This window comes from Neopelma chrysocephalum, unplaced genomic scaffold (assembly GCF_003984885.1).
Source record: "Neopelma chrysocephalum unplaced genomic scaffold, ASM398488v2 Primary Assembly neopelma1_119, whole genome shotgun sequence".
NCBI classification, from domain to species: Eukaryota; Metazoa; Chordata; class Aves; order Passeriformes; family Pipridae; genus Neopelma; species Neopelma chrysocephalum.
The window spans coordinates 6,301,505-6,373,593 of record NW_020897781.1 but is presented as its reverse complement, the minus strand read 5'-3'; the positions used below and the strand labels follow the sequence as shown (position 1 = coordinate 6,373,593).

The 72,089-nt window shown below is 43.2% G+C and overlaps 1 protein-coding gene across 1 annotated transcript; it reads right to left on the bottom strand.

The window, feature by feature from the left end:
• Nucleotides 1–19,928: 19,928 nt before the first annotated feature.
• On the bottom strand, nt 19,929–55,396 carry BCAS1 (breast carcinoma amplified sequence 1). Its single transcript, XM_027697584.1, has 10 exons — nt 55,324–55,396; nt 54,106–54,662; nt 48,608–48,763; nt 48,052–48,096; nt 45,445–45,579; nt 42,120–42,155; nt 41,614–41,817; nt 35,563–35,730; nt 26,263–26,529; nt 19,929–21,032 (listed from the first exon to the last, which is right to left on the bottom strand). The coding sequence occupies exons 1-10, from the start codon at nt 55,394–55,396 to the stop codon at nt 20,958–20,960; spliced, it is 1,716 nt and encodes a 571-aa protein (XP_027553385.1). The 3' UTR covers nt 19,929–20,957.
• Between the last annotated feature and the right edge of the window lie 16,693 nt (nt 55,397–72,089).

Below are 72,089 nucleotides of genomic sequence, written 5' to 3'. Positions count from 1 at the left end.
CCCCTTTAAATTCCTTTCTGTACTCCACTTTCAAGTTTTCTTTACTTTTTAATTCCTTTCTTCTTCCTACTTCTACTACCACTCCTCTGCTTCCTCCCTCTCCTGGGGGAGGGGAAAGGGAAGAATAAGTGCTTTGTTGTTACTCCCCTCCCCCAGCTTGTAAAGTTTTCTTCTCATATCCCACTGGAAAATAGCATTTCCCTAACCATTTGAAAAAATACTGCAATTTTTAATTGACAATTGGATGTTTGAAAAAGAGAAGGGGTGGAGGGGGGGGGAAAGCAGGCTTTGTGCGAGAAGGAACGAATCCTTTTTTTTTTGTTGTTGGCCACGTGATGTGTAACAATGCAGGGCAGGACTCGGCATCAGGAGCCTCCAGTGATCGGATCACTCCCACCGGGGGAGAGTCGAGAAAACCGAACTAATTGAAAAGTGAGAGAAGCCACCGCAGCTCCATCTTCCTCAATTACTCACTTCGAGGCCTTTAAGGGTTTTACTTCTCTTTTCTGCAGGAATTTCCTATTCCCGGCTATTTCAGTCGCTTCCCCTGCCCTTCCACTTTATAGAGTGATCAGCTGCTAAACAATTCCCACTGACAGGAAGCACCATTACTGCACTTGAACACTTAATGTTCCAGACAGGAGGAAATGCAGGGCAGCCTCCCTGCCTACTCACAGACCATCCTAATATCAGTTTAAAATTCCAAGCAGTCTCTCTGGTATTATCTACTTACTCCTCTCTCAGCCCTAACTCCTCTCCAAAAGCCAGTCTATTGTTTGAAAGGGGCAATTTATTGTCTTACATAAGGCCAACTGCATAATGAATAATTTCACATAAATCATAAGTGTGCTTAAATTAAATCACCATTGAAGACCCCGGGAAAAAAAAATCAGCATAAATCACTAACTAAATTTAGAGTCATTCAGGAGCTCTGAACTGAGACAGAGGGGATTGTTAAATAAAAAAAAAAAACAACAACACAACAACAGCAAGAACACAGGATTGATTTGCACAATTGTTGTAATCTTTAGAGAGCTTTCTATCTCTTAAAAAGTCTCAACACTTTCAATTTTTTAAAAAAAGTTGCTTCATTTCTGAGTATGTTTTAATATTTCTGCATGAGTCACTTTGATTTTAAAAAATTCCCCCTTCCCCCTCCTTAATTCCCATCTGTTTGAAGAGCTCTATTGCTAACTCAGGGAATGGAAGAGTAAAAAAGGCTTCTGGGTAAATTAATTTATTAAGAAAAAAACAGCAGCAGAAAGGTTGAATGCATTTAATTTGGTAAGATTATGACTAAGGGAGGATATGATAAGAACTTAAAATATTTGACGTGTGTAAACTTTAAAGGCTGGCATGAAACAGTGTGGGCTGAAATGAAATTAGGCTGAATAACAACAGTCTCCTAGACTATGGAATATTTTGCTAACAGGAGCAGTGTTTGAATCACTTCAAACTAGACGGGACAAGGAAGAGGAGAACACACTCCATGGTTGGAGCCACAGCTACATCAAAGGGTGATTTTCAGCCTGTGAGTCACCGTGACAGCTGTGCCCCGCTGGGAAAATGCAGATCACAAAGCTCAGGATGGAGCACATGAGAGCCAGAGACAAAGCTTGCCCTGTCGAGGAGAGCTGGACACAGAGAGTCTTCAGGGGAGGGATCAGCCAGATCCAGAGTCGGAGCATCTTTAGGACACACAAACCGTCTCACTCCAAAGTGTCTCCAGCAGGAGAAGACACGATGCTCCCAGTCCCTTCCACTCTGAAAGTGCAACCAACTGCCTACAAGGAGGCAAAGAAAAAAGAGAACAAAACCCAAACACACCACCACCCCAACTTCTCTATAAACAAAGATCTTATCCCAGAAGAGCTTTGATCCTGAACCGCAGAAATGATCCAACACTGAGTCCAGTACAGACTCTCCTTCTGGCAGTGCGGCCACATCCTGACCTCTGAATAAAACTCCTTACTCCCAAAGAGGAGTTATTCCAGCAGAAGTGTTAAATAAGTATTTTCTAAGAGTTGATTTTCACATATAAATAACCTCACATGTCCAGAGCGCGGAAGAATCCTGAAATGACAGGGAAGTAAGTGGAATTTGCCCAAACTTATCTCACTCTCCTTTTAAAAATAGTAATGTTAAAAAATTACACCTATAGCCTACCCAGTAGAAAATGCTGTTTAAAATCAGGGTATTGAATGAACACGAACAGAGGCATTTACTGATTTACAATCAGAGTCTGTGTATATGCCACAAAATTGAAGTTTCCAAGCATTGTCTTGTTATATTTATGTTGCATAAGTCCAACCCAGTCATCAAAGCCTGGTGTAATCAGGAAAGTTTGCTGTCATGATTTGTCATGTTTATATACTTCAGGTAACTCTCTCTCTGTTTCACTGACCCAAGTGAAAGTGTTCCAAACAGGCTCCACAAAACTAAAGGCTGTGACAACAGAAATCCCCTTTCTTCCTTCAGAATAACCACAGCTGGATGTGACCCATGACCAGTTTCACATGTTTCATATGAACTTCACTTTCATCTGAAAGCAAATGGGAATTTGGTCATTCTTATTGTCTTATTGAGGCAGGGCTGCTCCTGGTGCACTTCCAGGAAAGCCCACCCTGCTCTAACAGTGATGGATGTGGCCATTTCAAAGGCATGAATTTGTGCAAATAATGGTGTACTGGCAAATCCACCTAAAGATCAGATATATTTATTTTAGGCACTGCAGTTTCAAGTGGTAGAATTCTATTCTAACCGAATTATACCAAAATTCATTTAGTCCTTCCCCCTTTCTCAGATAAAACTAAACCTAGAAAATGAAACTACAGTTCTGCAGGGAGTTTGACTTGACCTTGGATTGAGAGATCTTGAATTACTGGATTTATTCCAAATGTTAAAAAAAGTCTCACATATTTAGACTTGAAAACTCTGTGGTTTTCTTTTTAGAATAGATAGCACTGTAGTCTAAACTATAAAATAAATAGACAAAAACAAATTCCAAGGGGTTTTTTTTGCTAACATTCATTTAAAAGTAACCTTGTCAAACCATTCTGCTTTTGACCTGAACAGAATTCTGGTTACAGTGAGATGATTTCACAAGGCACTTTAAGTCCAAGAGTCCTGTAGATAATCAGCTCCTGATTTCCTCTGGGTGAATTACCCAATTTGCAGATTACACCAGACTCTGCCACCTCCAGGAACACCCTTTGCTGCTGAGGGAGTGACACAGAGCACATGCTGCCTGCCTGTCCTTATGGACTGCTTGATGATTTAGAGGGTCTGAAAACAGGAATTTAATGTATATCATTGTATTATTCTTGTAAGCTGACATCTACTCTCTGTGATGGGTTTTTCTTTATGTCTCCTCTCTACCCTCTTAATTTCCAGAGGGAGCTACAATCAGCAAGTCCAGTTTTGTCAACTGGCTGTGAGTTTGCTGACAGACACTGCTTGAACATTTGCTTTCTACTAACCATACCTTTATAAAAATGCCTTTTATGAGCAAACACAGAATTAGTTTTGCAACATTCAGTTTTAGTGTGATCTTACCTTGTGGTCTTTCATTTTAATTTAAACTGATGTTAAAACTGTGGCTGAGATTATTAAAAGCAGTGTCATGTAGGTTGCAGGAAACGAATCTCTTCCTCAGCCATCGTTCATTTGTACTACTTTTTTCTATTTTAATTCAATTACTAATAGACAATAATATTGGGGCCACAACAGCCTGCCCACCACAAGTGAAAGGTGCTATTTTGGCGTGGCCAGAGGGACCTGCAATGTTCCTGTGGCCTTTGCACAAGCAGTTTGATGTCTAATTTAAATTTACTCCTCCTGCAGAGCTGCCTCCATCTCTGAGGTCCCAGCACAGGGAGGATGTGGAGCTGTTGGAGAGAGTCCAGAGGAGGCACCAAGAGATCAGAGGGATGGAGCAGCTCTGCTGGGAGGAAAGACTGAGAGAATTGGGATTGTTCAGCCTGGAGAAGAGAGGGCTTTGGGGTCACCTAATTTGGCCTGCCGGGACCTGAAGGAGCTACAGGAAAGAAGGAGAGAGACTATTTACAAGGACCTGGAGTGACAGGACAAGGGGGAATGGCTTCACACTGACAGAGAGTAGGGTTAGATTGGGTATTAGGGAAGAAATTCTTGGCTATGAGGGTGGTGAACCCTGGCACAGGTTGCCCAGAGAAGCTGTGGCTGCCCCAAGGCCAGGTTGGACAGAGCTCTGAGCAACCTGGGCTGGTAGAAGGTGTCCCTGCCCATGGTAGGGGGTGGAATGGGACTGGATGATCTTTAAGGTCCCTTCCAATCCAAACCACCTGTGATTCTATTTTGGTGTGTGCAGTTTGGGGCACTGTGGCAACACCCACCCACTCACGCTTGGAGCTGCACAGCCTTTATATGAAACCTCCAAACTTCCCTTTCCACAGGGAGATGAACAAAGTGCCCCGTGATACAACAAAAGAGCAACTGTCCAGATGAAGCTTTTAAACCAAAAGGTGCATAAAGCATTACTAAAGAACTAAACCCAAGAGAATAAATGATTTGTGCCTCCCTGTTCTCCAGAATGCTGAGGAAAAGCAGCTCCACTGTGAGTCCCGAAGCCAAACATGTTTTGGGTCGAACAGTCAGAAGTGAAAGTGTTCTTGGGTCAGTTCTCAGCAGCCGGGTTTTTATTTGCATAATAGATCAGATAATTTTCAAGACCTGAAAAATCTCTTATTTCGATCGTCAAACAGGAAACAGAAATAACAGAATGTGACTTGTGGCCAATCATGTGACAGAAAACTGAACAATGTCAACCTCCTGCTGGACTATCTATGGAAAAATCACAGGACACAGTTTGTTTGCACAAGCTATTTGATAAATCACTGTGAACAAATCAACTTGAATCAGGTGATTTAAAATGAAAAAAGGGTTAAATTAGATTATTCACGATTATTGTGATCAAATCTGTAAGTGGCTTCTTTTATCTCATTCAACAAAATATTACTTTTCATCTAAACAAACTAGCCAATGCCTACATTTAAGGCATTTAATCCTTAAAGTGAGACCCACTGAGTGATGTTTTAAGTGAAGAAAAAGAAAGTTTTGAGCATGTTGCACACTTCAGATTTGGGTCACTTGTTTTACTCAGCCTGGTCTGCTCTTTCCAAACCCAAACCTGACTCTCACTGACGTTATAAATGTCACTTGCCCTGCTCCAGATACCGTATTTTTTTCTTTCTGAGCACACCAATATTCAAAACCACCTTCTGTGTGGAAACAAAATCAGCAATTTCTCTTTCTATAGCCACCTCTGACACAGATAACACCAACGGCTCCCGGCCCAAAGAGGCAGGAGCTTTCAGATAGGTTATCAGTCACCACACACAGGCTGGGGAGAGACCCCCAAATCTTCTGGATATATCAGGTTCCAGAATTAGAGTTTCTGCCTCGATTCTGTTGTCACTTGGTAGGCTTTGAAGGAGGAACTGCTGTTCCTGCTTCACAGAGTAAACCACCCTGCAAAATATCGATTGCTCAGCTCCAATAAACCACTCTGTGCCCTGCAAACTATATTCTTGGCTGCACTTCTTAGACTGTTCTTCTTTCAGCCCTCTCTTTCTCCCCCTCCAGAGTTTTATTGACAAGCCTAAAAGAAGTGATTTCTCAGAGCACAGACATGCTCTTTCTAAGAACACTGGTATCTTTTAAGACAATCTGCAGCAGGATGATCAGAAAGCCTTGCTGCATGTGGGAAGTTGCATTTCACGAGCCTCTCACGACACTGCCTGTGCCATGCATGCCAGCAAAACCAGGGCACAGGCCCTGGGAGGAGGTGAATGCTGCATTTATTTGGTTTTTAAGCTCTGATAGAGTATTAGCTCTGTGTGATCTTTATTAGAAGCAAGGAAACACTGTGGAGTTTGTCAGGCAGATGTGGAATAGTGCATGAGGGGTTTTATTTTGTTTTTTGCTCCTAACAAGTTCTGTGCATCCATGTCCAACATGCATTTGGTTGTGCTTTTTATTTCAAGCTTTCACTTGCTCTAGTGGGGTTGTGGGCAGAAAAGAACTACCTGAAAATGTGCCCTTTTTTGCTCTGCTTCTTACTGTCCTACTGTTCTTACTGTCCACAGCTTTTACTGTATCTGCTCATACTGTGCAGGTACATGAACACTGAGGGGAAGCACATAAACTAGATTTATGCTGGTTGCCCAGACTGATCCTGGTGACACTCCCTGTTTTATATAATAAATTAATATCTCCCCATGGAGGAAAAGCTGGAAGTAGCTTATCACCAAATCTTAAACCACAGGCAGGTCTCCATCCCCACTCGTTGCTGCCAACTCAGAATTTGCTGTCAAACCCCTTTTTATGGCTGCACCGGTTTATTTGGCCTTAAATAAATGAACACAAAAGCAAGAAGGTTTCTGTCAACCTTGCTCCTTGTGCCCACAGTGGGCTTAGGACCATCCCATGGGCTCCACACTTGGCAAAGGGCAGAGACTCTGCAGCCCCAGCCAGGTGAAGATGTGCATCCATGGTCTTTGCACATCATTCCAGCAGTGGAAGTGGGACCCTGCATCCATCCTGGGCACTGTTCCACACTCCCTACACACCCAAAAAACCACAGAGCTGTGTCACCCCTTCCAAGAGAATGACTGACTTACAGGAATGGCATCACTGATAATGTTTGCCTGGCAGGAATGCAACAGGAAAACCTGAGCAGGTTATCCCACCCTTCCTTATGGCAGGCAAAGCTATAGGGAAACATAATACTCTTTACTAGGCCAACTAGCAAATTGTTTTTCTCCTTTCGGACTGTGTTAAAAATGTAAATAAAAATCTTTCTGGCTCTGGTAACTCAGCCTTCGTCCATCACAGGATTCAAATCCATGGAGAATCAGCAATATATCCCAGGGATATACACAGCACAGCAGTTGTAAAGCACAAGGACCTCAAATTAAATTTAGGGTTTTTTTCCTGTTATCTAAGCACATACCATCTCTTTTAGCCTGCAAGTTGTGATTAAAGAGTGAACTGCTAATTGCTTCAGCCAACAGATTTAAGTACTTATTCTTGTCACCAAAGAAATGTCAGAGCTGTGATGTGCCAGTCAGAACCCACTGAAGAACCCGAACATTTGCCTCATTCACACAAAGATTTGCTCTGGATCCGTGACTCACATCTGCCTGAACCAGAGTGCTGACACCAAATACTGGGAACTTCACACAGCAGAGGAGTAGGAACATCCCTTACCTTTAAAGAGAGAGTTCTGAATACACGTTTTCCATTATTAAACTGAAATTTGTATTAGTCAGTTTTAGAAGGGTTTCACCATTTCCAGTCTCAGGAAATATCATAGTTCCTAAAAGCTGCAGCCTCAAACCAAAACCCTGTTGTGTGAACTGCTGGACAAAAAGACTTCATAAAGACAATGCCTTCTCCAATTCACATGGAGAATGGAGGAGATTAAAAGCTTCTCTTTATCCTGAAAGGATGCAACTGATAATGCACCAGGAGTGTGCTTTTTAAACCCAGATGAGTTTTGTACTGGAAATAACGCCAGAAACGCTGGCAAATTATTTCTCAGCTTCAGCTTAGGGCAGGACTGAGAATACTTTGGGCCAGTGCAGCCTGTAGGGGAAGAATACTTCCTTTTAAAAGCAACTGATTCCGTGGCAGCTCTTCTACTGAAGTTACATGACAAGTAAAGGATCCCAGTTGTCCCAGTATGTGCAGCATTAATAACTCAGCTGTCTGTCCAGGCTCAGCTTATCGTGACAGGTATGACTGTGCTCCTGTTCTACTCACACAGCTACGATTGCACACAGTATTTAATTAATTATGTACATAACCAGGCAATTACGTGTCTCACGAAGCAGCTATGCAGTTATCTGACTTCCACAGGAACTGAAAGGACATAACTGACTGTACAACTGCACATGCACTTCAGATATGTAAATCTCAAATCAGTTGTCTTTAACTGTGTTCTATTGTCAGCCGTGGACGTGACTTGTTTTTTGTACCGGCCACACTTCAGTAACTTCTGTGAGGTAACAGCTTTCCCAGTTGGATGGCAGTGTTAGGAGAGAAAGGTTTCAGTGAGACATTTCATGGGGCTCAAGCAGAAAACTGAAAGTTGCTTTCTGAGAAGGTTACAGTGAGAATAAACAGCGCAGTTTTTCTTCAAAGCAATGTGGTAAAGAACACAGGTAAGAGTTTCCTCCCCAACAGCCATCTGGCCCAGCACAGGCTTTGTCCCTCTCTTGTCATTAGCATTGTTTTTATTTCATTCTTAACGTGAACAAGGCAGCAAGATCACAATAGCACAAAAAGTGACTTCCGTGTTATGGTATGACCAAATCTCTCCTGACCTTTTTGTTTCTTCTGCATTTGAAAGACAAAGAGAGAATGGAGTGGGGAATATATCTTTTCATAAACATTAGGCACTTATTCTCATTTATCCCCTCTCTTTTTAATTTAAAAGCACTTCTGTGGCACTTGCTTAACATTCAGGTCACAGTGTGCATAGATACATTTCTAGACCCTTTTTTCTGTCCAATGTACCTCAGTTTTTACAAGGCAGAGGTCTCTCATTTCCCCTTTATCATCACCCCTCTCCCATTCAGTGACACTCCTTTGCTTTATCTGCCCCACTCCCAGTCACACACCAGCTTTTAATCATTGGGATCCCAAAAAAGGCACCAAATGAAACCCCATCCCTAGTGAGACCCCAAACAGGAGCTCTCTGGGCCAAGTGTTTGGAATTAAACCATACAGTGGCATTGCTTTATTCTTTGTGAAGGAAGGGAGGATTAACAGGAAACCTGAACAGAGATTACTGGACACAACATCCAGCTTGAGCTGTGAATCCCGAAAAAATATAAAAATAACCCAAGAGTAAAGAGAGGAGGGAGGTTTGGAGGTGTGCACTGGAGCCCTGTGCTCAGCTGGAGTTGGGATAAGCCCCCATTTCGCTGAGGCTGCAGAAGTGTTATTTACCCAGGGCACCACTGTGGAGAAATTGCTCTGAAAACATCTTGGAGGACTCTTTCATTATCCTCCCTCCACGATCAGGATGATTCTCCTAAAGAAAACACGTCTTGGAGTTCACCAAAATGGTGCCTTGCCTGCAGTGACACCCATCAGCTCCTCCGGGCACCACTCTGCCCTCCCTGAGCTCCAGGGAAATCGGGATCGTGGAGGGTGGGATTATGGGTTTGTTTGGGTTTTGTTTTTAGTCTCCAGGTTTCTATGAATGGGACGACAGGAAAAAAAAAAACCCAACAACCTCTAAGTGCAACTGCTTGAACAGTTTTAGCGACTGAAACGTCCAAGAAACTAAATCCAAGTGCCCTCTACTGGCATTGGAGGGAGAGCTGGGGCTGGATAACGGGGGGAAGGGGGTGGCAGAAAGAGGAGGGAAGTGATATTAAGCAACAGTAAAAGGAAACTGTGTCAATAAAGTGGGTATGGCCTGAAAACTATAATCACATAGCAGAGCTATTAAACTCTGGCAGGCTGGGCTGTTGCTGTAATGCTCAGGACATGCCAAAGAACATATTGCTGGTATGAAAGCAGGGACAAGCCAGGATGTTGAAACAACTTCTGTTTCGGGGGTGGGGAAGGGGAGATAACCAAATTCTTTTTGATGCAACATAATGTCTGTACTTCTGGTACAGAAGACCATTTTGTTTTGTTGGTTTGCTTTTTGTTGGTTTTTTTTTGTTTGTTTGGTTGGGTTTTTTTACCTTTTTCCCCCCTCCCAATTATTTTTGGCTTTTAAATTTCACATTGGAAAAAATTAGTGAGGGAGGCAAGGAAGAAAACTTTTGATTATTTAGTACTTAATGTCATTATTTTAAAGCTGAGAAAAGCAGTTGTGTAACAATGACATTACCACATGAATCTGGTCCTGGAAGAAATTATATCATGGATGCTTAGGGGAACTTAATCCATGAGGTCCCAGGAACGCCGGGATTGGATGTGTGTGTGTGCACGCACACACTGACAAAACAGTTCATGGAAAATCTGCTTCAGACAGTCATTTTTGGACAGAACAACTCATTCTTGCCCTGTTAGGAAAGCAGCCTGTGTGATTTTATTGGTACCACTGTGCTGACATTTAGTGAATTTGCAAGAAATACTGTGTAATATAGAATTGCAGGGCACAGAGATTTTATTGAGTTCAGTAATCCACAGGATCTGATCAACTGCCTCCATAAAAGTTAAAACAAACCTAACATTATTATAGACAAACAGATTAACTGCAGTGGAACAGCAGGGCTATGTGGAAGAAAAAAATAATAATAAAAAAAAAGAAAAGCAGCAAACTTTGATAAACTGGTTGTTAAAAATACATGTAATTCTGAGAAAATAATTTTCAAATCCTGTAATAACAGCAGCAACTTGTTTTTTTTTCAGAGTTGCTAAAGAGACCGTGGCAGAAATGGAGTCACTGAGCATTCCCAGGACACAAAGGCTGGGGGAACGGAGCTGGATGAGGATGGGATTCAGCTGCTGCACGAGGAAGCAACTCGGGGAAGTGACAATATCGTGTGTTTTTCTGCCAGGAAGGCAGGGGAGGAGCCTGCCCTGCACGGCCTGAACAGAGCTGAGGGGACAATTGCAAATCTGTGCACAATGCCCTCGTCCCTGCTCCGGCCACAGTCAGCTTCAGCAACATCAGAGGCCAAGTAATTCCATAAGAGGCTGCAATATTTACTGTGCTGGGACAGATCTGCAGCATTGCATCTGTTCTGCACTCTGGGATTCTAATAAATTCAGTTTAGGGAATCCTGATGTACACCCATTTAATTACAGGAAAAGTAAGTCAATTTTTGACATCTGAATTATCCCAGCACACGTTGGAACCTGCCTGCAAGAGTGACAAGGCCTTGTGTGAACCCAGGTTCGTGCATTATAGTTTTTCTTCAAAGTAATTAAAAATGTGTTATGCATTTTTAGATTGGAACTTGCAGGAATCACACAGAGAGCTCCCAGTAACCAACACAGGATCAGCATAAAAAAAAAAGCTTAAAATCTTGGTTACCTCTCTGATATAAAAATAAATACAAGAATTCTCCTGCTAGGCAGTTTGGTCAGGGTCTCTTTCTGTATGAAACACATGTTGGTATTTGATTACTCCCTTTAATAGTGTCCATCTGTGGCAGGGCTGCACTGCCAATACACATGCATGAAAGCAGCAATCTGATTTTCAATAGCAAGGATTGTTTTATCTGCTTAATCTTTAATATTTTACTGCTGAGAACAGGTCCTGCAGATGGTTCTGCAGCAGCTTGTTTGCAGCCCATTTCAGTGTGAACACCTCCCTTTTGGCACCTTCCCTTTTCCACCTGAGCTGCTCCTTTATGCAGCACAGCAACATCAGCTTTTATAGAATATTCATCATCTGGCCCAAGCCTAAACCTCCTCGTGGGCCGGATATTAAATCATGAACAGCTCAGGACTAATTCTGATAATGAAAGTTAAATATCCCACCAAATGCAACAAGAAAAGAAAACAAAACAAACAAAAAAACCCACAAAAAAACCCAAAAAACACCTCCCCAAAAAAAACAAACCAAAAAAAACCCAAATAAACTAACCAAACAACAAATAAAACAAAACAAAAGAACACAAAAACCCTACCAAAACCAACCAAACAAACAAAAAAAAAGGAGAAAGAAAATGCTTGTCTTGCCTAAGCATGGACACATCTCACTGGAACAACACCCACGTGTGAATCAGGGCTGTGGTGAAGTGGAAACATTGTCCCTTGGAGACAATTAATAAACCTGGCTTATAGAGAGATGTCTCAGGTGTATACTACACCTGAAAAAGTGAAATCAAAGAATAAATGTAGGTATCTTTTTACATGTTCTCTGTATCCCTGGCTTTCATGTAAAAAAGCCCCATTACAACTAGGAAGTATAAATAAGAACAAAGCATTATCTCATTTGAGGTGTCTGTCTTGAAGATCAACTTGCAAAAACTGCCAAGTAATTATTTTTTTCCTATAGACAGTTAACAGCAAAATCGAAATTCAGACTAACAACTGGAATAGAAATCTCACTTTTATCTCCGAGATGATTGTTGATGATAGCAACTGGATTGCTTACATGAGTTTTGATCATCTCGGGCTGCAAACCTTTCAGGAGTACTTCATGTTGTCTTGGTGGTGGGGCAGAGATCAACTAAATGTGTTAAGAGGAAGTCAGATATAAAAAAAAGCACTTAGATAAAGGTGATTGATGCGTGGAGCTCAACAATTAATTTTTGATCCTGAAAACGTAGAAAATATTCCACAAAACCAGGCAGTGATTTGCCCTCAAACTTTGAAATTCAGTTCTGAATTAACGTAGTATTTTTAAACTTTTATAGGAGTAACACTGCAGTCTTCTGAAGAGTCAACTTGGAGGAGTAAATTCAAGATAAAGTAGAAGGTTGGAAGCGTGGTAACAATGCCAATTTGGGGTGACCTTTACAAAATCTCCCTGCCAAAGAATCAGCCTTCATAAAAGGTTCAGTTCTTTGAGAAATTACAAGCCCAATACCCAAATTTGAAGTATGCATAATCAGTAGTTGCTTAGGGAATTCTTGGCAAACCCTGTACATAAGAACAAAGATACATCTGTGAACAAAACGCTTCAGAAACACTTTCTGCAAAGCCCTAAATACTATTTCCATCCTAGAATATAGACATTTACAAGTAATTCTGCCAGTAACCAGTAGTAATTTTAGTACAGTGTTTGTTTCCAAGTACTTGAAAGCACCTACTCTCGTGTAAAGGACTGGGAATAGCAACTACCATCTTTACCCTGTCTACAGCAATTCCTTCTCCCCCCCCTTGAAGTTAAAAAAATGAGGCACAGACTGGAGGGAAAGAGAGCAAGTTTTTCTAAATTCTTCCACTTTCAGCATATGGTTTAGTTTCAGTTTTTTCCAAGCTAGAACAATATGCTTTACAGGAGACAAGATGATGAATGCTTGATTTTGGGTTCAGTTAAAACAAACAACTTTCTCTAAAAGCACATGCTTTGTTTCAAAGTGACATTTGTTAAAAGCCTGGGTGTCCATATTATGTTACATCACTGCAGGTCAGCTCTCCTGACTGACACGCTGACAGGGGACAAGGAAAGGAAGCAGATTTGCCTTAACCCTCCCCTTGCCACATCCCCCGGCTCTGAACACACCAAACTTCACGTTCCTTTTGCACCATTCCTAAACCTCTTTGCAGCACTTAAGGGAGATTACAAACATCAGAGAAATAGAGAATTTTGTTTGTTGAGAAAGAATAAAAACACAAACAACCCCCTGCAAGATTAACTCAAGAAATGATATTTTATGTCCACTGGCACAGGCAGGTTTTCTGATGCTGACATGCCAAAATCCACCATCATTTCTCTCACATACTCAATACAAGCCCTGCTTGGGTCTCAGTGAGGCTTTAGTGACATATCCCCTACTTCCCAGCACATTCCACATGGAAAAGCAACTTTAAAACCACACTTGTTATTTTTGTGATGAATGTTCCCACGTAGTTCTGGGCTTCGGTGAATTTACATTTTAGCATTGCCATTTACCTTTAATTAAATATTGATAGAGTTGTTTATGATTTCAGGGTTCAAGTTCAGTGGCCAAGTCCACATTTTGGCTTCTAACAAAAAGGTGGGAGAGTGAATGGCTGCACTGGGTTACAGGTGTGTAAAGCTTCCCAAAGGTCAGGTTTTAGTGAGGGATTGAACTAAGGCATCACACAACACTTCCAGGCAAATCACCCCACAAGCACCAGGGAAAGCTGAACCCCAAAAAGCTTATCAAGGACTGGTGTCTCCTTGGGAAACCAGAAGAGGACTCCCTGTAAAAGGCTGAGCACACACCCCAGATTGAAAGGCAACAAAACCATCCCACACCATCCTGTCTACCCAAACAGGGTAACACACAGCTCCTACCTGATCCCATCAAAATCCAGCTCATGTGTTAGCTCTGTTTTCCATCCCAATCCCTTCCAAAGGAGCTTAAACCTTCTCACCACCTCAGAAATGAACCCCACCTGGGCTGACTCACCCCAGTGCAGTCATTAAACCTTGGTAGGTCCCCGTGACGCCTGCAGATCCCACCTCAGCAGCAGGTTGACAGAGACCAAACCTGGTTTTTACTTGGCAGTTTTACCGGCAGGAGTGTTTGGAGGCAAGAAGGTGGGAGAAGAGAGCCAGGACTGATTCTCAAGTACAGTCACAACATGGATAAAAGCCTTTGCAGGGATTCAGTCACACTGGAATTAAATTTGTGTGGCTGTGTCTCTGGCAGGGCTGCTCTGCTCACACAGTTGCAAGCACTTAACTGCAATCACCACAGTGCTCCTGGTGTGACCCATTAGTGGGTTCTCTGGGTACAGGGAATTGTTTCTATAACTTCTAAGAGCAGGTTCTGCTCCATGACTGGGGATGTGAACAGAGATACAGCATTTTGTGTCAGTAAATAGGTGTTAATAAAGTTATGATGAAAGATGCCTGCTAATTTGTGCTGCAGGAATTTGAGTGGGTGCTGTCTGCTTCTTCTTGCTGTCCTGTTCTGACTGCTGAGAGAACACCTTTCAGCCACCTCAGCTCACACCAGGGATTTTAGTTTATAGAAATAAGTATCTAAAGCTATAAAATAGCTGAAGAGCTAGCACAGGTTTACTCCTGCAAGTCTCCAGTAGTAGTCCAGTGTGAACCACTTGGCCTTAGAGACTCACCAAGTGTCTATTTATCTAGATATTTACATGAACCTGATCTCCTCAGCCACGATGTGCATTCACACATGACATGGTATCACCTCCAGAGTGGTGTCAACAAGCACTTATGTCCATAGATTTTCTAGAAATAGTGTAAACTCTGCAGAGATGGGAATTTATGGTGTCCTACAGAGAGGCTGGGTGAGAAGGCTTTGAGAAGGAGCAGATCTGGGATCAGGAGCAGGCAGCAGGACATCTGCAAGCTCGACTCTGGCTGTTCCTCACAGTGACTGCAGCGATTTCTCACTGCCCTGCTACCCCACACAGGGGGAGGCAAAATCCCACACCTTCTTCCAAAGCCTCTGTTTGTGCCCTGGAAAGGAATCACTGCCTGAATGCAGCACTCAGTGACAACCTGCCCACAGAGGAATCGTGACAGTTTTGATTTGGGCCTTCTACAGTGAATGACTGATAGGATGATTCTCAGCTGTACCAGACAGACATATGTTCTTATTTCTCTCAGTCTTTTGTCTATCAGAGGCTATATAATCTGTTTGTATAGGAACAGGGCATTTGATAATTATATGCCTTTCCAATGCTGTGAATCAATGGTTAAAAAAAAAAAAGAAAAAGAAAAATAAGCTTCAGCTCAATTTTACAAGCAAATTTTTCACAAGCAATCCTTTTCCTTCTCTTATGACAGTCACTGCCAGGGCTCAAAAGCTGCAAAGGAAAAGCTTCCTGTGGTGACAGTGCCTCAACATTCTGGGCTACTTCAGTTCCATTTACTGAAGTAATAAAATTGCAGACTATACCAACTATTTCTCCAATTGACTAGAAACTGCTGACAGAAAAAAAAAGTGAAAACTCTGCAACTTAATCCCCGCTTCCCTTCTGTTTTCCAAACAACCCTAATGAAGTAATCACAACCATCCCCAAAATTTGTGGAGCACTGCAACAAAGATGAGTCTGCAAAATTCTAATTACGTTTTAGATGTCATTATGTTCAGGGTCTGTCTTTACCATTCCCTGGGCACTGTGATGATAATAAAGGACCTCATTCCTATGCTGTGTAAAGGTAGGTGAAGGGGTAATGCCAAATGCTGCATCACCTGCTCGCAGTGGGATGTGATAAAGAAGGAATTTGGACTTTGTCCCTTTCCGGTTCCAAGTGGAATCACTCCTGCTTCCTGTGCAGGAGGCTGTTTTCCTCTGCACTTCAGTAGGTGACAAATTTAATAGGAAATGATTAAGTAAAAGCAAAGAGTGTTGATAAGAGGTTTATTTTTCTTCAAGGCTTTTGATAGTTTGTTTTCAGAAAATAACACTTCTTTAAGGAATTTCTACACATCTTCAGCCTCCGTCAAGGCTGCTGCAGAATTTCCTGTTTTTGTGTTCTCAGAACTGCTAAACTGCTGAAATTGCCAGTAAAGACCAGGGTGTGTTATCCAGAAGAGGTGGAGTCTATAGCAAATCCAGATTCTTCACTGATATTCTCAAATGAGTGTATGACTATACAGAAGTTAGAGCTATTCCTCCTCTAACCTGCCAGATGGGGTCAGTTCCCACAGCCCAGCCCGTCTGCACACCAAGCCTTTGTGTTGATCTCCTGTCACGCTGCCTTTTCCATGGATGAAGCCATGGATTTTGTCGCCCGAGTTGCTTCAAAGCCATCTGTAAACATTTACATATAAAAAGGTATTAAGGTATTCTTAAAACATGTTCTAAGCCCTGGGTGCAGAGCTCTGAAACACATAAACCCTGGAAGCAGCTTTGCTGCTCCCTTAGATGTCAGAGCCAGGTCTCGGTGTGAGCAGAGTGAAGAATCTCATACTTACAAGGGGTAAGATCCTGATCAGATTCCCAGCTGGAAAGCTGCTCCAGAGTAACACCAGGCTGAGGGTAGATACATGGTCAACAGGGAGAAAGCCTAGATACTCTCAGAGGAGTTTATTGCTCTGCAGACCTCCCCGGGAGTGCAGGTCCAGCGTGATGGATGGACGCACTTAACTCATCAGAACAAATGTTTTCAGCAGCCAGGTGGCCAAAAGGAACCTCCCAAGATCCAATTATACAGGATCAAGAGTGCAATTATGGTCTTTTCAGGCACATATTCGCAGGAGCTGGGATTCTCAAAAGCTCCTGGGCAGCCCCCCACGTTTGTCCAGGCCAGAGTGGAGGTGGAGGCAGCCCATGGACAGGTTTGGGGCACCAGCTGTGGTGTCCCCAAAAAAACCAGCAATGGTTTGGTGCCAGCAACACCTCAGCCCCACAGGTCACATGCAGCCAGGGCCTCTCCCTTTCTGTGACCTCCTGTATGGTTCCTCATCCTTCGTGGACACTTTGCAGCCCCCAATATGCCCCACCACAGTAGCCCCACCATGGGAAAGCCCAGCAGGGCCACAGCAGCCATCACACACCTACTGTCCCTGAGCAGAGGCACAGAACCCAGCCCTCAGCGCTGCCTCAGTGTCCCTCTGTCCCCTAAAATGTCAGGGGAAGTGTAACAAGTCTGCCAGTCCCCCTCCCCACCCTGGGGACAGGAGACTTTGGGCAGGTGGTTGGTTGGACATGGGGATGGGTCTGGGATATGGAGATGGGTCTGGGACATGGAGATGGGTCTGGGACATGGAGATGGGCCCTCGCTGCAGCCTCTGCATGCCCTCCAACAGGGCCCCCTCGCAGACACCCCTCAGGAGACAGCCACTAGACAGGGCAGGTTGGAAAACCACCAGGTTTTTGGGGTTTTTTTTTGGTCTGTAGACAATGCTTACACCAAATAAGTAATAGCCGCTAAAGTGCAATCACCTGGTGTGTGTAATTAGCAGCTGGTTAATGGACAGACAGTTTGGGACTGGAGATCATGTTGTCCTGCTGGGGCTGAGCGTGGTGGGGTCAGCACAGGACAGCTCTGCTGGGAGTTATCTATGAAACCTTCCTGAAAGGCAGCACAGTTACACATCTGGGCACCTTCCAGAGAAGAACAATCGAGCTCAGATACACCTCCATGGAGATAATTTGCTTTCAGGTCAGGAAAAACTGCAGCACCCAACCCCTGTGTGCAGTGATGAGCTCGGCTCACTGGGGGCTTGTCCTGGGGACAGTGGGATGGACACCTGAGGCAGAGCCAGGAACTCCACCTGGGAACTTGCTCTTTTACTGAGGGGGAGAGAAACATCTGTCCATTAGAGGGAAGCACTTCTTACACAAAAAGTAGCAATTTTAATCCATTCCCTTTTATATTTATGAGATATATCTATATTAAGCATTATCTGCTTAAAATTCTTCCAAAATGCCTACATGAAACACATCTTAAGATCCTTGAAACAGTCTGAGCTGCTTCAAAAGATCTTGTGCATAAAGCCAGAGCTTATTTGTTGACAACAGTCTCTAAATGCAATGCATTGCTTTGGCTGCTCTTTTCCTTTGCCTTGGACTGCAGCCTCTTCCAAAGCTTTGATTTCCAAATGACTTGTTAAGCTTTACCGGGCCTGAACATAAAAGCTGTACTTTTATGTTTCTTATATGGCGTGTGGAATGCGGAAGCTCAACTTAACTGGGGATGCATCTCCTAAGACCTTTCTTCCTCTGGGGGCTCCATGTGTTGCTGCTTTATGAGAAGGCCGACTGGCTTCTTCAAAGCTTGTGCTGTTCCTGTTATCAGAGAGGAATCAAACAATTGGGGCAGTTTCTCCGTGGGAGGCAGTGCCAACACTAACCCTTATTTCATCTGCAATAATGGCTCCGTGGCACGAGGGGCATCTACAGCCAAACTCACTGTTTTTCTTGTTTTTCTGCCAAGAGGATTTCCTGATTCCTGAAATTAGCCCCATTGCCAAGTGATACGGTCCAGTCACGTGGTCAGCAGTCCTAATGGCCTCGGGAATGCAGAGTGCAACCAGCAGGGACCTGCTCCTGAAGAGTGGACTGGGGAAGGGTTGCTCTCCTCCACAGAAGGTCTGATCTGTCCATAATTTAACATTGATATCTACACTGTTTATAATGTAATAATATATATACAGTCTAAATTTTCATCCTGGAAAAGAGAAGGCTTTGGGGTAACCTCATTGTGGCCTTCCAGCACCCGAAGGAGCTACAAGAGAGATGGAGAGAAACTTTTTGCAAGAGCCTGGAGTGACAGGACAAGGGGAATGGCTTCAAACTGACAGAGAGTAGGGTTAGATTGCATATTAGGGAAAAATTCCTCCCTGTGGGGGTGAGGAGGCCCTGGCACAGGTTGCCCAGAGAAGCTGTGGCTGCCCCATCCCTGGAAGTGTCCAAGGCCAGGTTGGAAGGGGCTTGGAGCAACCTGGGCTAGTGGAAGGTGTCCCTGCCCATGGCAGGGGGTGGAACTGGTTGAGCTTTGAGGTCCCTTCCAACCCAACCCATTCTGAGATTCTATAATGTAATTGAGTAGCCAGAGCATATTTTTATTTGAAAAATGCCCAAATACTATTCTAACACAGAGGCAATTACAGCAGTGTGAAGTCAGCAGCTTATTCTCTGCTCTGGTAACACACACTGTGCTGACATCTGGCACTTTCATACCACTGTGTAACCATGGTGGTTGTCTCCCTGTATGTAGCCTTACATGCATTGATTTAATTAAAGCTCGTGTAATGTAGACAAAGCCTAAAACTTCTTTTTTTTCTGTGTATTTGTGTAGCAAGGCTGGACATAACAAGCCCAGTTCTTCTCTCACGCTGCCGTAACGGGGGATGCACTGGAGTCACTGGTCCCACACAGATGTACAAGCAGGACATTACAGATCAGGTTGAAACTCTCTAAAGGGTCCCTCTTAATTGATATCACTTTATATGGCATGAGAGGCCCATTGTGCCAGGGAGGGGAACAGAAAGTACCATTAGAGCTGAAGAACCTTTTGTCTGTGCTCCCTGTGCACAGAACCAGCAGCAAGTTTTGATCATTCACCCCAAGTCTGCAGGTTTGCAAAGGCACAACCTACCTACACTGGCTCATGGACAAACAAAGCTCTTTGTCCTCTCTGACTAGTTAGAACTGGAATTCTGTGGATTTTACAGAATTCTCCCCTGATTTCCAGTTATAATCTTCACTCCAATAAAGAATGAATAACAGCTATTCCCTCCACAGGCAGGGGTTGTATGTGCTCATTTCTGCCTTAATATCACGTCAATCATCAGACCACGGGGACATAAATAACAAACTTTGTTTTAAAATTAAAGCAGCAAAGGATCTTTTTTTTCCAAAGGATAAGCATTAGTTTATTTAAAGATAAGGAGGTCAAAATATACACTACTGTATCATTCAGATGCTAGTGTGGATTAAAATATCAGGCCTGTGGCTCCCTGTACAGGTTTGCCCAGGACTGAACAAACAGAAATCTTAATTTTCTGTAAAATTTATTAACTACAGTTATTATAGGAGTCTTGTGAAGCAGGGAGGTGCCTGGACAGCTTTGATTTTGGTTTTTATTAGGATTAATTACAATTATGGATATAAACAAATATCTGAATAAACAACTAAGTTTCCTATGATCTGAGAAACATTAATCCCAGGATTGTAGGTACAGCCTGGTGTTAGGAGTGCACGGGGACGTGGGTGCCCTCTTGTGTTCCTATTAGAACCTTAAATAGCTTTTAATTTGTTATCCCACCTCACCCAGACGAGAGAGACCTTGTCTCAATCACGTAAAGCCTTTACATTTTAGCGTTTTAATTTCCATTAATAACCAACAGGAAGCATAACTTTATAACCGCTGATTCTATTATTCTGCAGGCTTTTTTTTGCTAATTTCAGCTCTATTGAAAAACCACAAAAAGTGACTCGGTTGTTTTTACATTTGAGTATAACATTTATCAAAGGAGATTTTTGTTTTTCCTGGCTGCTTTAAAGCTCTCTAAAGCGGAGGGTTTGTTGCTCGTGCCTTGCTGCCCAATCTACATTCTTTTGTCACATGCATTTTTTTCCTGCCTTTTTTTTTAGTTCACTGCCACCTTCCTACCTTACATACCCTGCCCTCTACAGATTTAAAATCATCCACATGACCTTTCTTTAAACATACAACACGTTGCTTGGTGATCTTCAGAGTCGCTTTCTAACATCTAAGGAACAAACCCTGTAAATGATATACCTTAAATGATACACCAGTGTTTGCTTTAGCCTCAGGCACTTGATGACAGCCATGTAAAGGAAAGGAATGAGTCATGTCTACTGCAAGGGAGCTCACAGAGAGCTGCTGAGCCTCCAGCAGCCACGTGGAGTCATTACTTGGATTTCCCAGCAGGTAGGATGGACACTGGATCTGTTTGCACCTCTGCATCAGACATCCTTTTGGAACCCTGTGGAATAAGAGGGAGATCTTTAGAAATACTTTCAAATACTTCAGAGTGGTTAAGTCTGCAATTTTATCTTAGAGTTTTGCTACCAGACATTTCCCACTCATTTCACCTCCCTGCTATTTTTCATTTGCCCTTTATTTAATATGCATAAGTATGTGAGCACTACCTGTATCACGAGAACCCCAGAAATCTACTGCTTGTGATTTTGCCTAAACGTGTCGGTTATTTTAATATAATTTTCTCAATTGGCATGGAAAACAATTGTTTTCAGACACTGGACTAACACACCAGAGCCAAGCTGTCGTGCTTTTAGTACTGGTTTTTTGCCATAACTTTCTCTAAAATTTCCCTGGCCTAAACGCTTCACTGAAACCATGCTAAGAGCCCTTCAAGCATGATTAATAGTGTATTATAGCCAGCCTTGGTCTGCTCTAGGTTAAGGGAACATTAAATAGTTTTATGCATGACAGGTATTCTACAATGTTAGAGTGATAAAGCTTCTCTTACACTGCAAGTATAATTCTGGGTTTGGCACCAGTTCAAGACACTAATCCAGCTTAGATGAAGGCAATGTATAGCTCCAGCTATACCAACTACATTTTTCACTGGTAACTGATAAAAACTTGGCTTTACTTTAAGGTGCCTGACCTAATTTTACTGGTCTTGAAGTCATCAAAACCTCAAAATGTGACAGCAGAATGGACCCACAAGCAGTGTTTCAGAGGTCACTGTTAGCAGTGCGTGGGATGCCCATGCTGTTTGTAGCCAGATGCCCAAATCATGACATGCTAAACAGAAAAACCAGCATGACAAAGTTAAAGGTGACTGCTGTGTGCTTTCCCTGCAATGGGAACTCTGCAGATTCATATGTGAATTGTCCTTTCACACAGTCTGTTTCTACTGGAAACCTGACTCATCACTTCAGGACAATTCTGTGTCAGACATGGAGAGTGAAAGATTTCAGCTTCCTCATCCCTTTCAGGGAAGTAAAAACAGTGGGGTTTTTATACTGAATACACTCCACCTCACTGATCTCCTTTTACATTTTCACCTTTGAGAATCTAAGTATGAAAAAGAGCAGCCAAAAATCACAATGGGCTGAAAGAATCCCCTGTCTTAACTGTAACCTTGTGCAGCTCAACTGGCTGCAGTGGGTTTGCTTCTGCTTCCACTGATGTCGAGTTTGGAAGGTTCTCTAGAGCAGAATAAAATTTTTTGGCCATTTACATGCAGCAGCAAATCCATCATTTATCCATCAAACAATACCAAGGACCCAGTCATTCCAAATTTATCCAGCAACCCCAAAAACCTACACATCAGGTGAAAGATTTCCCACATTAAAAGAGTAATGGAGTCTGTCAGCTATAGCTGTTCCTGTCTGGGCACGAAGATATTAAGCTACTTCTAGACTAATCTAGGAAACAGGATGATACTATTTGCCATTCTTCCTATAAATAGGTGGAGGGAGGAGACAGGAGGGGGAGCTCATTGGAGATAATCCTCATTTTTGACTCATTTAGCACATTTGCAGTGGTGTCATGTTATTTGCTCATACTGCCGTCTCCCTGCTGCACCCATTTTCAAGGTGGTTGCTGATTAAAGCAGGAAGCTCTGAGGGAGACTGGCTGATGATTCTCGTTAAACTGGAATTTCCAAGCCGGGTGTGAAATAAAGAACTTTGTTCCTGCCCTTTTAACGGACAAATTCCAGCTCTGCCCTCGGATTCAGCAGCACAGGTAGCACTGGCTCCTCTCTGGCAGAGCAGTGGAAGTTGGCAGCTAAGCTGGAATATATTATTTTGGGCAGAGCACTTTTGAGTGCACACGCAGGAATGTCATGGTATTGGAGTATATTTTTTTCCCAGATTTTGCCCAGGAGAAGCCTGTGTCAGTGGGGCAGATACTCTGGGCAGAACAGGTCCCAGTAGTTTCCACATGCTGAGCTCTCCCAGCTTCTGACAACTTGAGCATGAGTTATTCCAGCTCAGAAAACGTCATTAACCTTTCCTCCCCCTCCCCTTTCTGCTTCTTTCTAATCTAATCTCTCTAAGACTCACTAAATACATTTTATATAGCTTATAAATTAATCTCTTTTGCCATAGGAGCAACCACTGGACCTTATCAGCTGTGCTCAAACCATGCAGGGCTGGAACACTCTTTGCTTGCATAAGTGGGGTCATTTGTAGCCAAAATTTCAGCCTTTGTTGGCCCGACTGGGAGCAGATGCTGGAACTGCAGTGTTCTCATCAGCTGCATTCCTGCACTCTGACATCCTCTTGCTCTGTGCCCTTTCCCAGAGGAACTGAGATCCAGGAGAGAGTGGTGTTAAAATATCTGCTACTGAAATAGCAGAACAGGAGGAGCTCAGTGGGCACAGGGCACGGGAGCTGCTCAGGCCCTGTTAAATATCTCCTCCTTCTCTTTTATCAGCATAAAGCTGAATTTTTCTGCTGAGTTGCCACCAAATACTCCAGCTCTTATCTTGAAATGGAGATTCTGGCATTGGTTTGTGTGTGTGATCTAAAACTTTGAGATTAATGATTACACCTTCCTGGGGCTGAGTCTGATCACCTGGGAGATGCAGATTATTTTTGGGAGTGTTGCAGAACTAGGTTTCTTAGGTATGGATAATCTTCCTGAGGATATTCAAAGAGAGGTGGTAATTTTTCATGAGAGATGTTCCATACACAGACCTCATTGTTATGGGTTTGTTTTTTTTTTTCCTCTGCCACTTTAAAAGCACAATAAACTGACCAAAGCAGCTTAACTGTTATCAAATACTTTTTTTTAAGAGCCATCTTCTGTTAATGGGAGAAGGAAGCTGCAGGAGTACTGTTGGCCTCTATAATTGCAACACAAGATAAGGAGCTATACAGCCAAACTGAGGCAAGCAAAAAGATCCCACAGAACATCTCTACTTCCTCTACCTTTATTCCGTGTTTTATTCCCCTTTTTACCTCTTCACAATCTCTTCTCTTGATCTAAAAGCTTTTTCTTGCCTTTTGAATCTGAACACCTTTCCTGCCTCTCTCTGTGTCTCTCATGATCTTGCCCTTGAAAGACTGTTTCCTTGTTAACTTGCACTTCCTCATATCTCCCTTTCCGGAATAATTTTAAATTTGTAACTCTTGCTAAACTCTACGAAGGATTTTTGGATACAGCTTGAATGAATGACACTATACAAAATAAAGAGTGACTATCAACAGATAAACCCTTTCTCACACAGCGAGAACTACAACAAGGGAGGGCTTAACATCAAGAAAACTTCAAACCAGAGAAACAAATCTCACTTTTCTCCAGAAATAATAGCGCCAGGTAACATTTGCCTAATTTCTAGACAACCTGTGCTAGAAAAATGTGGCTGCCTTCATCCCCTCCAGCTGACATGAGATATGTCACCACCATCCAAGCAGCTTAACAGCAGCCCTGCTCCTCCTGGAAGCTGGTGATACCCAGAGCAGGATATGACACCCACACACCACGTTTGTGAGCGTGGATCACGTTCCACACTTGCACCAATGTTGGGCACAATGAAAATCCACACAGAATTTGGAGGCAAAGGGGGTGAAGAAAGAAAAACACATGAGTATGTCTTTGGTAACTTCAGTCAGCTCACAGCTTCACGGAGCTGTATAACCAGTATCATCATATAATTCTGGCTTTTTCATGGCATATTAAGCACAAAGATCTCTCGTTGTGGCTTCAGTGGGAGACAAGATGAGCAGAAGCCAATGCAAGTTGGTTTTTACTCCAGGTGAGCTCCAATACTTTGCTCCATTGAAACTACAGGAAAACCCCACTGATCCATGGTGGACCAGGATTTTACTCTAGAACAACAAGGCTGAACTATTTCCAATCTTTACTGCAAGAAGTTATTTCTCTTTTGTTCTTAACTCTCCTTGTAATATGTCCTTGTTTTGGTGATGCAAATCACCCTCTGTAGGATACACAGTAATTCTGTGAAATGGTGCAAATAAAGCACTTCTTCTGATGTGGGAAAACATCTGCCTTGGAATGAGTCACACTGGTGTGCATGGCAGTGGCTTTATAACCCAGTGTCCTCACAGGGCTGGTTTCCAGCTCTGAGTCAGTATTTCAGTCTATACTGCCTGACTTTTCTTCTTGAAGGATTGCCTGGCTCTGCTTCTACCCTGACAGCCTTAGAAGTGAGGAAGGGAGGAAGGACAAAGCAAGCTGCACACCTCTTAGGGCAGCCAGATTCACTAGGAATCATTGCAGGCAACAGACACATCTGTTGAGTTTCTTTGCATCACTTGGAAGTTGTGGTGAAGCTTGGTTTGCACACTAAGTTTCCAAAGATGCTAAAAATGACCCCAGAGTGCTGCAGATCTGTTGTTATTGTGGCAATGTGAGGAAAGAGCTTTAAGCTGCATCCTTCCAATTGATTTATAAAAAGCCTCTTGCCAAGGCTTAAGAGGCAGTCCCAGGTCTAACCTGTGCTTCTGTTTCTACCTGTGCCCCTGAATACGGACAGGCAGAAAAATAAATCTCCATCTATTTAATGCTCTGACCAGTTGCACCAGTAACAAACACCAAGTCTTCTGGAAACTCTGAGTTTCAGTGTGCTGAATTCTTTCATTTTTGCATTTCAGGTTTCAATGAAGGGGGCACAGTGAATGTAGGCTAAGATTTAACAAAAAGCAATAAGAATAAAATACCATGTGTACTTTTGGTGTGCTTTAACGAGTCTATCACTGATTGCTGACACAATGTGCTTATCTTGCAACGACTATGCTGGTTCCTACCCACCCCAGTGGCCTCCCTTGTTTTTTTCCTTGCAGGGATTTCCCATTTTGCAGGGATATCCTAGCTGCTCTGAAGCAGACACTGAACCACCATCAGGGTGGTTGAGAGCAGGCAGGTTACTCTGGTAAACCAGCACCACCTCCACTTTTCCCCTATAAACACACCCTAATTTGAAGGTGGTTCAGTGCCTGCTATAGGAGCAGTTTAGTCATCCCCGTAGCCAAGGCATGAACCCCAAAAAGAGTGGTGTGGGAACAATTACAGCTCTCCCATGGCAAACCCTACCTGTGAATCAGTACCCTGAGGCCCCAAATTCCCTCCTTTGCCCAAAATCTTGCTGTTCTTTTGCCCAAGCCCCGCAAAGCTGCACTCCCTCAGAGCACAAATCCCCCATGGATAACAGCCTACAGGCTGGGCAGTTAAACAGCTGGGAAATACTAAAAAGAGAAGGTGAATTAACATACAAGGCCCTTGAAAAACCCTCCCAGAGACTGCCTCTTCTCTGTCTTCTTGTAGGAGGGTTCCTTGGAAGCGTCTCCTCCATTCTGGATGGAGTCGGTGTCGGCTGCCGGCTGCTCCCGGGGCTCTGGCTGCTCCCTGCTCTCCTGTTTGCTGCCCTTCTGCTTGCTCAGCTCCACCGTGGACTTCTTGTCTTTGGAGCTCTCCTTGCTCCTCTGGCCCACAGGGTCACCTTCAGCCGGGGCAAGCGGCCTCTCTGTGGCATTTAACGTCTGCGGCGGTTTCAGACAGGGGTTATTTTCAGTGGGAAATGTAGATATTTTGGAAGGCAACCCATAAATATGTTAAAAAAAAACAACAAACAACAAAACAAAAAAAAAGGAAAGGCCACCTGGCAGAGAGAAAGCCTGCTGTCCAACAGGTTTTCATTTACAGAGGTTGGGATGAACTCCTGCAGCCTCGGCTCAGGGAAGGGCTCCCAGGGAGCTGATGGACTTACATGAGCAAAGACTGCAAGATCAAACCATCCTGCATAAACCTGCCTTATTTCTGTCTGTGTCTCTGCTGAAGCTGGTTTAGGAGGCAGAGAACACGCACAGAGAGATGCAGAGTCACAAGGAGGCACTGCCCACTAAGACTCCTCCAGATTTTGCATCCCAAATGGTGAAAGCACTTAAAAAGTGCAAGGGAAAGATTTGGGAGAGAAAAGAAGCAAAAGGCACCATAAAGCAAATGATAAAAACAAATCTGCTGCAAAACTGCAACACTCCATCCAAAAATTAACAGCATAGGGTTTGGCTATGGAAGGCCACAGCATCTTAGAAAATTTCATGTACAAATGGAAAAGAAGAGACAGCAAATCTTCCAAAGAAACACAATCACAGAGCAAACTATTCATAGTACAGAAAACTCGGAGAAGTGCAGGATATGTTTGAAGTTCACAGGAGAAAACTCATATGTGGCAAAAAAAGGATCAGACAATGAAACTGTCACTGTTTGGAGAATAGCAAATGATGATGCTTTGCCTGGAAATCTGTTTGCAAATGGGATTTTCTTTTTTTCTTTTGCAAAAAAAGACTCATATTGTTCTACTTATTAACATCATTAAAACAGCACAAATCTGCCAGGTCGAAAAGGTGGAAATCTTACATCTCCCCTCAGGGCATGGCCCAGAGCTTAATGCTGTTTAATTTTTACAGCTTTGGGGATTTTACTGTTAGTCTCGAAATATTTGGTGTTCTTCTAAAGGCCTGGGGTTTTGTGCTTACATGACAGGCTCAGGTTTCACTAAAAACAAACACATTTTTAGATACTGTGATTTCAGAGAAAAACCTGAAGGTAGAGACTCTAGAGAAACAGAATGCAAATACACCTCTTGTATCTATTTTTAAAAATACCCTCAAGCCACTCTAATTTTGGGGAAACAAGAATGAGAGGGGGTAGCAAGGCTTGCCTTTTTCGCTTGATTCACCTTTCTTCCACACTCAACCTTAAAAAAAACCAAATTTAAGTTATAGAGCCTGCAACCATTTAATACATTCAGTCTTGACCAGAAGGCTCAAGTCCTCCACAAAATAATTGCTTGTGTTGAACTATTTCTTTTTCCAAAGGCCAGACATATGTGGGTATATATTTCCTTACATCAGGATTTGTCTGCTCTTAGAGTTAAAAATCCAGTCAGGAGCTTGTCTTTGCTCTGGATCTGCAGGAGGCACATGAAGCCATGGAGATGGAGGTGATCAGTGGCCTCACACACCACCTGGGAGTCACCACTTTATTCAAGCAAATTCAATAATTCAGAATAAAGGAGAACTGTCTTGTGAGGCTGCACAGACACCACACTCTACGTGCGTCTTCTTCACCTCACCTGAGAAAAGAGACCTGTTCAGATGCACTTTTGAGTGGCTCAAGTGATGCAGGAGCTTCCCCAGCACGAGGATGAACAGAAAGTCAGATTTAATTGTGTCTCCCTCTGTTTGACTCAGTTTAACTCTCAGTCCAGGAGCTCTCAGCTGCTGCTCCTTCTTACTCTTATTTGTTTCAGCTTTTGAAATGTCTCTTTGGTGCAGTTGCAAACGTGCACGTTCAGTTCAAAAACAACCACAGCACCCAAAATACAGCTCTGAGAGAGAATATAGCTCTGAGACTGGATATGCCTGAGTTCAGAGGTGCCAGAACAACCTCTGACCTTTATGAACACTCTGTGAAATCTGTGGGTTTGCTCTGTGGGTGTAAAATTAGGGTCTTCCTCACCACACGTGCTTGGTTGTTCAGTACTGAGCCAAACCCGAGTGGGATGCAACAGGATTATTTCTACGAGCAGGTTGGGCCTTTGATGTTAGTCAAACAAAACACTTTTAAAAAATATTCATAATACATTTTCCAGGCAAAATAAGAGGGGGGAAAAAAACCCCCACCTCCTATCAGATAATCTCTTTGAGGTGTTTCATATTAACCTTGAAAGGCAGGAAATTGGCATATTTGATATTGATGGGAGCAGCTCAGGAAATACGAAGTGAAGCCCATGAATAATGAAACATGTTAATGTTTCTTATTCTAAAGGGTGAGCTGCACCTGACAGATTGCTTTTCCTCTCTCAACGCTGGCAGTGCAACAGAAATAGGAAAAGAAAAGATGAACAGCAGAGTATTTTCCCCATCGTGTTACAGGAGACCTTAATCCAAGGTTGGTTTTTAAGTGAAAAAGGCAGATTCTGAAATTTCTGCAGATTTTGTGTCAGTGCTGTAATAAATTTCTGTAGCATTCGGAATGGCAGTGATGGAAAGTGGAGAAGAATCACAGCATTCCAGGGACACAATGGCATAATTTAAGGTGATCCTTTCACAGAAATCCCCCCAAGAAGTCAACAGCAGATTCAATTTTCACTGGGCTTTTCTGTGTAATAAAACTAAATTTACACCAGGGCAAGGGAGAGAAGGAGGAAGAATAATAAGGTGATTTACAAAAATGGAAGGCAACTGGCTGCTAATTAAAATAATAAAAAGTAGATCCAGGACTGTAACTTTTAGTGTTTTACCCAGATCACTTCACAAAACTGTTGTATGAAATTAGGAGCAAATGTCACAAGACAAGACTTCTGTATTTGGGATGCTGTTAGTGACTAATTCATAAAGATTAACCTTGGTGTCATAAGACATAATGAAAATAGGAAGAGTGAAAAATAGTTTTACTGTTAATTAAAAAAGGAAATTCTGAAATGTCAGTTTTTAATACAACTTCAGTTTTTCTCTTAAAGGAAACACTGTCCATACACAGAGCTTTGCTTTATCTCTGATTACTGAAAGATTACTCAAAGTAATTCTTCTGGGTATCCTGCCTTGCAACAGATGAGGTTTTTGTTGTCACACAAGGTAACAGAATTTGTATTTCTAATGAAAATATAATTCTTCGGAAGCATTTTAAAGCCATGCAGAATATAATGTAAATGTCACATCCAAAGTTTTGGGTTAGCTTTCATGAACATAGAATGAAAGAAACAAAAACAGAACAAGAAAAAATACTACCATGGCTTTTGTTAAATTGCAGTAAACAGTTTTCATTCTCACTTTCATTTCTCCTTTACAGAGTTTGCACCTAAATGATCTTTTCCTCAGAAGACAAGTAAATCAACAAAATAAAAATAATTCTAGCTGTGTGTATTTAGTTGCACTGCCTAAGCCAAGCTACATGCAGAAGGTAAAATAGCAGCAAGAGAGAGGAGCAAACCTGATCATAAACTCACTAATTAATTTAAGAAAAAAAACAGACCTGGAAAAAAGTTGGGTGTTTTTTTTAAAATCTGATAGTGACCCTTTAAAATCTTGTTTAATAGCACGAATAGGTAAAATAAATAGATAAGGAAAGAAATCAATGAGCATGGAGCAACTTTTCTCTCAGTGATTTTTACATTTCAAAAGGTGGAGTTGTGTGGAAGGAGGTGGCAGGAACCCATCACCAAAAGATGAAAAAATCCAGGCACTTACGTGGTGACTGGGGCCATTTACCACTTCGGAACTGGTTGTCCCTCCATCACCCTTGACTGACTAAAATAACAAAGGGTTACAGGACTTCTAACAGGGTTCATTGACACACATGAATAAAGGTTTGATTTAAGGCCACTCTTTGCAACCCTAAAACAAACCCAGACACTTCAGAAACTCCACCAACATTTCTGAAATACCCACAACCCCAAGGTAGATTTTGCAGGTTTTCTTCTGTCAGCCTGTTTCTTGCAAGCCAATTTTCCCATTAAGAAAAAATGAGAAACATGAGTGAGGTCTCAGTGGACCTGAGATCATATCAGTGCTAAACAAGACAGTGCTATCAGCCCTGCCACTGTAGTTTTCTAGGAAAGAGCTTTTTTTGCTTTGCAGAGCCAAATCCATCTTACAAGATCTAGTGGGACTTCCTTTCTATCCAATCAAGTGCATGTCCTGCGAATAATTAAAACCCACTCAGCTCTATAGGTATATTTTTATAATTTATCATCAGCGTCCATTTATTCCCAATTTTTGCTTCCCAGTTTATGCCTGCAGTCTATACACATCTAAGTGACAGCCCTCCTTGGTGCCCACTCTTCCCAATCCAAGTAGACCCTGAGGCTGCAGCACTGAGGGGTCACTCAGAGCAAACCTTGACTCTGAAATACCTTTTTTTAAGGTACAATCCCCTGTTTCCACTTAGCTTTAAAAATGAGAAAGCCCTGTTGGACAAAACCAGCTCGATGAGTAAATATCACAAGCTCTGTGACAGTTAAATTAAGCTTTAGTCACAATTAGTGCCCCAGAAAGAACAGGAGTGGTGTGTACATTTGTAATTAGGAGCCGTGTTCTGTGGTATTCCCCTGAGTGCTGCACAAGCCACAGAGCTCAGCAGCAAAGCGTAAAATAAACTCCAGAATTTCAAAGAGCCCAAATTTAAATGTCATTTTTCATTGCCTGAGTTCAATGAAAACAATGAAAGGATGTGACTTTTGTTCTAAAGATAGATCAGGCGGAATTGTGGTTTTTCTGCAGCCTGTAGATTTGTAACGTGAAGCACAACAGTGTCAGCTCCGTCCTACAAACGATGTTATCACAAGGACCTATTTCAGTCCCTGATTTTCCTATAAAACCACAGAAAATCAATGTGTGCCAGCAGCAGGATAGAAAACCAAACCACTCCGTGACAATTCATTACTTTCGTGGGAAAAATTCTCTCTCTGGAACGTGTTGTTGCTCAGCCTCCTGTGTTTGTGCTCGTGACGCTTTATCTGTGCAAGAGGTTGCAGAAATGGAGGGGAGGAAGCACAGCGTGGTCTGTCTTTACACTGCAGGAGACAAACTCAGTCCAGAGCGTATGAAGATGTGCTGTGATAAGATCTAGTTCACATTTCTATCTCAGCAAGGCTCAGATGCCTCCAGAAAAAAAAGTTTATGCTGTAACATCCACCAGTGTTACCTTTTCCCTCCATAAACACCCCAAACCCAGAAAAAAAATAGCCCTGCTTTAGCCAACATCTAGTAATCCATCTCTCTCTCTTTTTTTTCATTATTTATTTTTATTTTTTTTACCAAAAATAACAGAGTAAAGACCTTGAGGTCTAGACAAAGTTCCCTCTTGCTGTCAGTGAGACTCGATCCCAAGGATTTCTCTCCAGCACTGCTGACCTCTTATCCTTGCCTTTGGTCACTTAGGATTGCTGCTGCCCAGAGCTTCCCAAAAACCCCTCCCTGCTTTCTGTGGCAATAAGGGGTGGATCAGCATGTCTTTAAATGGAGGAAGGTGGGGACAGCCAACACACTTGCTACATTTTCATGAATAATGAAGAAAATTTAAGTTGTGACAGCGTAAAATAGTTATTCTTCATTCCAAATGCTATTTATTGCCTAAAAGTTTATTTACATGGGGAAGTAGGCCAGCACAGACACAGCAGACAATGTGGAAACAGTATTTAGTTATTCCAGAAAGATAAACTCTCCTTGGGAACATCCATACTCAACACTATCTTAGACCATCTGTGCTGCCAATAAACTTCCTGGCTGAGGACAAAGCTACAGCCTCAGTTTACAGTTGGCAATTATCTCATTCTTATTAAAAATGCCATTTTACGCCCTTCTTATCTCCACAAAACATCTCAAACCAGCCATTTTGAAAGGATTTCTCTTATTTAGCTTTGCACCTGTTTATATCCTATGCAGGAACTTCCAGGGCTCGCATCATCTGACGTGTCCTAAGGGGCTCTCAGACCTGCTCAACCTCCACAAGGGGACCTGGGGTGGTTAATTCAGGTGTAACATCTCCATCAGGACACCTGCACTGGATCTGATATATCCCACCCTGGAAATAACACAATAACTGTTTGGTTTTTGATTAATGAGTCTGGAATGACTTTCAGCTGGATTTCAAATCCACATAGGTGGATTACTTCGATAAAAGAGCAGTGCTATTTCTTCATCTCCTATTGAATTCCAGGGATTTAGACTAACACATTATCTTGCTATAATTTCCCAATATCTTTTACAGTATTAGTTAACCCCTTCCTATTTTAATCACAGCAGTGGCTTTTGTGACCTTTGCAAGTGCAAATAATTCAGCACAAATAAGAAAGGACATCTGCACTGAGCAAGTCAGCAGGCAGTCTTTGGGATACACACTGCCTTTTCCAAGGGAAATTCCTCCTGGTTCTCCCAAAGGCTTCTCCTTGTGTCGACAGCAGCAATTACAGTGCTGTGGATCTAAATGTCTCCTTGCTATCTCCCTGTGCTTGTGCTTTCTGAGGAGAATAATGTCAAAACTGGGGCATCTGGAGAGTAACTAACTTGCCTGTTGGAGGTTCACAATAGACTGCAATAGAATTAATCTTAATTTCTAGGTCCAAGTCTTGAATCCTAAAATGCTAAACTACCTTTCCTTGGGCAGCTGTTGGTGACCTGTGTAATATGAAACTGTGGATGTTGTGAGAATACCTTGGGATCTTCCTCTGCAGGCAGAAGAGAAACCCAGTAAAGAATCATATTCATATAAAATTAAAAGTCAACCTCTTGGGAGAGAGATTATTGCTCTAATAACCTCCCACTAGCCCAGGTTGCTCCAAGCCCCGTCCAGCCTGGCCTTGGACACTTCCAGGGATGGGGCAGCCACAGCTTCTCTGGGCAACCTGTGCCAGGGCCTCACCACCCTCACAGGGAAGAATTTCTCCCTCCACTTTATGGCTGTTCCTGTAGGGCAGCCAGACCTCTGGAGAAAACTACAGTAGAAACCTTTTCTGAGTGGAAATTACACCTTCCAGTGAATGCTCTGCCAGTGCAGCTCTGCTGAGCAAAAAGCCCTATTAGACACCTCCACAGAGTTCATCTCAGCTCTCCACAGCACTGGAGCTTCCCTGACTTTTCCTTGTGAGAAAAATCAAGCCTCTGTTGGAATTTCAGACTTTTCACCCATTTGCAGCACTCAAAAAAGTTCAAAAGCTTTACAGAAGGTACTTGTTTAGCAGTGGCTTAAAATCCTTGTGTCTGCCTTCAGAATCAGAAATACTGATTGAGCAGTTGGCACAAAGCTGTTGGGCAGCTGATTCTGCACAAAAGCGTGGAAGTGATCCAGTAATCCCAAAGTTATTCAGAGGAAATGGCCCAGGAAACTTCAGGGACAATACAGATATTAAAATAATCCTCGATCCGTTTGGAAATCGATGACCAAAAGTAGAGCAGATGAACACTGAGGGTTCCAAAAAGCTGCAAAGCCACTTACACCATTAACACAATTCTGTTTCCCCTGTGGGTAGATGTTTGTCTAGTACTGGTTCTGTTTTCTAGGCCGAAATCTGGATTAAATCCCTGCTCTGATTAGAGCAGTGATACATCTTACTGCTTTTAACACAGCGTTGTTTTCTTCCATGGTGACTAAGATGGGTGTGAAATAGCTTTATTTTTTTAATGGGTGCTACTTTTTCGGTAGAGTGACATGATCTGAAGTCATGATCCCCACAGTTGTTAGTGTTTGAAATGCATTGCTCCCAATTCCCCTTCTGCATGCCCAGCTTGTGCCACTGACAGGCACCACAGGATAATCAGGATATGCAGGATAACCACAAGGCTCCTTGGATTTAGGAATAAGGTGGAGATTTTTCTAAACTGACTGAAATCTTACGTGGAATTAAAAGCAGGTTGGGTGCACAATTGCTGGCTGATATTAAGAATTTTTTGCTTGGATCCTCAAATACATAAGAGTGGCCCTGTAGTAAAGCACCACCAGAGAACAAAACCTAAATGAACCCATCACAGATTGGGCTGAGCCCAGCAAACAGCTGAGAATAAAAGAATTGCTAATCTTTTGAAAATAAAAAATAAATCAAGATTTGGGTTGTGATGTGCACTCCTACAGTCTGAGTCACGAATTTTAACCTGTGACACTGTGACTGTTCACAGGTATGTACCAGGCATTCACCTGTGGGCAGACACCTGGGCTGGCCATCACATCAGCTTAAAAGAAACTACATTTTCCACATTTTAATGTTTAAGCTACTCTGATATCCACACCACGTAGCTGCCTGAAAATAAACCAGCATTGACTAAAAATGGAAATCTTCCATATGCATTTGTAAACCTTGCCAAAATAGATCAATTGCCATATAAATCCTCAAGGTCTGCTACGATTTTAATCAGAGACATGTTATTCCCAGACTTGGATTCTTTTCTTTCTTGGCCACTTTTCTGGACTCTTTTAAGAAATATTGTCTGGCTGTTTGTACACAAATCCATCGGGATAATTTCACACCTACAGCCACAACACAATACCAGCCACTTGATCACCCCAGTGGTTTCCTTCTTCCCTCTGGTCTTCTGGGAAAAAGGATTAGATGCTACTTGATGCCTTCCATTTTTCCACCTAACAGACCTTTGCAGCAGCAACTGCATCCTTTCACATGCCAGTTTAGCTAACCTACATAAGCTGCCAAAAAAAAAGCTTGAGCTACTGAAAATACAACTCCCTGAAGCAAGTGCAGGACTCGACAAAACGCAGGGACGTTGGACGGACGGGAGACGGGTTTGGAGATGGGATCCTCCCGGAGCATCATCCCGGGGGAAGCGGCTTGTGGAGCTGAGGCTCATTCAGTGGCTCAACCCCTGGAGCTCCCTGGGCCACCTGGGGGAGGGAAAGGGCCACCGGAGCCCCCGGACAGGCGGGGAAGGGACCGCGGAAGGTTCCGGGAGGAGCCGCGAGAGGGAGATGCAGGACGGGGAATTGCGGGGAGGGGGGTCACGCTCCGCCCGCCCAGACGCAGGATTTCCCAAGAATCACCCCCATCCCGGCGGCGCTTCGCTTACCAGCTTGAAAAACTTCCTCAGGTTCGCCTTGGGCGTTTTGCTTTCGGCTCCTCTGGGTTTCACCTCTGAGCCCTCTGGGCTCTTGCTCTCGTCCCTGTCCGGAGCCACCGCTTCGAGAGACACCTCTGTTTTCTCATTGCTCACGGCCTCCGCTTCCTCCGATGCGTTCTGGGGTTGGGAAACGTGAAAAAAGGGGAAAAAAACATTCCCACTTAATCAGTGAGGATTTGCTTGGGGTTTTTAAAGAGGTTACAAAGTGCTGCAGCACTGCAGGAACAAATGTGGCATGAAAGCATCCTTTGCTTAACTGATCTCTACGTGTTGTTTCAGGAATTTGATTCATCCCAAATAAAAAAAGTGTTAAAATCTCACCAACTTATATAATTGAAGAAATGGCCTTTCTTGTGTTGCAGTACCAGTTCTCAAACGCAAGAATCTACATTTGATTGCAATTTTAAAAGAAAATTTAAATGAAATGACATACAGCAACATGTATCCTGAGAAGATGACACTCAGGTAAAACCAGTAAATGTGAGAAAGATCATACCCAGGAGTTTGCACACAAAAGCAGAAATAGGATTAAATAAAACACATTGTGGACATTATTAATTGTTAAAACTGTACAGCATTGTTCCTAGTGAAATACAGGAGTGCAACATCCCAGCCCCAGCATTCTCAAGCTGGTCACATCTGCATCCCCAGTTCCTCTTCCCAGTTGCACAGATATAAATGATTTTTGTACATTTCTTGATTGATTCTGCTGGAGGCTTTAGGAATGTTTAAATCCTGATTTAGAACACCTTTTATTTTCTTTAACTTAGACACCAATGCACCTATGCACTTACTTCAATTTGGTATTATTATATCAAAGTTGTTGTGGAAGTTATGGTTTATCTTGTTTGAGATCTTAGGCTGGCTATTAAAAATGGTATGAATTATCTCCAGAAACTATTCCTGTGAACCCATCTCCCTCTGTGAGGCTGAATTAACTAACTCTGAAGATTTTCTCTCACAATTTTGTGATCTCAAAGATATCTGTGGAAGCCTGGTCCAACCTTCCTGCTGAAAGCTGCTGAGGAACTGCTTGTGTTGAGCTTGTGGTGCCTCCAAGGCTGGAGATTCCACAACTTCTGTGCAATCACATCAGGGTATTTCAGACATGCTGGGCCAAGAGGAAACTCCAGACACATCACAAAGTCCTCTTCTCAAATAAAGCTGAGGTGGCAAATGAAGACTCATGACAAAACCCCTTCCAGCAAAGGTTTTCTGACATAATTAAGAAGAATTTTTAATTTTTGTTCCTGTTCCCCCTAAGAAATCTGAAGAAAAATTTCCATTTGTGCGTTCAAGAAAATCACCAAGGTGTTTCTGGCAGAACTGAGAGTGAAATAGGAAGAGCCTGACAAAGCTGAAGTCAATAAACTTTGAATGATGTTACATTAGCTGTTCTCTAGAGCAACAGGCTCAGCTTCTCCACTTCACTTAAGAGAAAAAAAAAGTTATATCAAATTTTGTGACCAGTTTTAGGAAGAACCCCCAATTTATATAGAATAATAATTTGCAAACAGCCTGGCTCATATCAGCTTTGATGCATAAATGTTCTCATAAAAGTTCTCTCCTTACACCTATAAGCCATGCAGCTGAGGTTGCTGCATTCATGGGTCCAAATTCTGCCTCCAGTTTCCTTAAACACAAATTTTAATAAATCCAGCCTAAGTCAGCAGCTATTGCAGTTATGCACCGTGGGGACAGAAGGGCTGTTGGGTTATTTTATTTTTCTTTTTTAAAGGCACTCTGCCAAATTTAGAAAACATTTCAAGATACATTTGTTTGAAGTAAGATGAGCTCCATCCTTTCTTCTTCCTGTTACAGAGCAGCTTTTGCTTTCTTTTTCAAAAATAATATTTTAACTTATCTTATCTGTGTTTTATAAGAGTATTTTACTGTGTTATTTTTCACTGTTTTGAAAGCATTTTTTATTCCCTTAAATGACACTGTCCCTAATTTTCTTTCAGTAATAAGCTTTTTAAATCACTTGTGGTGGAAAGTTTGTGTCTACTCTGAGACATCTTCTGGTTCTTACAAACCCTCCTGTTGTTTTGGGGAACTATTACTACACCATTTTCTTATCTGGGTTCCTGAGCACACAAATTGTTGCCTTATGAGAGTGTAACTTTTTTTGTGACCTGGATAACTTGGATTGGAGTTTTCCTTTGGCTGGCTGCATCTTTCCTCCAAACTGAGATAAACACTGCACCCTGCTTTGATCTCGTGCTGCAGCCTGAGCTGGCACTCCCCACTGCATTTCATTAGACACGAGGAGCACTTCTGCTTTCCCTGGGTCATACCTTCCTTAGGAAGCAGCTTTTCTTTTATCTTAACAATATATACAAGATGACCTTTTGTTCAAGAAATTTCCACTTAAAAGGGCAGTCGGGCTTGAGATCTGCTCCAGACCCACAGGCAGGGAGCAGGGAGGGTTGGAGAGACTTTCACCCACCTTCCTGCCCTCCCTGGCCAAGGCAAAGCCAACAGAGGTTGCTGCAGTCAAGGCAGCTCAGCTTTAGCCCTCACCCTGGGCTTGGACCTCCCCCCAAAGCCCCTGAGACCTGCAACCACTGCCTGAAGGTGCCACCGAGCAGGTCCTGGGCTGTGACAGCTCAGACTGTGAACCACTGACACCACACGGGTCTGGACAGCCCAGGAGTGGGGGCTGACCCCCAAATCCCTCCCTTGGGGAGGTCAAGGTCCCTCCCTGCTCTGAGGGTGGCAGCTGTGCCAGCAGTCAGGCTGTGAACCAGCCCCCAAACCTTATTGCCCCCCTCACTCCCTCAGCCATGGGGGAATTCTCTTCCAAGTGCCTTCATCCATTTACTCAGCAAAACCCAGCCAGGATCTCCTTCTCTTCCCCGTGGTAGGTGGTGTGTATTCCAGCATGGGAGCAGGTAAAGGGCTGAAGGAACTTGGTAAGCCCTGGGTAATTTTAACATTTGCCTCACACACTTCCCTCTTTTTGCTTTCCTATGAAGGAACACAATTGCAGGCTCAGCAATAAAGGTGAGATTGGACATGGAACTGTTGGAGCAAGTCCAGAGGAGGCCATGAAGTTGTTGAGGGGACTGGAAGTGTTCAGAGCCAGGTTGGATGGGGTTTGGAGCAACCTGGTCTAGTGGCAGGTGTCCCTGCCCATGGCAGGGGGTGGAACTGGGTTGTCTTTAAGGTCCCTTCCAACCCAAACCCTTCTGTGACTCTTCTCCTTCACCCAAGAGCAAACCAGTTTGCTGTTTGTATATCAGCACAGAAATACCCCTCAGTAAAAAGAGCATAATTTTTCTGCAGTTGTTTGACAGCAGAGTTGCAACAGCTTAAAAGTCTAATTTTTTAAGAAAATCTATCTGCTTTCAAAGATAGTTCACAGAGCAATCCAAATAATGCTGCCTTGATCACCTTCCACGATTTACTGGTCTGCTTTGATCAGACAAATACGAAGCATCCTGTTCCTCTGCCCTGGTGAAAGACCTACAAGGCCTTGAAGGCAGCTTTCCAACACAAGTATTGGAAATCATTAACTGTAGTTTTCTATCAGTATTCCTTATTAGAAAAGAAATGCTGCCATGGCAAACATTTGAGTAACAGCTATGAAAACTCCTGTGCAGACCCATCAGGAAATGGGGCAAATACAAAGTGGTTCCCAGCTGAGAAGCTGAAAAAGGAATTTTTCCTTTTCCCTTTCCATATTTATTCATCTGCAGTCAGAGCAGCAGCATCAACTGCAACGTGTTGACAGGCACTTCATTGGCTTCACTTTGAAGTGAAAGCTCATCAGAAGATGGATATTTAAGAGATTGCCTGGAAAGGGAGAAGCTGGATCTCAGTCCTGGATCTTTTGAGTGTTGTGGTTGCTGTTGGTTGGTTCAAAAGGAAAACTACTCCTGACTCTGAATTATACACCTATTGGAACAGCTGCCAGCTTCATTTCTCTGTCCCAGCAAGGGGACAGTGCACTGAGTGTGCCAGAAAGATAAAATCACTGCAGGAAAACATCCCACGGATTCTTCAAACCAAGCTGACTTTGAGCCGAATCTGTAATCTAAGGACTTTATTTTTTTGGTACCTCTACTGTCATTATTTTTAGCTTCAAACTGACTGGGTCACCAAGGGCTTTCATCAAAGGAAATGTTATTCTCTGTCAAGAAATCTCAGTAAGGAAACATGAGCCTTTTACAGGTGAGGATTCAGTGCTCAAAGAGGCAGATTTTTTTTTTAATTCTTAGGACCAAATGCAGTTCTCTATCACAGAAATTCGCTCCAGAAAACTTGCAAAAACTTTAGCCTCAGCATGATTCCAGACCCAAGAAGTTCTAAGTAAGCAAAACCAGGCTCATTTTTCAGAGTTCAGGTTTCACACACTATTGTAATTCAGTGCATTTGTGTAAGTGCTTTAACCAGCCCTTAGTATTTTTGGCAGCAACAAAAATCTGCTTGTAGAGGATTCTCTGCAAAACTTTCTGTTCCATAAGCAGCTGATGATGGTGCAGGATAAAAAAAATGCAGCCTTATCAACCAAGAGGAGTGAAAGGATTTTGGGACAAGGTTTGTACCCCTGAGATGTTTGAGATCCCTGGACTTCACGTGAGGATTGTTACAAGGTTAAAGCAGCACAGAGCAGGGACCAAGAGCTAATTTAGCTCTAATATGGGATATGAAGAGCTGGTGTTCACTGTGGGCAGTAAAACATCAATAACTGCTTTAGTTTGGGTTAATATTTCAAAATAAGGTTTAGAAATCTTACCAAAACCTTATCAGACTATTTTTTTTAAACCTTCACCATCAATTTCTCCCCCAAAGGAGTGATTTTCACTAGTTTTCTGCAAGAAAATCTTCCTTTCTTACATGTTTTTTCTTTTTTAAAAGACTGTGTTACTTCATTATGAAATTGCTGGATTCAGACCAAATTTATAACTCTGTTTTACACTGAAACTACACAAAACAGTCTGCCAGAAGGCCTCTTTTTTTCCCTTATTTCATCCTGATGTTCAACATACATCCTGCTTCCCAGCTCTGTTTTCAAATAAGCCAGACTACTCAGAGTAGGAGGTTTTTGTAGCAATACCTACATAAAAAACCCTCCCTCTCCCTCTTCTTCCCAACTTCCTTCTCATTCCAAGTACCTGATTCACCCAGTTCCCCAGGAAATTAAATCCCAAGTAGCAAATGTTTCAAGCTTGGATTGTTTTCATGCATATTTACTATTTACTAAACACCTTCATGTTTTTTACATAAATAACATATCCAAAATGTATCTCCAGCTCAAGCTAAAGAAGCTGGAAGGCCACTCAGCAGCATCTGGGTGTTTGGAAGCAGTTAATTTTTGGGATTTGGACTTGAACAGAAGCCCAGAAAAGCAGTTATTCAACATACAGTGATTCAGTAGAGTTTAATACAGCCCTTCTTTTGACTGAAATGAGGAAAGAATAAACTTTCAGCTTATAAGCCATGAGGATCATGGAAACAGGAACTGTGTTTTCAGAGTTAGTCCTAATTTTAGTTAAAATCATTATTTAACCTGAGGAATAATGTGTCTTCCCAAGCAACTAAATGCCCAGACTTAAAGACTGATCTGCTCTGTCATGGAACGTTTTCTACTGAGTAAGAATAGGCCCACCAGATTCCAGGTTTTTAGACATCTGGAACTAAAGCAAACAGTTCCAAAAGATGGGGTATCATAGAGAGATGGGGTCTTATAGTTCTATTTCTATTAATTATATAATTTGTTAAAGAATGCTGTGATCTCTGTGGGATTTTTAACAGAAGCATTGAATTGACAGAGAAAAACATTCCTTATTCCACATAAATAAAAAAATTACAAGATTCAACAAACTGGATCCCTCCTGGGTTTGTGTGTTTTGACAAAAGCAGGAGACAAAGACACAGGGGTGTATTTGTTCGTGCACACAAAGTTCAGCACATGGGAGCTGCTCTCCTGGGCAGGTTTGACTGCTCTGCTGTCACAGTGCTTGGAGAGGGAGCAGCTCCACAATCCAGACATACCTTTTTCCAGAAGAGCTTGCTCAGGGGCATGGGGGTGGCTGATGGTTTCTCCTTCATCCCCTCCCTGGGGGCTTCACTGGCTGCTCCCTGAGGGGCGGCTGCAGCCTCGGGGGCCTTCGGGTTCTGCTTGGCTGGTGGCGGCTCTTGGGAGGGAGGGACAGTTTTGTCTGGTTTTACAGAGGTAACAGGCTGCTGCTCAGGGCTCTGGAAGGAACATGGACACGCAGGTTATTGTGGAGAACAAAACACCCAGAGCATTTTCAGGCATCACCTGGTACAGGTGAGCACCACTGCAGGGGTGACACGGGCAGCAAGGTGCATCTCTGCCCTTCCAAATGAAGCAACATCTTGAAGAGAGGAAGCAAGTGGCACAGGAACCCACCCTTCACAGAGATGAGTAACTGATAAAGGAATTAAAACACTGTCTTGGAGGCTAAAGATGACAATGAGAATAATTCCCCTTTGCCCACATTATTCACACAGATAACTCCAGCCGTCCTACTCACTTTGGTGTTGGTTGTCTGTTGGGTCTCTTTTGCAGCCTGAAGGGAAACAAAACACAAAGACAAGTCTGTCTGAGGCAATGTCACAGTGCTCAAATTGTCTGTGGGACAAATTATTTTATTTTTAGTGAACGTTTGTGAAAGTCCTGGCTCCTGCAGCCATGGAAACTGAGCCCAGGCTGAGGAGAGGCTTCCAGAGCACTGCCAGGTCCCATCCTTCTACCTGCACTGCTTTGTGCTCATGTTGCTGTGCTTGCAGTCCTCCACCTGTTCTTTAAAAATAGCTGTATTTATATCTGCATTACCATATTCCATATATTCCCCTTCTGTCCAGATAACACATTATGTAGGGTTTGAAGATATTAGCAGAGGTTTTTCTGCACTGGGTCTGCGTGTGCAATTTTCAGTGCACATTTACACACCAGAGCTGGGTGTTTCCTATGGGGATGTGCTCACACTGCCTTCAAAGTGGGGAACTTCACTTTCTGGGATATAAAACACAGGCAAATGACAGCCTGGAAAGCAAGGGCACAGAACAGCCACAGCTTTGTAGGAGCAGGAGTTGCAGTTCCACAAAGAGAAGCTCTGCAGGTGCTGGAGGTTGGTTTAACCCATCCTCTCACACTTTTGGGCATTGGGTAGGATTTACTCTTTTCATATAATCATAGAGTGGTCTAGGTTGGAAGGGACATTAAAGATCGTCTCATTCCACTCCCCTGCCATGGGCAGGGACACCTTCCACTAGCCCAGGTTGCTCCAAGCTCTGTCCAAACTGGCCTTGGACAATTCCAGGGATGGGGCAGCCACAGCTTCTCTGGGCAACCTGTGCCAGGGCCTCCCCACCCTCACAGAGAACAATTTCTTCCTGATGCCCAATTTAAACCCACTCTCTGTCACTATGAAGCCATTCCCCCTTGTCCTGTCCCTATGTGCTCTTGTAAAAAGTCTCTCCATCTTCCTCGTAGTCTCCCTTTTGTAATAACCTCCTCCTCAGATCTGTGTCTCCTGGTTTCCTCAAAACACACAAATCCAGGAGGAAATTCCTCCTTGGGCAGTGATACACCACTGTCTCAGCCCTCACACCCAGCAGAGCTCACACTGAAGAATTACCTGAGCTGTCCATAAAACATCAACCAGCCATAAACTGAGCCCAGCAGCCCTGGGCTTTGGGGACTTCTTGAGACAGCAGGTGAGAGTTATTTTGCAGGAGCCAGGATCTTTTTTGGGATCAGCTCTAATGAACAGGATCCAGAGCAAGTAGGAAGAACAAGCACAATGCCATGGACTGGCTTCAGCACTAGTGCTCAAAGTAAGTGATCAACCCTTCTCTTCCAAGGAAAAACCCCACAAAACAACACAGTTACACTGCAAAACTGGCATGAAATGCAAGGCAAATACACGGGGATGGGAATGAAAGGGCAGACAGGGACCCAGTTTGGAATGCCACCCAAACTCAGTCTGAGGTCAAATGGACAAGCTGCACTGTGTTAGGGGTTTATATCAGGATGTGCATTACTGTTTGAAAACAACATTCAGGAGTTGCTTTAAGTTAGTATTCACATAACAGGAGACTGAAAAACAATGTTTCTGTCAAGCTAATAGTCAACTTAATCTTAATTAATGTACAGAGCTGTTTATTTTGGAAGACTTGCAGAGAAAACTTTCAGAGGAGACATTGAAGTGCTCAAAACTAAATATGAATAAATAGATTAAAATTATCATTTCAGATAAAGGAATTTGTTGCCTGGTGATCTAGTTCACACATCATGGTAAGGCATTTCAGAGGAAAAGATACAAACTATGGGTTTTTTTTACTAGAATTGGTAGCTTGAAGGCCTGCCTGTCACATCACTGCTCCAATCTGAATTGCCACTTTCAATCAGCCTCACAAGCAAACTGTTGGCACCATTTTAATCCATCCCCTTTACTCTTAATACACCATAAATGCTCTCTCAGCTATTGCTTCTTTAGTTTGTATGTGGAAAGGAAAGTGTGAAAATAAATTTGGAAACAAGAAAAAGCTGTTTTAAAAGTAATGACATTTTATAAGACAGCTTTTATTGGCGTAAAAATTTAGTGTTATTGCTTTCCTTAAAGATAACTGCTCTCATTCCATAGCATAACTTTTTAAAGTTCCATTAAATATTCCAATGAAAGCCAAGCATCTCTCCCTACAATTCACTGCAAGATTTTTGCATTGTTGTAGAAGGGTCTTAAAAAATGCCAGACAGGTGTGGTTTTTACCAGGAAGCCCTAACTCATTATGAATGACTAATTAGTATTTTCATTGCATTAAATACCAAAACTATTAGCTATCAACACAATATATATGAGATCTTAACTTTAGGCTGTTGGCAAGAATTGCAGACTTAAAACCATTGGGAATATTATTGTTCCTTCAGCAACATGCAGATGACTTATCTCAAAAATGTGACATGGAAAGAACATTTCTGTGTTGAAAATGTGTTAAAGAACTCCCTTTGACTTGTGCCCTTGACTATAAAGCCCCCTACTCACCAGAAATTCCATGTGGGTGTCTTGAGTGAGCATTAAATATTAATTACTTGCCTCCCCCAGTGAAAGGGTCTCTGCTCCTGCATTCTTTGGGCTAAAAAGCTACAATTCTCTGCTTCCCTGCCATGGAGCACCATGGCAGATTATCTTCAGAGACTGCAGAAATCCCCAAATACAGAGCTTGAGACCAAAAGCTTTCAGTGATTTTTGGTCCTCTGAAACAACCCTTTGATTGAATGTGCATTTTAAACACTTTAAACTACCCTTCAAAACCAATTTTTTTTTCCTTCAAACTAAACCTGGACTTCAATCGACAATTACTTTTCTTGTTTTCAGCAAGAAATACCTATTTCTGAAGGAAATTCCACGTTCCAACCTTCTCTGTGCCATATCAGATGGCCCAGTTTACCAGTTTTAGCCATGTGATGGTGCCTGTTAATGATCATAAAGCCTGAAGTGTAGCTGGACTGAGCTCTGCAGTTGCAGGCTCTGTTCACATTTACATAATTCATTGTTTGTCAGCACCTTCGATTTTGTTTGTAGTGGCCAGGGAGGTTTAGTCAGGGTTAGTAACTGGGAATCACAGAGCAGGGAAGGTGAGAGGAGTTCTTTCAGAACCCTGAGCTCACAGATGGCCCAACGAGAGAAGGATGGTTTTCATCACACCCGGCCCAGGAAGGCTCACACAGCACTCCCAGAGCACTGCACATCTGGCCAGATGCTGCTTGGAGTCACCAATTAAACAACTTCTCTCTCTGACAGGAGCCATCTGTTGCTGCTCAGGGCTCTGCTCCTGCTCGAGGTTCATACCGACCTTGTGCCTAAAGAGTTTACTAAATGTGCTGTGTCCCAGCTTGGGACTCTCTGCCTTCTTTTTCTTGGCTCCTTTGGTTGGGGATTCTGCCTTCGGAGAGGGCTGCCCACCATGGCCCTTCTCTGCTCTTGAGCCCTTTGTACAACACCAGTGGCAGTTGAGCACTTATTGCAAAGTTATTTGGTTCATGAAAGACATTCAAACACTCACACACGTAGCATTAAAGGTAAACATCTCCTTTTTGCCCTGGACAACAAATCATGGGTTTGTTTTTTTTTTTTCTTCTGAGTGGTTACTCAGCTCTCCTTAGACTTTCTTTCATATGAGGAGTGAAATAAAAGCTAAGACAACCCACTTGATTCCAAATTAAATCACAATTTTCTCTCTAAAATCTCCATTAAATTGAAACCTAAATCCCACAAAGACTGAGACTTCGATTGTTGACCCAAGGTAACTAGCTTGTCCCTTTGCAAGCTTCATTCTTTTTTAATTTACATTTCAGAGACAAAAAAAAAAAATAAATAAAAAGCTTCCAACCAGCAAAAAACTTGAAAATGAGTTGACAAAACTTTCCAGGAACTATGGAAGCACAAAGAGACCCAAACCCCAAAGAAACAGTCAACCTATGATGTTTACAATGTGAATCATAGAATATCCTGAGCTGGAAGGGACCCACAAGGATTATCAGAGCCCAACTCCTGGCCCTGCACAGGACACCCCAACAATCCCAGCTATGTGCTTCTTGGGGTTGTCCTGTGCAGGGACAAATATTGGGGTTGTTTAACTAACAGGGTGGGAGGAAAGGTCCAGAGTACAGAATGTGACACACACGAGCACATGAAGCCGAGATCCTGGTCCCAGGGTTGTGTCCTGCAGTGCAGTCACCAGTTCTGCCAATGCTTTGTGCTGGGAAGCAGCTGTGCCCAGTCACATGGAAACTGGTCTTTTTTTCCTGCAGTATCCTGCAAAATTCTCATAATTCCCAAATGCAGAGTGAGATGGGAACAACTCAGGGTCTGCCACAGAAGGCTCAGGTCGGTGGTCTGGGGCAGATCTCAGAACACCCTCTTGGTTTGTTTGAACCTGCAAAGGATCAGCTCCTCCAAGGAAGTGACTCTGCTCCAACTCCCGTGTTTACACAGATGAAGGGACAGTCATTAAGGGTGTGCCCAGGCTGCTGGAGGCACACATGGCTTCACCCAGCTGATTAGAGCCACGGATACCCCTGGTGGCAGCACATTGCTGCAAAAAGCAAAAAGTTCTTCCCCCAGAGGGTGGTGGGGCACTGAACAGGCTCCCCAGGGCAGTGCTCAGAGCCCCAAGGCTGCCAGAGCTCAAGGAACATTTGGACAACGCTCTCAGGGACAGGGTGGGATTGTTGGGGTGTCTGTGCAGGGCCAGGAGTTGGACTGGATGATCCTTGTGAGACCCAACTCAGGATATTCTGTGATTCTGTGACTCAAAAGCACAGCAGCCACCTGAGAGCCCCATGGCACTTGGGAGAGGCTCAGACTGCTCCGAGGGGAAAACACATCTTTACCTTTAAGACCCAGTTATTTCTCAGGGGAAAAAAAACCCCGACATTATTTCCTATCAGCTGAAAAATCTGCAGCTTTTCTACATGAAAACTGACAAATTAACCTTTTAAACTTATTTCCCCTTTAATAAAGCGAAAATGTCCTATCAGGAAAATCATGAAGATAAAGGAATTCCTAGTAAAAGAGAACTCCCACTTAACCTCTGCATAATGAGTTTGCATATCCTGCTAGTCATCTGGGCTTGTTTACCCTCCCAGTGTGATAACAAACCAAACCCAAACAGCATATTTGTTTCCAAATTACAGCAGCCCAGCACCAGGAGTCACCTGTTGCAGCAGCACATGACAAAGCCAGGTATGTCAACGGGACTGAGCAACCGGATTTTTCACAGCTGGTGAAAAAGCTGCAGGTCCCACTGAGCCAGTGCAGTCTGAGAACTGCATTTTCTGCATGTCTGGGACGACCTTAGCCCTGGTTGATGATTTTTGGAGTTATTTCAGAGTTATTGAGCTACAGTTGAGGAGTGATGTGTATCTCCCACGTCCTCACGAAGCTTTCTGCAAAAGCTGAGTGTTTCAGTACCAGGCTTTATCAAAAATGGAATGGGACAAAAGGATAAAAAAATAGGAGAGAAAACAAAAATGTTGTTGCTCAGTGACTTTGGCTACTTAATATCTATATGTAAAACATTCCTTTTTTTAGGGTTCTATTCTTTGTGTCTTATCATAGTGCAAGAAAAACTTCTGCTCTATGGGCAAATGGAATTTTTCTGTGGAATCCAGATGTTTTCACTGCAGGGACCTGAAGTTTTAGATCAAGGACAAGTCAGAGCAACAACAAGAGCATTAACAAGTCATCATCAAGCTTGCAGAAAATGCAACAGTTCAGATTTTGATTGTAACAGATGATATGAATAACTGCACTGTTTATTCTGACCTTCCTTTTAAATTTATTTCGGGGAAAAATATTTTTAATTGCTTCAAATGACATCAATTGCTGAAAAAGCAACACAACAAAGAGGAAATAGCTGTGTCAAAAACTCTAGTGACTGAACAAGGAATCTGCCTACCTTGTCTTCAGAATCACTTTTGGCTTCAGCTTTGTTTGGGGAGACCTTAAAAGTATTTGAGAAAAAACAGTCACTCCACTCAGTCTTTCAAAAGATCTAAAAGATCATATGTTTGAAATCAGCAGGTTTTTCTAGCACAAAGGTGAAAGCATAAATTTTCCCACATGAGGGGGAAGCAATACCTGTAAACATTTCTTGACAACAACTTAAAGTCAATGGCAAAAATCAAAAATGCCTGGACCAAATATTTACTATTCAAGCTTACACATCAATTAATAAAAATGAACTTGGAGATGTTACAAAATAAATTTCTTCATGCAAAAGATGTTTAAGACAGGTAAATATTTCCAGGTCTACAAGCATCTCTGCAGAAATAAAGGTTTCCAGAGCAGGTGCCCATCATTTGATCACAACTGCACTGTCCTCACACACCTCTCACTTCATCCCTCCCCAGTGCCCGTGACAGTAAACACATACACTCAGCTCATGTTCACATGGGATTTTTTTAGGAGCAGTTTAAAGCTTAAAGAGATGGAAAGGAGAGGTAAAGTCTCACCAGTGTTTTGAGGAAGCTCATGACGGAGTTGTCTCCTGCAGCAGCTGCCTGGGGGCTGTCCTGCTTTACCTCTGTCTTCTCAGCTTGAGCAGCACTGGCACTGGTGACACCTGCAGAGTCCTCCCGTAGGTCCTTTTGGTTGCAGTCATCTATCTCCTAAAAAAAAAAAAAGAGGGCAGAGATTCCCCAGTCCTGGCTTGCCTGATTTCCCAGTGGAATGCAAAAGTAACTTTTGTGACTTGCATTCTGTTGCTCAGAGAGTCACAACCCTAATTCCAAACATACTTCCCCAGCCTACATATTCAGAACAATCAAGCATTTATAAATCTCTTTCCCCTCTTTTCTAATATATTCAGCATTGGATCTTGGTTGGGGGAACATTGTTCTCAGCTACCAAGTACAACAAACACAAATCAAGTCACACACAGCATCCTAAACACCACTCTTCTCTTTTCAAGGCTGAGCTTGTGAAGAATGGGAATAAAAGCTGAGATTTTGGCCTTTGACAGCTCAGTGTCTGATTGTACCATACAAAGATTGCTTCTGATACTCTATTCTGCCATTCCAGGAATAATTATTATCTAGCAAACACAAACATGACACAGATTAAAAGAAGGAAAAAGGCAACAACCCAAAGCGATTCTACTGAGCCAGATGGAGCTGCCTCCAATCTTCATGGAGTTAGAGTTCCCAGAGCCCAAAAAGAGTTTTCCAGTGCTCAAGCACTCATGAGTATGCAATATTAAGTTACTCAGTTTCTGTTTAGACACCTAAACAAGGGTCATGGCTATTTTTTGGCACCCTTTCACTTTCAGTTTTCTGCTATTCTGGCCAACTTTGCCTTGAGCCTGCACAGGTAAATTCAACACAAGTGCTGTCACAAGAGAGCAGCTTGAGACAAGTCCTCATGGCCCATTCAGCACCTCCTTTTTTAAATATTTACTAGTACTACACCTGGCTAGTGATGTCTGAGTGTTACCAATAATCCTCCTTCCTTCCATCAGTCTATCTACACTGTAAGTGCAGGGTTGATCTGCCCATTTATGAAGTAAATTGTGCCTGGCACGATGGTGGCCTTGACTTTGGTGAGGATTTAAAACTGAGCAGAGCACCCTGGCAGTTCCATAACTCTTCAGCAGAAGTTACCATCCCCAACTATTTAGTTTGCAGTACCCAAGTATCCATTGGGTCACTAAGAAAGAATCTGGTCACTGGGAAAGAACAAATAGAGAAGCAGTTGTAGGAAACCAGGTGCCCTGATTACTCCACAGGAAAAATCAGGACAAGAAATACTGATGAGCCTGTCTGGGTGTCTCCAGTAAACAGCATCTTCCTGGAGGTCTAAGGGACATCAAGGTTTTTATCCCTACCCTACCCATTACAGTTCAGTGCTTTTTTTTGGTGTGAAAAGTTAAAAAAAAAACAAAAATTGTTCTCTGGAATTTTTCCCTCTGCTAGGCAATTAAAAATCTCACAGTATTTGCATGACTTTTGCATAGGACATAGCTTTCTCCAGGTCACTAGTGGAAGGAGTTGACTAAAGATGCATAAATGGTTTAAAACTTCAGAGGGATAAACTGACAGGGATGGGCTGAGCCTGGAGTGGTCAGTCTCCACACAGCATTTAGGGAGTTAAATACACAAGGCTTCAAATGCAAGAACAGATTTCTGTTTCATTCTCCACCCACCATTTTCCAAGTTTACCCAGGAAGAATCACAGCACAGTGGTTGAGTGCCTCAAATATTCAGAAGTTTCTGACAAGGGCCTAACACACCACTTTGTCCAGCTGCCAGTTCCAGGCCAGAGCAGCTCCAGGAACAATCTGTCCCGTGCAGAACATGCGTGGCCAGGGCAGCCCCACAGCCAGGGATGGCATCTAAAGAGCTCCTATGACAAATACTGGCTCCCTTTCAGATGTTAAAGGGCCAACAGAGCCGTGAGGCAGGAGATCAGAGGAGCAGGAGGCACAAGATATGCTGCTAAACAAAACCAGCTTCACAGCTGAAGGACTTGATGCCACCAAGCTCTTTACTACTTGATGCTATCAAGAATAATAAACAATATAGATTTTTTTTTTTATTACAGCACAAGCCCAAGCCCTGATGCTGGGCTGCACTTTAGGAGGAAGGGAACTTTGCTGCACTCAGCTGTTTCCAGCAGCAGATACCAGCTGGGGCAGCTCCAGAGGTGCCAGGTACCACCTCTGGCAGCATTGGCTATCCCAGGAAATCTCTCTGGAAAGCCACTGCAGAGTTTGAAGCACAGCACTGTCCAAAAATCCCTGAACTCCAACTTCAGAGCACGAGTGTGCCCCATAACCCACCACTGCACGAGTATCCTCACTCCAGGATTCTCAGTCCAAGGCTGCCCTTAATTACTAAGATACAACTGAAATACAGGCTTTGACAAATGCTGTGATCCATCTTGTGCTCCCATGGGAATACTGCTGCAGGAAGGAGCACAGACTCGGGCCATCAGCATATAAATCAGGGAGAGATAATGCACAGTCCTGCACTATCACGTTTTCAGAGCTACAAAATCACCACAAAAGCCTCTGCAGCAGCTCCCTGTGCAAAGCCCTGGGGGCAAATAATGAGAGAAAGTCTAGAAATAACAGAAGGTCAGTATTAGGAGTTAACAGATCCTATGTAAATGTTCAATTCATTTCTCTGAGGAGCCAAATTTAGGGGTAATAAACACCTTAAATACTTATACTGTAGTTTCAGTTCAGTCATCAGAAAAAAAACATATCAAAAGAATGTATTCCTGCCAGCACTTTTGTTTGCATGAATCATGGCTCAGTGAAACATTTCAGGCATATAATTTATCTTTTCTTTGGCTTACATAGTAAATGCTTCATGAATTCATGAATTCTGTCCTTGTTTTAATTATGCTGTGTTCTGAATGTAGTTTTGTAGACCACAAAAATAAAGAGTGGTTCACCAAACACAGAATGTTTGTGCAGCTCTTAAGCTACAACTGTGGAGCCTCTCTCTTACTTACCAGCAATGCTGTTTGTTTTGTGTTGGCACTCAATTCAGGGAAACTTTGCTTTGCTTTTAGCTTTTACAGATACTACAAGTCATAATTCGCAAAAAAAAAAAAAAAAAAGAAAAAAAAAGGAGAAAAGGAACTGTTGGCAGCAATATATGGATTTTTAATGTGACTATTTGGTAACAGTTTGTAGTTACTACAGTAACAGTAATTAAATTAGACTTGGTCATTCTCCCATCCTACACGAGAACCAGAAAGTTTAGGGGGAACAGAAGGCAACTGTGCTGCAAGGCAGAGCCACAGCCTTTGTTTTAGAAATGGACTTAAATTTGGCAACATATTGGAGTGTTTAGTTGAGATATTTTTCCCAGAAAAGGTCCTTAACTCCTCTCTGCCCCCGACATATTTTCCTTTTCATGTTGGAAGAATTAAATACAAAATTATAGTCCAGAAATTCAAGGGTAAGGCTAAAATTTCACTCACCTGTGATGCAGTTCTGCCACTTACACTGAGTGACTTGAACCCTGATTTTGTGAGTGCTCAAGGCTTTTCATGGTGCAGATTTAGGTACACACACAAGGGATCCTGAAACACTCAGACACCAAACATCACCTACAGCTGAGGAGTGCCTGGGGTGTCCAGAGTATTCCCATTAGTGAGATCCAGGATGTGAATGGGTAAAAGACAACTTGAAGACAACTCCAAATCAGTAAGAATTAGTAAGAAATACAGGCAGTGTTGATGTAACAAAGCTTGATCTGAATGAAAAGTGCTTCCAGGAGCTGTTAGAACTGGTAGAATAAAATTTACATTATCTTGTCCTGTCCCCTGATGGCTGCTCATACAGCACTGGTTTACTCTGGCTTTCAACATGACTGTTTGCTCCCACCAAGTGTTTAACTCTGACTTCTGGTTAAAACTCCTCCAGATTGTTATTCCATTAGAGTTTCACACTGTGTTACTTCATCAGCAGCAATTGTGACCTTTCACACCCCACAGTGTAAAAGCAGTGTCACTGCAATGACAGCAAGACAGGAAATATGAATTTTGGTTGTAAAAGTAACAATTCCTGCAAGCCACAAGGAAAACTTATTGTGTGTGTTAGTCAAAAAAAATCTTCAGGAATTTACAGTGTTGAAAGGCTTCCTTCTCATAGGCTACACACAGAAGTGCCAGTGTGCACTGAACAGATTATTCATTCTGAACTATCCCCCCTGTTCTGTTTAGGTAGTGAATGACTTTATATTCTGCTTGGTGGAGACTATGGATTCTTTAAAAAATGCACCTGTAGCCATCTGAAACACTAGTGATGGGGCCACTTTGGAAGGCCAGTGGTCATGAATGCAAAGGTTTTGTCTTACAAATGAAGCTTCAGAAAAATATTAAAAATTGTAAGTTCATACAAGAAATGTGATCTTCAAATTTGAGAAGGTCCAAGATAGAGAAGACAAGGTAGAGGATCAAAGAGACTTTTGGGGACAACCTGCAATGTTGTCAGTGCAAGCAGTGAGCACCTGGTGAACTATGTTCAGCACCACTGAGAGCATTAGTGATCACACAGCAGTCTTGCTTGTGAGCCTGAACTAGGCCAATAAAACCAGTTGTTATGAAACTCCAGTCCATCACATTGGACAGGATTTGAATTAGAACAATAATTAGTGTATTCCACCTCTCCAGCAGAACTAGTAAGAGTTATGCCATTTATCCCCATCCAGGGAACGGACTTATTCAAAAGTTAATTACCTGAAAATTAATTCTACAGTATCTTTGCTGATATCAGACTTTGCAGGAAGTGTAAAATCTAAACTCATACTCGTTTTCAGCTCCTTTGACTAATGTGCTCTCACAGTTAGTTTCTTATATCACATTCTCATTCTGTAAAATCAATTCTAATGGACCAGATTTCCTTGACTAAAAAAAAAAAACACAACAGCCAGGAGTAAAAAAATTGCTGCTGCATAATATTGCTTATTTTAATATGTAAGATATGCAACAAGCAGCTATAGCTCAAGAAATGGGACTATTTTAAGAATGGCACAAAACACGACAAACAACTTCTTTAAAACCATCCAAGGCCAAACTCCAAGCTCCTAAAGCATTGAGTTTTTTGCTTTCAGGTATTCTTGCTTTCACTGGCAGCTGGCTGCTGTTCATCCTGGTTTTGGAGCATGGACACAGATAGTTCACAGAGTACCTGGGGTCGGACGGGACACACAAGGATCATCGAGTCCAACTCTTAAGGACACAACAATCCTGGCCAAACCTTTCAGAGAATTAGAAATTAATTTAAATTCGAGGTCAGTGCCAGCATTTAGCCATGAGACACATGCCAGAGCTTCACCACTTCATCACAGGTTCCTCTCCCACACCTCTCTCCAGCCACCCCTGCGGGGCATCACCCGTGGTAACACATTCACTCACAGCCATCACAGCATGGAACTGTCCTACTCCATTAATATTCCCAATATTCATTAGTGAATGGATATTCTACAGCAGCACTTGCCTTCCCCTGTGGGACACCATTGGATGTGCTCTGTAATCCCACGGCCGTGATGCTCCCGTCGGGAATGTCCAACGCCTGCCGCTCCTCCTGGGAATCACCTCGTGCTTTACTCCTTTCCTTTCCCTTCTCCAGTTTGAAGATCCTGTCAAAGAAGGTCACTGGTTTTGGCTTCGAGGTGGCCACATCCTCTCCCTCAGGTGACACTCCAAGCTCAATGTCCTGCAGCGGTGCCCGGCTCAGGTTTTTATCGGAGCCTTCCTCTGGCACAGCTGCCCCGGGAACCTCTGCTCCCTCACTCGGGGCTTTGTTCCCGCCGGGGGACACGGGGCTGACATCAAGTTTCGCCGATCCAAGTGATGAATCCGTCGCTGGATCTTCAGTACGCCCTGGTACAGCCCACGAGAAGGCGAGCACAGAGCGGGGTTTCGCAGCTGGCCCGGCTCTCCTGGCAGCGCTCCCGAGGCTCTGCCCGCCCGCCTCGGCAGCGGGGCCCTGCTCCATTGTCTTCGGGGAAGAAACGGCCACATTATCCCGGGCAACACTCGCCTTTGCATCCACTACAAACAGAAGGATAGAACGGGAATTATCCGGCACAGCCAAGGAGTTGTGCTGGATGTACAATTAATCACGGCGCTTTTAATGAATTGGGTCTGAAATGCGGGGCCTCGGGGAGGAGCACACGGGGGGCAGCTCACCTGGGACCCTGTGCCTTCCCGTGCTAAACACGAGCTTCTGCTCATCCATCACACCTGCCCGGCTGATTTTCTTTCCTGCCACTCCTCATTCAAGTCAGTGCAAATTATACCTCCTCCACACCCCCCTCTCAGCTGCCAAAGTCAGATAACAACCCACATTTTTACTGCTTAGCCCAGTGGACCTCACAGTAAAATTACATTAAAATTAGCAATATGCAAAAAAAACCCCAACAAAACTCAGTAAAACTTGAGACAGTCAATATATTACACTTTCCTCAGCCAAAGCTAAAGAGGAAAAAAGAATGGAAACCACAAGGACTGATCCTGTTTCCTGGCTGGCCAAACTCCCCAGGGGGCTTTGCAGTCATGACTTATTTCATTCATTTTTCCAGCACTGTTCCTTGCCTTGCTGCCTACTCTTCACAGTGCAGTTTCTACTTGCACTTCTCAATAGCCTGTAGGTTATTTTAAGCCTGATTTAAATACTTATAAATCACATCCGAGCCATGCTTCTTATCCTTACGTTTCTGACTCTTTTTACCCACGAAGAGTGTGGATGAATCACATTTCCCCTCACGAAAATTCTCACAAATCATTCCCCCTTGTGTACACACAGGGACATCACACTTTAGATATGAAATATCTTTCACCTTAAAAGTATATTTTATAATACAGGGGCACTTTCATAATACAGCTGAGGTGAAAATCCCTAGGACCAGATTTGCACAGGAGGAGATGGCTCCTGCTTTATAGAAGACAAAAGAAGCAAGAGAAAAAAAGAAAAATAATCTTTCTTGTATCTGTTTTGTGGCTGGCAGACTGAATCACAGATGATGTGGTGTGAAACCCCAGTACACAAGAGGAGGCTTGTCAAGAGGTAAACCTTGCACAGCTCCCCCTCAGCTTCAGCTCCAGCTCCTCTTCCCTCCTTTGACTAGAATATAGATCTGACTTCCCTGTCAATCATCAGCACAGATTTCAGGGATGAATTTAGATCTACTTAATTATAACTGTGAAAACCTGACAGCCTCAAAGTGACTTGCTAAATTAGAATGTGAAAATTGTCAGTTTCAATGAAAAATTGAAATTATTTCAAATTATAATTGTAATAGTCTAGTCAATATTATGCCTTTCACATTTTACTTTAGGAGAAATAAAATCCCAGATACCAACAAAACCTGACTGAAACACCTGTCTTCCACACACAGCACAGACCTTCAGTGTTCAGCTGCATTTGTTAAAGTCTTTTTTTAAGATCAGGCAAGCAGCATGTTTTTAGATCACAGCTTTCAAAGCCACCTCTTAGCTTTTCACACCAGAAGTACCTCTCCTCCAAGGATTTTGTATAACACCACCCAAGCACCAGCAGGTACTGCACAGTGGGTCTGTGTGTGATACTCTCCCCCTGTGGCAGTGCCAGAGACCCTGGATACACTCCTGGTCACATCCATGGGCAAATCCAGGAGAACAAAACTCCAACACCCAGCCCTTCCCCATGGCCTTAACTTGGTGACCTGCTGGAGAGTCCTGCTTCACACTTGTTGGTCCTGACTAGCAGGGGGTAAGAGCTTCCATAAACCCAAGAACCATGGAATGGTTTGGAAGGGACCTTAGAGATCATCTCATTCCACCCCCTGCCATGGGCAGGGACACCTTCCACTAGCCCAGGTTGTTCCAAGCCCCGTCCAACCTGGCCTTGGACACTTCCAGGGATGGGGCAGCCACAGCTTCTCTGGGCAACCTGTGCCAGGGCCTCCCCACCCTCACAGGGAACAATTTCTTCCTAATATCCAACCTAACCCTACTCTCTCAGTTTGAAGCCATTCCCCCCTGTCCTGTCAGTCCACGCCCTTGGAAATAGTCTCTCTCCATCTTTCCTGGAGCTCCTTCAAGCACTGGAAGGTCACAATTAGGTCACCCCAAAGCTTCTCCTCTCCAGGTCGATCAATCCCAATTCTCTCAGCCTTTCCTCCCAGCAGAGCTGCTCCATCCCTCTGATCATCTTGGTGCCTCCTCTGGACTCATTCCAACAGCTCCATGTCCTTTCTGTGCTGGGACCCCAGAGCTGGAGGCAGCTCTGCAGGAGGGGTGTGGCCAGAGTGTGACAGCATAAACCTCAAGGAACTTGACCAAAATACCTGCCAGCAGTGGAGGCAACAGCTGACAGAGTCAGGGCTGTGGTGTCAGGAGTCACAGCTGCCACCAGCACCTCACAGCTGCTGGGACCTGGCTCCTACTCCTCTACTTCCAACATTTTTTAACGTGCCATTTGCCTTCTCATTGTGTTTGAGGCCAAGGCAGAGTGGCCACAGTGCCTCAGCACAACCTGTTCTGGCCAGGGAGAGAGATTTTCTCTTTCTGTGCACACTGAGAAAAGTTTCTTTCCCTGGATTCTCTCTGCTATTATTCATGTGAGAAAATAACTTCCATTGGCAGGAATCCTTGGCCAGCAATATTCTTCTGCAATATTTCATGAGCACCTATTTCAATGTACTGACATGCAAAGCAAAGGTACAAATTAGCAGCTACTCAACCACCTATTCAGCTACTCAGCTGGGGCCACTAAGGATCAGTTATATATTCCTAAGCCTCCTGTAGTAATGTATGGAAAAGAACTGAAGCACTAACTCTTAATTATAGTTGGAAACTTGGGAAGGAAGCAAAAAGCAAATCCTTTCCCAGCTAAAGAAAGGAGAAACAATATCCATTGGAAAATAATTGTAATAGATCCTGAACTTCTGTTTTATGTAACAGATAACAAATGAAACACAGGAAAACTTGTCTTCAGTATAAAAATAGGAGTATAAGCTCATCATTAAGCAAAATCAACTAAACAAGAAGTAGCTCATGAACCTATCAAGCTCCTTTTATCTCTAATTATCATGGAAGGAATGAAAGACCTGGAAAATATCACTGACTTGAGCTCTGCTGTGTCTCTCGTGTCAGGACAGTTCAAACTGTTTCAGGGAAAGTCTGCTCAGGCACAGGCAAAGCAGATCCCACCACCAGTGAGGAGGCAGTGCTGTGCTGGGCTGCACAGAGGAGCCTGACTCATGTCCCAGTCACAGCAAACTGAAAGAGAAAAGCTTTGAAACACCAGCACTGGGATGAAAAGTGCATGATATTCTTGTTTTTAAAGAGACAGAAGTGCCATTCTTTCAAAAAACTATTTCCCGCTCCAGAGGCAGAATTAGGAAGAGAAGAAAAACCTCCCAGATTTTAGGCCAGGTCTGCAAGTAGATCAAAGCAGCTCTTTCTGAATGAGATTAAAAGCTGCTCTGAAATGAAAATCAATACACAATTTACAGCACTGCTGTGAGGCTGCATTTCCTGCTACTACTGCACAGGCATTTTCCTTTCAAGTATTTAACAAAAGACAGTCACACTGCAGAAGGTTTGTCTTGCTTTTCCCTTCACTTCATCAGGATATGCTAAAAGGAAACACCACAACTGCACAAATCCCCTCTTCTGGAAGATCACAAGGATATTTTTTCTGAAATTCGGTAAATTAGACCAACATTTTTCCCTTGATTTAAGAAAAACTGCACAGAGTAATGGTTTGTGCAATGTTGAAGAATCATGGAATGGTTTGGAAGGGATCTTAAAGGGCATCTCGTGGAATTGGCCATAGGGACAATTCCACTACCCCAGGTTGCTCCAAGCCCTTTCCAACCTGGCCTTGGACACTTCCAGGGATGGGGCAGCCACAGCTTCTCTGGGCAACCTGTGCCAGGGCCTCCTCACCCTCAGAGCCAAGAATTTCTTCCTGATATCCCATCTAACCCTGCCCTCTGTCAGTCTGAAGTCATTCCCCCTTGTCCTGTCACTCCAGGCCCCTGTAAATAGTCTCTCTCCATCTTTCCAGCCACCAGCACATGAACATGCCATAAAATAAATCCTAGGAGAAACACTTGCTAATGCTGTTGTTTTGACAATAGAAAAAGAGTCAAGTCTCTTTGGAAGCCAAACAGAGCAAACCATAAGCTACAAATAAGTTTTTAGTATCTTGGACTATTTTGAATACAATCCAGTTACAAACAGATATTTTGCTCAGCAATGGAATTATAGTAACAAGGCACTTTTTTCTCCCCTGGAGCTCAGCTAGTCATGGGAAAAAATAGATTTTAATGGCCCTGAAGGAACCAGCAAGGGCTACAAGGCAACATTTGGCACCAACAATTCCATCAGTGTAGGCCAGCACAATGGGCTATAATAGCCCTGAATGAATTACTGCACAAATACTAGGCTTAAAAACCTAAATACCCAGCAACAATGAGCAAATTTTTACATTTACTTTTCTCACAGATTTTTATAGATATTTGGTAGGTTCATTTTTCCTTCTGTTATAGCATAAAACAGCATCATAATGCTACAGCAGATGTAGAATTTCCACATCTCCAAGTGTACTTTGTGATGACATAAAAGACCTCAAAAACCGTTGTGACAAGGCTAAAATGGCTGATTTTTCAGGTGCATTATAGAAGTACCAAATAAGACATTTCCCCACTTTCTTAAAGAAAGAACATACCAACATTCTTTAGCAATCTCGCTCCACTATTCCATGCAAAAAAGTTGACAGCACATTTATACTCCAAAAATAATTTTGTTTTACTAAGTTAACTGCCATCATTATTTACCTAACAGATTTACTGAAATTAATGGAAATGGGGGCAGAGAAGCCAGCAGCAAGAATAATGATGATCATTCTTTGAAAAAATACCTAAAAGGTAACATGTTTCAGGCCTTACAGGCACACGGAGCTCTTGCAATACATAATTTCTGTTAGATGCTGGTTAGAGCAGGATTTGCTGAATGAGATTTATCCTCTGGGACAAAGGAGTTGCATCTTCACTAAACCTTCCTTACCTTGTAATGTTTGTAATTCCTTTGTGCTTTTTATGAGCAGGTCATTGTTTTGATCTGCATGTAATTACCACCCAAACACAGGGGAATTGTTCCCATTGTGTTCTCCTGCTCCGTGTTGTGGAAATCAGAGATACAGCTTCTAGTTCTGCACATCTTCCCTTTACCTGTTGCCCACCAAGCACTTAAATTACTTAAAGCACTTAAAGGCCAGCACAGAACATTAGGAAAAGTCAGGATTAACTCTGCTCTCCTCGAGCCTGCAGAGCAACAGGTCCTGAAGGGGCAGTGAGGGCAGTGCTGCTGTTGGAATGGCATTGCAGGGGGAGAAGGTGCATCTCCCTCCTCTGTGCAGTGGCTGCAGCCCTGACAATCAGTAGGAGCAGGAAAGGCAAGTCGTGGAAGGAATCCCTGAGCCCACACAGCTGTCAGCCTGTTTGAGCAGAAGCAGCAAACGTAGGGACCCGGCCCCAATCTGCTGCCCCAGATGTGAAGCAGATGCTGACCGGGCTCTTCCAAGCAACGTTCCTTCCTCTGGTCATGTGGAGTTAAACTCCCTGGATTCCTTTTCCATTGTATTAACAGATACAGATTTCATACACTCATTTATCAGCTGTACCCCCTAATGCACAGCACATGGGCTGATCTCTGGCAGTCACAGAAATGCGAACTAACAGGATAAGGACCACAAGCCCTTAGCTAACACTTCTTATTAAATCCTCACGCTTCAATTGCCTTTTTTAAGCCCTTGTCTTCCCCAAAAATGCTCACTTTATGCCATAAAGTACATTATACTACTATTTACTGTATCCTTTCATTTTACAAATACTATCAATTATGTTTTCCATAGTAATAACTTCTATCTCCAAACAGCACTTGCACTTTTATTCCACCAAGACCTTGATTATGTTGCACAAACCAGTGAGATTTCAGTGGTATCTAAACAGTTAATGAATTTAACTGCTTTTTAAACATAAATAAAGTTAAAATAGAAGTAGTATCAACATAGGACAGTCTAATTTTTCAACTTGCTGCTTAAACAGATTTAGTAATTACATTAATTAGGTAATCCATTTAAGTAAAACAATCCCATATGCTTCATTTTATGTATTAAGGGTAAAATTTACATGCATTCTTTAGATCTTCAGACAGTGTAAATCATCTGGCTTTTATTTACTCCCCAGAACTTTGCTGGTTTACACCAGCAGAAACACACAGATAAAGGCTTTGCTTTTCTAGTAGGAAACTGTTTAAACTGCCTTATAGTGAGATGGGATTAGGAAATTAGCCATGGAACAGAGATTCTGAGCTGTAATCAGTGCCATCTGCATATCACCAGAACAGGCTGATTATTTTTGTCTAAACTTAGATTTTTCAAGTGCATGTAACAGGCTGAGAGGGTTCTCTTAATAATGAATAACAAAGGATTTTTCTTAGCAATGAATTATAAAGTATTTTCCTTCCTTACAGAGATTTAAGGGTTTTATCATGTTCTGAAAACAGAAAGAAATCCAATGCAAAGGAAATGCTGGTAAGGTGAACATGGCTGAACCTGCAGAGCTGTGAACAGGAGCATTGCTGCTCACAAAGGCTCCAAAGCCAACAAGGGGTGGAAAAAGGAATTAATGAGGTGCTGACAAGCAAGAAGACACACATGTCTTTGGATGAGAGCAATTGCCCATGAATATGTGGAGATAACTTTTCAAAACTGCCTGGAAACAAATTTTGAATGCTCAGGCCATGTAGTTCACCCCAGGTTTCTGAGATGTCAGCCCTGGAAAAGGGGCTCCCCTTTCCAGGGACAGCTCAGGGTCCAGCCTGCCCTGGTGGGATCCCTTGGAAACCTGTTCCTGTCCCATACGACCCCCACCCAAACAGGGCTGAGATGGGATGCACTCACTGAGCTCTGATTTATCCATACCCTCACCAACTATTCAGCTCCTGCACTCACAGTTTGTGTGCAACAGGGACACAGATTTTATTTCATTACCGTGAGGGAAAGAATAAACTACTGTGCTACACCCTAAGTTATCTAGAATTCAAACACAGGCAGCTGACACAGTTAAATATTTTTTATGAAGTTCTCACTGTTGATTTTAGCTGTTCCCTGCTCTCTTCAGGAAGGTCTGCTACCTCTACAAGGAGAGCAAGGCAGGTTTCTGTACATTAAATATTCACTAGGACCCATTCTCATACTCAGAAAGGGGCACTGCACTGCCAAGGCTCAGGGCCAGAGGCAATTCTGATACAACAACATCACTGCAGGTATAATGCCTGCCACCTTACAGTACTTTTCCCAACAAATCACAATTTTAAAATGACAAACAAGACAGAACAAAATATTCCCATACAAATTTAATTGTTGACAAAAAACTGCTTGGCATCTTTGAAGTCAAAGCAATGCAGCTACTCAAGAACACAGGACCAAAAAAGAGAGAACAAGAGGTTTAATTGAACAAGAGAGTGTCACATTTCTATCATGTTGGTCACAGGAAATTGCTACTGAAAGGATCAGAAATATGGTTTCATATAAAAATGCAGAGGTGGTTTCTAAGACTCTACAACCCTGTGGATGAGAACACGTAGCCAGGACATGGACTTTTTTGCTCTCCCTTCCAACACATGACTTACTCTCTTTGCAGCCTGCAAAACATTCCCCTGTGTGCCCCCCAAACACAAATCCTCACTGAGAGGCCACTGATCCCCTTGTACTGGTGCCACTGCTGCATTACATCCTCTCAAGAGCCCAGATCTGGGCTCCTTCCAGCAACAATTCCTCCAGGGCTCCCTGGAGACACAGATTCCACCAGAGCCCAAGCACAGGTAGTTTATCACAGACCCTGAGGTTTGTGCAGCAGCACAGAAAGGTCCAGCACCAAACCACTCCTGCATGATGACACTTCACATTAACCAAACCCTTCACTCAATAAACCCACTTCTTGTGGGCCAGAAAATTCCTAGAATTATTAAACAGCTTCCAGAGGACTTCAGAAGTGTTTTCTTATTTTACTCTTTGTTATCTTGAAACTTTCAAGCTTCTGTAAAACACTGATTCACAAGAGCTCATCTTCTGTGAAACTGTGCCCCAATATTTATTGTTGCCCAGGGATAAACCTCTGTCTCATGGGAAAAGAAGGGCAAATGCACTTTTCCCTGTACATACCTTCACCATTCATTGCTGGAGAATGATTCTGGGCAAATACAGCAGATCCATTTTTAATAGTGTCAGGAGATTCAGAGAGAGCCTGAAAGAGCAAATAATACAATTCTTAGGACTTGTACATCACAGGGTTTAAAGACTGCAATAGGAAGTAACCAGGGAAGATGAGAGTGGGCAGCTCTCCCTTACCTGGTAGCTCTTCACTGTGCAGGTGTTGTCCTCCTCAGCTTCCTCTGGGACACTCAGTGTATTCCCCATAGTTCCTGTCAGGTGGAGGGAAAAACCCAAATAACTTTTTCTTCCTCATTAATATGAATTTGCTGCCTAGTTCCAATTAAGAGGCAGCCAATTGGGACAGACAGGCTGTTGAGGTCCCTAAAAAGCCCCACCTGCCCCATCATCAGGCTGCACCAACCAGTCTTACCCCAAGCCCATTATCCTCAGGGCTCACAAGTGCTCGCAGAAAATGGTACAAGCCAACAAACTTTTCTTGTTTGTTGAGGAAAACTGGCTGCAATCACACCTGCATCATTCATTAGGGCTCAGGAGAGAGCAACGTGGAGTTAGCAGCAGAAAGCCACTTAAATCTGTGAATAAATGACAGCAGCTTGTATGCTTTTGTTTGGTTTTCATTTTAAAAATGCAGAAAGAAAGGAGGCAGCAGGTAAAGGCATCACCCATGCATCTGAATTGCAGTCTCTTTCCTGTGTACAAGTGCACATAACCTTCTGGGTTTTTTTGTTTTATTTTCCTTTTCCCATAATTTCGAATACATTTATGTGCCCTCTAATCTTGCTGTGCTTTAGGGCTGTAGATTCTTTGGGGCCAAACACTCCCTGTAATGTGGTAGAGGGGCAAAGGAATCTGAAGTCAAAGGGGGAAGTTCCTATTAGACTTTGGCTCAGGATATAGATGTGTGTATGCTGATAAATAAATAAACAATGAAGAGAAAGTATTCTGAGCCACACCTGGAGACAGGAAGGTGTCCAGAGAGAGGAAGGCAGAGGGCTGCAGCTGTGCTCATCCTTTTGGATGTCCTGCACAGCCCCCACGGGTACCAAGTGCCTTCTGCTTTATTATTGCCCTGGTTTCTGCCTGCATGAGTCAGTGAAGCTGCAAAGGCACGGATGAGAACAACTCCTTTAATTAAATTAAATTTTAATCAAACAACCCGTAGCTATTGGATAAAAGAAGGAAAACAGTAGCTTTGCTAAATGATGTTCACTAGAATTGGAATGTGCTGCTTCCAGTTACTGTTTGCTGAGCTCAAGTTCAGGGTGCAGAGTTATTTTACAGGAGTTTTGTCTTCTCAGCTGATATTTCCAGTATAAATCAGAAGTTCTGATTTGTGGTGGAAAACAGCCAGAGCTTCCCTGTGGATGTACAATGGCCTCTTGTCCCTGCTCTGTAATTCTGTTTCCTAGCAACTTTAAAAATTATTCTATTGGAAGAGAAGAAAACAAGATTCAAATCCTACTGCTTAGTCTTGATGATAAATTTAGTATCTGGTTGAATCTGGAGGATTTACTTTTGTTTTCCATTCACAAGGCCTGGTTTATGCCAGGAGACAACTTAAGCAAAGATGGAATATTTGCAGGTTTGCTTCCTTTTTAACATGAACTGTCAAATCAGTTTGTATCTGGGGGGAGAGAGAGAAGCAAATTCCTCTCTTTCTTTTTTATTTCGACAATGATTCGTATCTTGATTCTCAGCCACTCCCATTTCCTGTTGTTGCAGGTCTACTCACATCAAGTAAGTTATCTTTAAATGATACAGAGCAGAGATCACAGGCTCTGAGCTCTGGCAGAACTCTGGGAAAAATTACCCATTTTCTAAAACCAAGTTTATAATTCTAACTGAAATAAAACACACACAGTGGTCATGTGGAATTTTAGAATATTTTCACTCACCAGAACTCTCTCTCATAGAAAGCTGGGTAGGTATTGGAGGCTTTATTTTTCCAAAAACTGGGTAAACTTGCTGCATTACCTTTCAAAATACGATCCAAAAACACCAAACACAGTTTTCCACACAGATACAGAATCATGGAATAGAGAAGCTGTGGCTGCCCCATCCCTGGATGTGTCTAAGGCCAGGTTGAAGCAACCTGGGATAGTGGAAGGTGTCCCTGCCCATGGCAGGGGGGGTAGAACAAGATGATCTTTAAGGTTCCTTCCAACCCAACTCATTCTGTGATTCTATGAGATATATATATATATGTACATAATGCTTCTCCCAATTTTAAGGAGAAAATGACAGGTCACTGCCACCTACAGACAAATCTGAGCATCAGCAGAAATTATAATATAAACATACAAAATGATATCAAACCGGCAGAGTTTCAAGTTGCCAAGCAAGTAATGTCACAGCTCTTCCCTTCTGCCACCACGTCTCAAAATTGCTGCTGCAGAGACTGTTGCAGCTCATTGCACATGTGGGGCTCTAGAGCTGAGTAAATGGGAGGAAATTCTTAAATGCGAAGCGAAAGAGGTTTTCTAAAAAATAAAGGGCACTCACGATGTGTTTGTGAACCAAAGAATCACAGAATATTGGGGCTGGAAGGGGCCCCTGGAGATCACCCAGTCCAACCCCCCTGCTCAGGCAGGGTCACCCAGAGCAGGTGACACAGGAACACGTCCTGGTGGGTTTGGAATGTCTCCAGAGAGGGAGACTCCACACCCTCCCTGGGCAGCTGTTCCAGGGCTCTGCCACCTCCATGGGAAGAATTTCTTCCTCACACTGAGGTGGAACTTGTTGTGTTTTGTTTTCTGGCCATTCCAGAAGGTGCTGAGGGCTCCCAGTGTGCAGGAACCTGCCTGAGGACCAGGAGCCTTCAGGAGCTCTCTGGATTTGGCCAAGAGCTTGTTCCCAGTGAGCAGACTCAGATATTGCCAAGCACTGAGCACATCTGTCCAGCTGTGAGCCCAACACCACCCTCAGGGTGCTCACTTGGCCTCTCCTTTCGGTGTCTCAGTTATAAATCATATTTCTTAGCAGTATAACCACCAGGAAAGACCTATTTGTGCCCTTTGTTCTATGTTTGAGAAGCACAAAACTGGTCTCTGTAGTAAGCTGTGAGTACAGAGCAAACCTCCACCAGACCTGGGAGTCTGTGAGAGAAGATTTGACAGCATTTACAGGGACAATATTTGATGATTGAGAGGGAAAAGAGATGATGCTGATGTAAGAACATTCTTCAAAATGAGAAGAAAGCCCTTAGAAGTAAAGAGGAGCTGCAGTAAGCTCATTCTCATCCTTAGGCTTCCTTTCTGGAAACAGATTTTTTCACTGAGTTTCAAGGATATTTTCCTCCTGGGGGGCTCCTTCAGGCCAGGTGGAATGCAGCCCAACTGGTTTAAAAGGGAACATGAACTACCAGCCTCTACATCAGACATAGCTCTGAAACAGTTCCTTTCCCCACTTACGCTTCACTGCTTCTATTGTAATGGAGAAAACAATACAAAAGAAAAAAGGTATTTAAAATTTTTTTGTGTTATATGAAGCATCATGTGCCTGAGCAGAAGTTGAAGGCCTGGGAAAATTCTCTTCTTTTTTTCCTCTTTCTCAAAAATCATTATTTAGGTGCTGGCAGAGTGGCAAAAGATTTGAAAACTGTTAGAAAAAACTACACCAAACCCTGTGATCTCCTGTGTACTCTGGCTGAGGCCAGCTGAGCCTGACCTTTCTGATGTAATGGCCGAGCTGCAATATCACAATCACCTGTGTCACGGTGTCTATTAATGTCAAAAGTACACAATTAATTCCTCACTAGAACTTGCCATATGTTGTATTTAAATGTCAGAAAGAATAATCAACTTTCCTGCCTCTTGGCACCCAGGTGAGCACAGAGACAGGTCCCTGTCCAGGTAGGAAGGCAGAAGCTCCTGCTCTGATTCATGTGGAGCCAAGAAAGGACTGATAATAGGACAGAGTTTTAGAGAGTCTCCTTACCTTCCCTCAGTGCCGCTCTCAGTTGCTGTCCTGCAGGAACAGACACCTCTGACACGTGCTGGGTGTGATGAAATCAGGGGCCAAGAGCATCTGAGCCCTGCCAGTGGCTGGGGAGGAGGAATGGACACACAATAGACAGCAGTGAAGGGACAGGAGAAGGAAAGGTTGAGCTGACTCACCTACAGCAAACAAGAAACACCCAAGAACAACCTGAATAGCAGCCTGGCAGCTGCCTGTGCATCCAGGGCAGGCAGAATCACACTCCTTAAGGCTCTAGGGGCAGTTTTTAATACAGTGCTTTCAGCCACTCTGCACTGGAGCCAAATGGGAAAAGCAAAACGGTTCAAACATTCACACCTGGGCTTTCAGGGAGAGAACAGTACAATAAATCCACAAGGTGAACAATCCCAGCCTGGCTGGTCTTTGTATTCTCGTGTCCTTTTGCAAAAAAAGTCAGTACACTGCAAGGGAAAAGTTACAGCAGGTGCTTTAAAGCCCAAACAAGAGGAGCCAAGCAGGAAATCCCAGGATCATTCAGCAGGAGAGCACAGGCAGAGCTGCTCGAGCAGAGGAAGAAGAGCAAAAGCAAAACCCAAGAAAAGGCAAACCAGGAGCAGGAGTTACCTGGGGGAGGGTGGCTGGGACACCCTCGGGGAGCTGGAGCTGGTCCAGGTGAGGTTCTGCCCACCCAGAGCTGGTCCAGGTGAGGTGCTGCTCCCCCAGAGCTGGTCCAGCTGAGGTGCTGCCCACCCAGCTCTGCCCCTGGCAAGGTGCTGCTCCCCCAGAGCTGGTCCAGCTGAGGTGCTGCTCCCCCAGCCCTGCCCCTGCCCTGCTCTGCCTCCACAATCAGCCCAGGGAGTGCTCACAAACACTGGGTGCAAACACAGCGAGGGTGGAGCAGCTCCGTCCACCTTCCCAGCCTTCTCCAAGTATTTTCTGTTCTGAGCACTCTGGCCACCCAAACCTGTTCCAAGGCACACCTGGATTCATGGCTCTGGGGCAGCCTCTCTGGGACACTCTGGTTTTGGGAACTCTGACATTGTGTGAACACCTACAAACCCCTTCCAAACCCGGACTTTTCCCACCATGGCAGACAAAACCAAGTGCTTTTGATGACACGACTGTTTGCTGTAGTCAAAGTGGTTCTCAATATCCCTCCATAATGTGCAGACTGACTAAGTGTGGATATTTTAAACCCATTGTCACGATTTGCTGCTCCCTCAGGTGAGTCACTAAGCCCACACTCAGACCGGGGGTGTCTGGAGCAGGGAAAGGCTTTTTGTTCTGAGTTTTCACACCACCTCAGTCAATAAAACTTGGTTTTGAGAAGCGGGGTTCCCACAAGCTGTCAGAATACCAAGAAAAAAAATCCTTATTTTATAATTTGAAAGGAACACCACTGCAATCTTTTTCTCTATTAACTTGCTTCTGTCACCTGGATGGCACTTTTATTTCAGTGTTACTTTATGGTTTTGAGTATAATTCTGTTATTAGCCACGATAAAGAAACAAAAACAGATCTGTAGAAGGTGATGTGCTGGCTGTGAATGGTGTCAGATGCTTCAGAGGCTGATGAAGAAACTGTAAGGGTGGAAACAGCATCTGATTGCATCCAACACCTCAGCCCTGCATGCGAGGAGGAGTGAATATTCCTATTCCCTCATCTCTTCAAGCATTGGGTAAAGCATCTTGATTATTTTCCCCTTATTTTATCACCTCAGATAGTGTAAACCTCTGCCTGCTACGAGCTCAGATGATACCCCATGAGTTCAGTCTCATAATCCTGTCACAGAAAGAACCTGGTTTGGGAACAGTCTCTGGATCAGTGGCAGCAGAACTCACCTGTGGGCTGAGACACAAATTACCAACCTCTCCCATGGAGTGACACTGGACTAGTTTTCATTGCCTTTTTTTCTTTTTATTTTTCCTTGGGTTTAAATATTATCATGCAGGAAATATTATTGTGATGTAAATATTTAATTCCAGAAACTCTTCATTTCTTTAAGAAAAGGTCATTAATTTCAGGATATGTTTGCACCATGTTTTGCTTTCTGTGGATGTATCTGGTCCTAAAATATCTTCAAATTAAGCCTTAAAAACTTAATGTGCATTATAAAAAATAATTTGGATTATTATATACTTCACTTTATGGCATGTGCTGTGAATATAAGAATAAAAATACTCCTTTTCCTCAAAAAAGGCTATTTCTTGAATTGAGCCCAAACAGATGGCAGTGTTGCTGCAGGATGTTTGTACTCTTGTCTTTATTTCCCACAGAATTGTGTTTGCCATTATTCATGCAGCCATTTTTCCCCCTTCATGATTTGAATTGTGCAGGAATAATTTAGATACTTTTAAAAGAAAAGGTCACTGCCTTGCTTTGGGGGTTTAACCCAAGTGCTGAAGTGAGGGGACAAATGTCCTTTGGGTCCTACACAGGCTCTGCTGAGCAAACCAGGGGGTGGTGGTGACACCTGCCTCAGGTGCTGTCCTCTCCCAGATCCAATCCCTGAGCCTGCAGCCAGGCAGTGGGAATACCCACAGTGTCCCAGGGGGTCTTTCCACGGTATCAGGGCTATTGGTGTGCAGATCAAAGCTTCTCCCTCCTCCTCCTCCTTGTAGCTCATCTTTCTCTGACCTGGTTTGGCAGCACTTCCAAGAGCAGAAATAACTGCAGCAAATATCAGAGGAAATGTCTGTGTGACTCCTCCAGCATCGGTGCAATTACACCCAGAGCTAATTTGCTGTGCAGCCACCGAGATGCTCCTCCTGATTACACTGCTGTGACCTTATTAAATTAGAGACATCACAGAGAGCTTTGTGCTGATTAATTTTCCCCAGTTATGTGGTCCTGATGGACAATTAACCATCCATGCTTTGAGATGTATTTCAGCTCTTGTTTTATTATTGTTTTAGAGCCATTTCAAAGACATCCCATGTATCCACCCAGGACATTCCAGAGGGGCATGTGGTGAGTTTTGGTTTGCCTCATGCTTGGGAATTATTTAGCTGGGTGGCAGCCACAGAGAATCCTCTCCAAAGCACAGGAAACTGTGTGCTTCTTTCTTGATTTTTCAGTGATCAAAATGCTATTTTTTCTTTCTAAAAATCTATAATGAAACTGTCACCAAATAAATCTTTCTCCTCTGCAGGAAATGCTCAGCCTGTGCATCTGACAGCTGCATAAAACTTCCTGTTCATTAATGGCACAGAGCTCCCAACAATTATAAATGATTAACCAGCTTCTTTTATTACTGTCCAGAACGAGAGCCAAGACCATTCAAATATTGACAAGCGAGGAGCAGATTACTCTTGGTCTGTATTTGCATCTGCTTTTGCTACACGTGGTCTTGAAAGGGGCTGATGTGTTAATTTAAGGTGAGAGCTTCCATCTGGCTGCTCCTGTCAAGGTTTATTTAGCAGAGCAGGAGGGATGTGCAGCAATACATCCTTGGCAACACGAGAGAGAGATGAGAGAAGGAACCTGCAGGAGAACAGCTGAGCAATAAAAAAATTAGGCACAACTCCAGTCAAATTCTGACAGTTTCAGACAAAATACAAATGAAGCTTTGACTCAGCCTTTCCCACTTCAGTCCCCAGAGGATGGATGAAGTGAGTCACGGGCTTCTTTCAGATGAGAGAGGACCAACTTGACGTTTGCGTTGCTTAGTTTACCCTGGATCCCAAGCAGGGAGATCTCGGAGCCACCTGAATCCCAGAGCCAGACCAACCCCAACTGCCCTCAGCACCTGGGCAGAATTGGGATGACACAGCGGCCTCTGAGATCCACAGGGATCCCTGCACGGGTGACTGGGAAACAGCTGGAAACAGGGATGAGCTGGCAGATAAGAGATGCTTCGTTTGCAGTGAAAAATTCCGAGTTCATTGAGTTTAGTTCCATTCCTGTCCAAGAAGGCCATGGGAAGGATAAATTGGATGCATTTCTGCCTTCTTTGGTTGAGGTACAAGGACTGTAGCAGGGTTGCAATGCTGAAGGAGGTGATTTGGTTCCAGTCAACACTGAAAGGAAGGAGACACCAAATAAGTGGAGTTGGTGACATGGAGCTGTTTCTTACGAAAACTCAATAAACCCACCAGGAGCTACATAATCATCTCCCTTTCCACCTTCCTGTGGCTTCAGCTTATCCTGAACATCCAAACCACATTTAATATGATCTGAATATCCCAGTGAGAACTTTCCCCAATGAAAATGTTGGCCAAATGCATCATTTCCCTGTCTCAGGGAAGGTTGTCCTGGCAGTGAGAGCTTTGGCACACTGGCACAGCCAATGCAGAAGAAAGGGAGAGGAGGGAGCAACACAGCAGTGTTTGGTCTTCAGATGCAACCTGCATTTCTAAAAGACTCTGAGTGAGACCTCTGAGGTTCAGATTTGCCAGTTCAATACAAGTTACCTACTTAGAGTAGGTTTCCAAAAAACTAGAGGCGGTGCTGTGGCTGCTGTTGTTACACCCCTGCGGCTTCAACAACTGACAGGCCCCAAACTAAGGTGCTGGCACTCCTGAATTCCTGATCCCTGGTGTGAAATTCATAGTCCTGGAGACAGACACGAGCTGGAAAGATAGTGCAGAGGTAAAGTCAGACACATCACACCATCACCACAAACATCCCCATCTCTCAGGGAGCAGGTGCTGTTTTTAATGGGGCAAAGGAAAGAATATCTGAACCTGTGCACCTCCAAAACTGAAATGCCTGACTCAGAGTTACAGGGAAAACTGTTTCTGCTTAAGTTCTGCTTAAGTTTGAAGCTTTATTGGATCTGGCTCCTTTACAGTTAGTGATTCCTGGTGATTACTGAAGAATTATGTTTTCAGCAAGTAGGTTTTCCCCGCTGTCTCTTACGGAGCTCATATTAATTGTTGAATCTGTCTTATATTTAGCCAATGTGGTCTTGAATGGGTAATGAAAAGGAGAGAATAATTGCTTCAGTGCAGGGAGCTCCAGGGAAGCAGAATCCTCCCTAATTATTACCATGCTTCCCATACCTCTCAGCAGGGACCATGAGCGAGGCTGCAGCCTGAGTTGCTGTGGTCTCCAAACCCAGTGGAATCCCTCCAGATCCACACTGATGTGGGAGCAGAATTTGGCTCACACACTGCAGCTGGAGCACCATGCTGAATGAGAAACAGTTGCTCACCAGAGAGAGCCTCAAACATCATTTTTCAGACTATATTGCAACCTCTGTTTCCCGCAGACACTGGCTGTGGCTCACAGTGCTGATGTAGCAAAGGAGCTGCTAGTCTGGGGTTGTCTCTCCTTTCCCCCTTGCAAAATCCTCCAGGTTCCTGCTCTCGCTA

Bases quoted from the DNA above. Each gene is read 5' to 3' on its own strand.
- BCAS1 (XM_027697584.1), bottom strand. From the start codon at position 55,396: ATGATTTGTGAGAATTTTCGTGAGGGGAAATGTGATTCATCCACACTC. The intron at 45,580-48,051 runs GTAGGCAGATTC...TGTTGTACAAAG, and splicing joins AAAGTGATTCTGAAGACAAG to GGCTCAAGAGCAGAGAAGGG. The intron at 26,530-35,562 runs GTAAGCGAAGCG...AAACCGCCGCAG, and splicing joins TGAGGAAGTTTTTCAAGCTG to ACGTTAAATGCCACAGAGAG.